Below are 72089 nucleotides of genomic sequence, written 5' to 3' on the forward strand. Positions count from 1 at the left end.
GCTCAGTGTCAGCAATCTGAGCTAGGTAGAATAATGGTCTGACCTTGTACAAGGCAGTTTCCTATATTTATTTATTCAGAGTTTTGAACATATACATGGGAATTGAGAACTGATGTGTTTATGGCTGGGCTGGGCACCAAAACAGACTGAAGAAGAGATGTAGACAAAGGAGTCCAGAGAATTTGCAATAAAGGTTGCCTTTGAGGAGGAGCATGAAGGAGAAGAAATATGTGAGGACTCCAAAGAGAAGGAGAAAAAAAGCAAAAAGAAAGGATGTGATGCGTTAGTGCTGGCGCAAGACATTTTGCTGCATGAAGCAGAGGGCCAAATGTCACTCTTAAAGTCTTGCTGCACCTTTTCCTGCCTTCATCCTTCCCATTCACCCCAATTCTGCCATGAGAAGGGCCTTCCTTACCTTCCTGCACTCTCTCCTGCCTTGCATAGAATTTGTGTAGCTTGCACCTGGGAGCAAAGAGGCTTGAGAGATTCCAAGCATCCTACTTTTATCCAAACAAAACTCTCTGCTTACAAGTGGGAGTAGATTGGCTGTATGTATCCCCTTCTAGGAGGTTTCCCAGAAAAAAATGAGGTCCTCTTGCTGGAACCATCATCCTGCTCTTTCCAGCCTATTAGCTGGGCTCTCCTTCCCCCGGTGTTTTGGAAATCTCCTGCGTTGGGAGCAAAGTGCTTCCCAGTTCTTAAAACTTGCTTGCAGGCTTTTGAAGTGTAATGGAGCCTTTCAAAGCACTTTTGTATATTTTACAAATGGAGCTGTTAGTGTGCATGATCACAATCCTCTAAAGACTATATTGACAACCCAATGATAATTGTTTTTTCTCTTGTCACATGACACTGGCAAACAGATTAAGCATAAATTAAGCAAACAGGCACAATCCAGCACATCTTGTCATGAGCTCTTAAATGCATTGAATGTTTCCTCAAGACTTGGGAGTTGCATTGGTGTCTGCAAATCTTCTGGTTCCAGCACAGGATTACTTACTTCTGGTTCTCTCTCTAGCTCAATATCTGATCCAACGTTAGTCACAGGTAAGCGAAAAGCTCATGTTAGAAATCCTTTGCTTGCAAGAGCAGAAAAAGGAGTAATTACTGTGGCAGAATTAATTTTTAATTTTACTATTATTATTATTAAAATGCACAGCTTCGATCCCTGGGGTTAAAAGGTTCAAAGATAACACAGCTGTGAAAGATTCTGTATGAGGTTTTAGGAACAGAATATAGGAGGAGGTTCTTACCTCCTAAGGGTTGATGTCACAGAAAAGCATTCTTGAGGAAACATTAGCAAATAGCAGGGAAAGAGGAACCAGACAACACTCTGTGATGCAATCAGGAGCACTTTTTTTACTGAGTATTGTCATGTTTCATCTTCATTTTGCTATGTTCTAGCTGGTTAACATGGCCATGGGTACACAAGAAACTCAAAGATATACATGCAAAAGTATTTATTTATTATTTCATAGTATTCATATACAGCTTAATGGTAGAAAATCTCAAAGCAGTTTACAGAAATGTAAGCATCACACACACACACACACACACACACACAGGCATCCTGGAGAGTTTGGAAGATCTCACTCCTTCATTGACTGTTCAAGGTGATGTCCTATAGCAGTAGCATCACTGGAAACTGGAGGAACCTTGTATCCACCTGGTCAGTGTGGGGGCAGGTTTTCCACACCCCAGTTCCCCTAAGAAGAAGTACTGTCCTGTAGGATGGAAACGATAGGAGGGTGGGCTTTTTCTTTATTTTGGATTCTTCACTATACATTGCTCATGATATTTAGTCCGTCAAGTTTCTTCCCTTTGAGCAGTAAGGCAAAATTCATTCCATTCCTCTATGGCTCCTCTGTTCCAACTCAGTTCACATTCTCTGCCCATCTCCTACATGTCCTCTTTCCTTGATGCTCCTGTCTATCCAAAACTCAGTTGCCTGAAGAAATCACTTCTTCCACCACTCACATATTTGGATTCCTACCCCAAGGGGAAATCATGGGATTTCTAGTCCTCCCCACCTGCAGCACAAATGCCTTAACCTTGGTTTTATTGCCTCCCACCCCCCTCCGGCCGCCCTTACTGCTTTGTAAGTTAGTGGCCATTATCTCTTCCCCTCCAAATCTACCAACCTCAACTGACTAAAGAGCTCTTCTCATTCTCTGTTGAGGAGCTCAAAACATGGAACTCCCCACCCATATGTATCTATCCAGGAAGGAGGATTTTGCAAGGTTGCAGAACAGTAGTAGATGGCACAGGAAACTTCTTCATGTTCCAGGGTTTTCATTTTTCAGGGTAAACCCCCCCCCCCCAAAAAAAAAGTGGAATTCAGAAGGCATATGGTGGCTTTGCAGGGCTTGAACTAAATGTCCGTCCGGGTCCCTTCCACCTCTGCAGTTCTGTGATTCTAAGAATCCAAGTCAAAATAATTTTGGCCATACTAGTGGAGTTTGTGCCAAATGCTTTTGGAACCGTCTTCAGTCACAGGAAAAGACTACACCCTTACCTGTATAAGCTCAAGCAATACGTGAATACTGAATACAAATTAAGTAGGCTACAGGAAATGCAACCTGAAGTTATAGACCTCTGCTTAGTAGAATGTAGAATGTCATAGTATAAACTAGATAAAAGTGATGGTCTTTTGGGACCATTAGCACTTCGTTTCAACAGAGGTCTCTGCTTCCTCTGTTGAGCTTTCCTCCTCCTTGAAAACGTTCTGGAGTATGGCTTTCATGCTTTTCTTATGTCTGCCTCTCTTCTGCCTCCCAACCAGGAAATAGATCAAAGGGTTAACACTGCTGTTCAGGCAGGCAAATAAGTAGACATAAATTGAAGAAAAGTCAGAGGCTGATTCAAAAGCATAAGGGCTGATGTAATAGGCATTCAGTGGAAACGAAAAAATGATGAAGAAAAGAAGAGCAAGCAAGATGGCTATAAGAGTTTTACCCCGCCTTCGCTGTTGCGATTTGAAGGAGACCTTGAGGCAGAGAATTAGAGTTGAGATAGTCATGAGCACGAGGCAAAGGATGCCGTTCATAGCATATTGGTAATGTTTCATGTTATAACTGTGCACATTTTCAGTCAGGCGGAGGGCGAAGTTAATTCCACAGAGAAGGCTAGAAAGTACCCATATTATGGAACACAAAGTGGTGGACAAATTTGCTGGCCGGTGGCATCGATGCCAAATTGGGAAGAGGACTGACACACACCTGTCAATGCTGATGGCTGTCAGTAGATATTGACCAGCACTGTACATTACTTGAAAGACATATTGTAGAAAATCAAACAGAGGTCCATAATACCCTCCTGTTGCAAACAAAACCATTTCCATAAAAAAGTTAGCTGTGACTACACCCAAGTCCGCAACAGAGAGGTTCAGGATGTAAATGGTGAAAGAGTTCCTCTTAATGCAGAAGCTAAGCAGCCTGACAACTGTCCCATTCCCTAAAAGCCCCAAAATGCAAATTAAAATTGTGAGTATAGACAAAATATATATTGGGTAACTATCCAAAATCCATTCTGGATAATCATAACTACTATTGTTGGAGAAGGAAGTTGCATTGTCTTCTTCATAATAGTCTTCTTTAGCATTGAAAGGAGACAGGGCCATTGGGCTGAAACTGGCCATTGTACTCAGTTGTTGCTGTTGCGCTTCTTCGTGTGTAGATATGTCTGCTGGGGGTGGAAAGGGTGGAATTAGTCTTTGTTAACGAATAAAGATGAAACTAAAGCTTTTCAGCCTACTCTTCCTTGTCTTTGTGAGTTAATTCTTGAGTTAATTCCTAATATGAAAGTTAATTTTTAAGGTAAAATGGCTCATCTGTTTCATCTCGAGTTCAGGCTACCTCTTCAGTAACAAACCTAATGTCAGGGTGTGGCTGGATGAAGAGGAGTGGTGGGAGCCTCATGCCCTATAGCCCCCCACCCCCAAGGATGCGGAAGATTAGGACATTTTTAATCCAGTTGAAAGCTATACTGCCACATGGCTTCTGAAATGATTTCTCTCCCATCTCTGTCCTGCAGAGCACAAGGGATGGGGTGTTCTTAGTCCACCTGTCAATCACCTGACATCAAACGTCGTTCTCAGGTGCCTCAGAATTTACACAAGGGGTCTTTGCAGGCATGGTTAGTTAAGCCCATTTTGGTCAAGCTCTACCTTTTCTTCCTCACACAAACTAGGACCCTCGTACCTATGGGACCACCTCTCCTGGTATTTCCCACAGAGGACCTTAGGTCTTCAGATAAGGACATCTTGGAGGTCCTGGGCCACAGGGAGGTTAGGCTGGCCTCAACCAGAGATAGGGCTTTTTCAGCCGTGGCCCCGATCTGGTGGAACACTCTGTCACAAGAGACTAGGGCCCTGCAGGAGTTGACATCTTTCCGCAGGGCCTTCAAGACAGCGCTGTACCATCAGGCCTTTGGCCAAGGCACAATCTGACCCCCTCCTTCCTTCTGTAGTCCTCACAGACCTCTAGCCCAATGGTTGCCATTAATTTGATTCTGAATTGATTTTAGAATGTATTTTAATTAATTAGCTGTGATTTTAATTAGCTGTGATTTTATGTAAAATGTGCTTTCCCCCCTGTTGTTAGCCGCACTGAGCCGGGCTTTGGCCAGGGAGGGTGGGGTATAAATAAAATGTTGTTGTTGTTGTTGTATAAATGCAGAAGGTTGACAGGCCATATCTGGCCCATCGGCTGGAGGTTCCCCACCCCTGGCTGATAGAGGTACAAAGATGTTTGGGCCATGCATTGGAGCCATCCCCACTTGCCAATGAACAACGGGGAGCTTGCTCCAAGGCTCCTGGTTTTTCTTTTGCCGTTTCACTGGCCAAATTAGGAACCTGGCTAGGACTAGATTTGTCCATGGGTTTGGAGATTCTCAGTGCTTGATTTAGTACAACATCAGGCTCAGCGCACTCCCTGTCCTACTGGAAAAGGCAAAACAGAAATGGGGAGCACAGAACAAAATGAAAAAAGTGGTGAAACTGGTTTACTGAGATAAGCAAGAAATGGCTAGAAGTATTCATTTTATTGTAAAAAGTGGAAATAAGCAGGCAAGAATTTCTAACTTGAGCTTTTCGCTTACCTGTGACAAACATTGGATCAGATATCATGATGGAGAGAGAAAAAAGCCAGCAGTAGATATTCCTGTGCTGGAATAAACAACCAGAAGATTTGCAGACATCAATACCACTTCCAAGCCTTGAGGAAACATTCAATGCATTTAAAAGCTCATGGCAAGATGTACAGCAATGTGCCCGTTTGCCTTCATTTATACTTCCTTTGAGTAACATGGTAGTTAGGAAGTTTGTGTAATTTATGCAAAATGTAATTTTGGGAAACTCAATAAAAATCATGTTTAAAAAAAGAAATCATAAATAAATAGATAAATTAATACATAAAGTGATGTTGATGGTGTCAGAGTTCTGTTTGCTGAAATTAAAATGGGGATTACACTCTAAAAGTCTCAGTTTTGCAGAAAGAAATTACTGGGGAAAGTTAGTTTGCAATTGGTAGGGAAGGGAGAACCAGCTAATGGCTCTGTGACTTAATCAAGTGAAATTCATTTATTGATTAAAATCATACCATGCTTCTATATTTCCGTGCTCAATCTGGTTAACGGAATCAAAACGGATGTACAAAAAAAGAGTACAAAAATACTGGGAATGTTTCTGTGCCTTTTGGGGTTTTTACCATTGTCATCCTTCTGTAAAGTTTATACCTGTAGTCAACCATGTCCCACTGGTTTTCTGCATCCCAAAAGGCTTCTTTTATGCTCACTATGTGAATGCCATCTGGACATAATGTAGCAAGTAGGTAGGACAGTCACATGTGGTCTTCCGTATCAGTAATAGCCAGAGCACATTACAGACAACTACATGAGATGTAGAAGGAAGATAATAAGAAAGGGTTTAGTTACACAACTTCTAGATTTCAAAAGGAAGTTATAGAAGAAGAAGTGAAGCTTCTAAAGAAAGCATATAGTATTTTGATAGAATGGGAAACAAAAGATGAGGAGGTCAAATCGGTTATGATCAAATGGGCACAGGATATAGGACATAATATACAATTTGAGGACTGGGAAAAATTGTGGAAGGTACACTTGAAATTTACAGATTGTTCTCTCTTGAAAGAAAATTATATAAAAATGATGTATAGATGGTATATTACACCAGTGCAGATCGCAAAAATGTATAAAACAGGGTCAAATATATGTTGGAAATGTAAAGAAAAAGAAAGGACTTTTTATCATATATGGTGGGAATGTAGAGAAATTTTAAAAAATTGGGAGATGATATACAATGAACTGGAAAAAAAAATGTTTAAAACGACATTTGTAAAGAAACCAGAAGCATTTTTGTTAGGGATTGTAGGACAAGACCTGCCAAAAAATATAAAGAATTAATTTATGTATGCTACAACAGCAGCAAGAGTCTTGATAGGACAAGGATGGAAGAATGAGTAAACCCCAGCAAAAGAACAGTGGCAATAAAAATTGATGAGATATGCAGAGTTGGCTAAACTGACATGTAAATTGCAGGACAAGGACAACTGTGGCTTTAAGGAAGAATGGGAGCTTTTTTTACAAATTATTTAAAAAGACAAAAGACTGGACTCCTTGGCAGGTTTTGAATAAACATACACAAATTTATTGGTTGATAACATGTTAGATAGATAATGTAAGGATATGGAAAATTTTATAACATGCAGCGAATAATATGTGCTGAGAAATCAGAGAGAGGAGCTGAGGGAGGACTTTGGTGGGGGAGCGGAGGGAGGGAGGGAAGGGAGGGGGAAAATAATGTATGCAATTATATGGTGTGATAATTTGTTATGCTGAAATTGCTGATAAAAATAATTTTTAAAAAGAAACAAGAAACAAGAGGTACAGCTACAATAGTTGGGCATATGCCGTTGACTGACATCAATCAAGCAAGGTCTCAATTTTCTTTTGATCATAGAATCATAGAATCATAGAGTTGGAAGAGACCACAAGGGCCATCGAGTCCAACCCCCTGCCAAGCAGGAAACACCATCAGAGCACTCCTGACATATGGTTGTCAAGCCTCTGCTTAAAGACCTCCAAAGAAGGAGACTCCACCACACTCCTTGGCAGCAAATTCCACTGTCGTTCCAGTTTGTCAGTGTCCTTCTTGAACTGTGGTGCCCAGAACTGGACACAGTACTCCAGGTGAGGTCTGACCAGAGCAGAATACAGTGGCACTATTACTTCCCTTGATCTAGATGCTATACTCCTATTGATGCAGCCCAGAATTGCATTGGCTTTTTTAGCTGCCGCGTCACACTGTTGGCTCATGTCAACTTTGTGGTCAACCAAGACTCCTAGATCCTTTTCACATGTACTGCTCTCAAGCCAGGTGTCACCCATCTTGTATTTGTGCCTCTCATTATTTTTTTTGCCCAAGTGCAATACTTTACATTTCTCCCTGTTAAAGTTCATCTTGTTTGTTTTGGCCCAGTTCTCTAATCTGTCAAGGTCGTTTTGAAGTGTGATCCTGTCCTCTGGGGTGTTAGCCACCCCTCCCAGTTTGGTGTCATCTGCAAATTTGATCAGGATGCCCTTGAGTCCATCATCCAAGTTGTTGATAAAGATGTTTAATAAGACCGGGCCCAAGACAGAACCCTGCGGCACCCCACTAGTCACTCTTCTCCAGGATGAAGAGGAACCATTTATGAGCAGGGGAAGATCCTTGGAGGAAGGGTTCCTGAGGGACATTAAACTGGATGAACTTATTTAATTGAATATATGACGATGTGTCATAGTAGTCCTCTTCCCATAAAAGACCATGCATATAAGTGCATAGGAGGGGGCAGGATTGTGAAAGCAGATCTTTAGGGTGACTGCACCTTCAGCTGAATTTGTGCATAGAGTCAGGCACATTTATAATTATGCACAGCTAGGCTCTGCCAGGAACTCTGCCATTTGATGTTTCCCTAATGACATGGATGGATATACGTGTAACCCAATACTTTGGATGCTATTTGATGAAGCCATACTCTGAATTCACCCACAGAAATCAAGACACTTGGTTGTGACTTATTAAGTCTGTTGATATTGACTTAGTTAGGAAGTTGGCTTACACCAATTCGGATCATTTGTTGAGCTAGTTTAGTAATACCTACTGAGCTAGGGAAAGCATCCTCAAAAGACTGGTAATAGATCCTCACATTTCAGACAGTGTCATTCCCAGCCCTACTTGACAGAGACTGAATCTGGAATCTTCTGCATGCAAACCACTCAGCCTCAGATTTTGGATACAAAAATCCACACTTCCATTTGAACTGTGATTTCTATGCAAGTATATGAGAGGTGATTCTTTTGTGCCATCGCTTATTCCCATGAAAACCTGCTACAGTGGTACCTCGGGTTAAGTACTTAATTTGTTCCGGAGGTTCATTCTTAACCTGAAACTGTTCTCAACCTGAAGCACCACTTTAGCTAATGGTGCCTCCTGCTGCTGCCACACTACTGGAGCCCGATTTCTGTTCTTATCCTGAAGCAAAGTTCTTAACCTGAAGCACTATTTCTGGGTTAGTGGAGTCTGTAACCTGAACCGTATGTAACCCGAGGAACCACTGTATTTGCTGTTGATTGGGGACAAACATCAGTAGGGTTTTGGAAGGGACATTCAAAGCCTTAGTGTTGGACCTGAAGCTACTATGTCTATCAGGTGCTGAGATCTCCAGAACTCATTCTGTCCTAGTCCTGCTGCCTGGGATCCCTGAAACTCCTGCCACCCTTGCAGATGAAATATGTTCACATACCTGTGAGAATCTGTGGCTTAGATATCATGAGCAGGAGGAATAAGGAGTAAGAGCGTTCTGTGGTGGAGAAAGTAGGCAATCGAAGGATTTGCAGGAATCAATGCAATCCCCAAGTCGCAAGGAAAACTTGTAAGACTGACCCAGCTGACTTCAAGATGTCCTGTAAATTATCCTCTCCTCTTCATCTGCGCTTAATCGGTTTGCCAGCATCTTGTGACAAGAAGAAACTGTTTCTTTACTGATCATCAAGATAGCCATCAGCAAAATTAGGAGGACTTTGTTGCTGCCTTAAGTCTCACTGTTTCAGAAAGTACTCTTGATGAAAGGTGGTCCTGGTCATTGGGAAGCGGAAAGCCGTAACCAACTCTGTGACTTGATCGAGTGATATTCATTTATTGATTAATAGCATAGTATGCTTCTATCTTTCCATGCTCAACTTGGTTAACATAATAATGTATATACCATAAAGTACAAAAACACAGGGAATATTGCAGCCAATGGATACAGTAACATAAGAGCCATGAGAAGTTTCTTCTGGAAAGTGGGGAATTCCTGTAGATTTTCCCCCACTCCCAAATGTTAACTACTCAACTGCTAACTACTCAAAACTCTGCCATTTTTTAAAACCTCCATTTTCCTCATATCAGATTCCCCCAAGGACCTGAAACTGTTCTGAACCTGAAGCACCACTTTAGCTAATGGGGCCTCCTGCTGCCGCCACGCCACCGGAGCACAATTTCGGTTCTCATCCTGAAGCAAAGTTCTTAACCTGAGGTAGTATTTCTGGGTTAGCGGAGTCTGTAACATGAAGCGTATGTAACCCGAGGTACCACTGTACATCATTTTCATTATATTTTATTTGAGCAAACTGTGTGCAGTAAAATTTATTCCATATTTCACAATCTTTCCCAATCTTCTAAAAGTATGTTATACCCAATATCTTTTGCCCAATGTATCATTATAGATTTAGCTTTTTCATCTTTTGTATACCATTCCAAAAGTAACTTATACGTTTTTGACAACATTTTTACCTTATTACTTAATAAATTCAATTCAAACCTAGATCTTATATATTCACATCCATTTTTCTTGTTGTCTTCTTTAAACACTTCATTTATTTGACAATAATGTAGCCAATCATTTCCCAGGTTTTTTTTATTTCCTCATAAGGTTTTAGTTTCCACTGGTTATCCATCTCCATCACCAAATCTCCATAGGTGGGCCACCCCCCCCCCCATATTTAGCTTTTTTATATTTGTTGCCTCTAATGGCACCATGGTGTTTTATGTGGTTCAGAATTATGTGGTTCAGAAAATCTTTATGGATTTTTACCTTCTCATATCATAAATATGCGTGCCACCCAAATCTATTATCAAATCCTTCCAGATCTAATAGAGCTGTATTTTTTAACAATATCCAATCCCTTAACCAACAAAGGCAAGAAGCTTCGTAATACACGTTTAAATCTGGTAGAGAGAAACCTCCTCTCTCTTTGGTATCTGTAATTAATTTAAATTTTATTCTTGGTTTCTATCCTTGCCAGATAAATCTTGTAATTACTTTTTGCCACTCTTTAAAATCATGAACACCATTTATAATCTACTATGTCTTCCAAGAGGGAAATAAATCAAAGGGTTAACACAACAGTTCAGGCACTCACAAAAGTAGTCATAATATAGGCTCTAGGGAGGTGAAAACAAAAATGCTGATGCATAAAGCATTCAAAATGTGTTTAAAGGTTCCCTTCTGCCAGCCGAATATACTTTCCCACCCCAGCCTACATCTTTCCCCAACTGCAAGTTCAGAGCTCCCTGAATACATTAAATGAATGTATGAATACAATGGACCCAGGCTTCCTCCATAATCGTATACTACCTAGATTTATAAAATAATAAGAATAATAAGAAGTTCGTCAAATCCATTCATCTGTTCAAGACTGAGATTCTATGCACACTCTGAAATCAACAGTCAGCACTGAGCACAGGTCAACAATGTTACAGACAGAAAGTTTGTAGTTTGGGAACTAGTTTGTGCCATCAGAATCACAATGATAAAGACTTATTTTGGCAATATTTTTGAGCCATCATAACTGAGTTTCCAAAGAGATCTCCCCTGCCTCTGCAGGGTTTTCATCCTCCTTGAAAACATTCTGGAATGTGGCTTTCATGCTCTGCCTACACCTGCCTCTTTTCTGTCTTCCAACCAGGAAATAAATCAAAGGGTTAATACAGCTATCCAGATAGGCAAGTATGAAGGCATATTCTAAGAAAGAAGGAGGTTCTGAATCAAGAACATAAACAAAGATGAAAATGGTATTGAGTGGAAAAGAAAAAACGATGAAGAAGAAGAGAGCAAGGAGGACTATAATTAGAAGTTTCCCCCTCCTCCTCTGGTGTGATTTAAAGCAAACCCTGATAAAAAGGATCAGAGTGGAGACAGTCATGAGTGGGAGGCAAAGGAAGCCATTCACAATAAGATGAATGCCCAGTATGTTATAAACATTGAAATCAGCCAGAAGGAGAGTGAAGTCAATTGCAGGGAAAATAGAAGAAAGTACCCATATTGAGGCACAAACAGCGGTGGACATATTTGGTGGTCGGTGGCATCGATGCCAAAGTGGGAAAAGGACAGCCACACACCTATCAATGCTGATGGCGGTCAGCAGAAATTGACCTGTGCTGTAGAATAGGAACATGAGAATAAGAAGGTATACTAGAAGGTGTTTGAGGACAGATACTTCAAACAGGGACCATATATACAGACTAAGATTAATTGTGAGTAAACCAAAGTCAGCTATGGAGAGGTGCAGGATATAAGTGGTGAAAGGAGTCCTCTTAATGCAGAAGCCAAGCAGCCAGATGACAGTCCCATTCCACCAAATTCCCAAAATGCTGATTAAAAAGAAAATATATAGATACATATACTGTCTTAATATCAATCCTGAATGATTATCAGTGCACGTAGTGTTAGAGAGAACAGTTGCATTGTCCGTTCTGTAATATTCCTCTCCAGCATTCAAAGGGGACAGTGATGGGAGGCTGTAATTGATCATCGTGCTCAGTCTTTGCTTTTCTACTTTGTCCGGTGTTTTCCTGCTAGAATAAATTTAGAGAATGGTAGAATTAGTCCTTACTAACGGAAATAAGCAAAGACAAAGCTAAAGCTTTAGAGGTTAGTCTTTCATACTTTGTAGCTATTTTGGAGTGGGTGGTTAAGGTGAAATGACTTGCTCTTTAATTGCCAGGTAAAGGGGCCAGTGGGGCTTGCAGCTACCTGAATATATTTGGGGTTTCAGAGCGTCTCTATGATAGGGTTCCCATATTCCCCAAAGTAAAAATGCTTCCCAGGGCAAGGAACATAGCTCTGTGGTGCAACATCTGCCTCCTGTGCAGAAGGGTTCCATTCCTGGCATCAACCATTAGGGCAGACCCTTATCTGAAACCCTTGAGAAGTGTTGTCAGCCAGAGTCATACAACCATAGAATCTTAGAGTTGGAAGGGACCAAAGGATCTTCTAGTCCACCCCCTGCAATGCAACAATGTAAAGCCATACTGGGGAAGTTGGAAAGAGCCAATGTGGCATTGTGATTCCAATTTTGGAGTAAGATCTGGGAGACCAGTGTTCAAATTCCCACACAGACACAAAACTCACTGGATAACCTCAAACCAGAGTTCCTCATCCTGACCTATCTCACAGATTTGTTGTGAGGATAAAAAGAGGAGCAAGACGAACCATGTATACCACCTTGAACGCCTTGGAGGAAAGCTGGGTATAAATAAATAAATGGACTAAATTTTAGGAGGCAGCTTCCTATACTTTTCTGTTCCTAAAACCTCATACAGAATCTTTCACAGCTGTGTTATCTTTTAATCTTTTAACCCCAGCGACTGAAGCTGTGCTTGTCAATCATCATCATCATCAATGCTTAATTCTGCCACACCAATTACTCATCTTTCTGTTCTTGCAAATGAAGAATTTCTAGCGAGCTTTTCGCTTACCTGTGAGTAACGTTGGATCACGTATTGTGATAGTGAGGGAGAGAGAACCAGAATAAGTAATCCTGTGCTGGAAGATTTGCAGACACCAATGCAACTCCCAAGTCTTGAGGAAATGTTCAATGCTCATGACAAGATGTTCTGGAATGTGCCTGTTTGTCTTCATTTATGCTTAATCAGTTTGCCAGTGTCATGTGGCAAGAGAAAAAATGATTATCACTGGGTTGTCAATATAGTCTTTAGGGGATTGCGATCATGCACACTAACAGTTCCATTTGCAAAATATACAAAAGTGCTTTGAAAGGCTCCATTACAATTCAAAAGTTTTAAGCACTGAGAAGCACTTTCCTCCCCATCAAGGAGATTTCCAATACATCCGGGGAAATAGAGCCCAGCTAATTGGAAAGAGCAGGATAATGGTACAGTAGGGATACAGAACCTTTTTCCAGCAAGAGGAACTCATTTTTTTTCTCAGAAACCTCCTAGAAGGGGATACATACAGCCAATCTACTCCAACTTGTAAGCAGAGAGTTCTGTTTGGATAAAAGTAGGGTGCTTGGAATCTCTCAAGCCTCTTTGCTCCCAGATGCAAGCTACACAAATTCTATGCACGGCAGGAGAGAGTGCAGGAAGGTAAGGAAGGCCCTTCTCATGGCAGAATTGTGGTGAATGGGAAGGATGAAGGCAGGAAAAGGTGCAGAAAGACTTTGGGAGTGACATTTGTTCCTCTGCATCAGGCAGGAAAATGTCTTGCACCAGCACTAACACATCACATCCTTTCTTCTTGTTTTTTTCCTCCTTCTCTTTGGTGTCCTCACATTTCTTTTCCTTCATGCTCCTCCTCAAAGCCAACCTTTATGTTGAAGCTTCTGGACTCCTTTGTCTTCATCCCTGACCAGCAGGGATATAGGCAGGAATCATTCCTGTCCCTCACTGGAGCTGCCAGTGAGTTAATCCAGGACTTTCTGCACGCTAAGCGAAATCTCTGCATATGAGCAGGAGCCCTCAAAACACCTGCAAGCATAAAGTGCATATGTCTCTGGAGACTTTAATAAGTGTTTTCTTTTCTTCTGAGTTTTTTTTTCTTTTTCGAAAATGGTGTTTGTGTGTTTGTGTGATAAATTCATTTCCTGAACACACAAGAGATTGCTGAAGTATCTAGGTTGAGAAAATAGAAACCTCCCCATGAATAATTGGAACACCAACTAGTGGATATGAACAGTTTTACAGGATTTGAATTAGCCCTACGCGGCAGAGACTGAGTCTGTAATCTTCTGCATGCAAACCATTCAGCCTCAGATTTTGGATACAAAACTCTATATATAACTCTATAACATTCATTGAACTGCGATTTCTATGTAAGGATATGAGAGGTTATTCTTTTGTTCCATTGCTTTCCCAATGAAAACCTGCAGTTAACTGTTGTTTCGGGCCAAACATCCGCAGGGTCTTTGAAGGGACATTCATCATCCTAGTGTTAGACCTTAAGCTACTAAGGCTATCAGGCACTGAGATCTCCAGAACTCATTCTTTCCTAGGCTGCCACTTGGGATCCGTATGATTATGTTCATGTCAGTGTACAAAATGCTTGCTAATTATCCCACTGAGCAGTGGCTCTCTTGCCACCCTTGCATGTTATGTATGTCCACATACCTGTGAGAATCTGTAGCTCAGATATCATGAGTGGCAGGAAGCAGGAGTAAGAGCGTTCTGTGCTGGGGAAAGTTGGCAATTGAAGGATTTGCAGGAATCAATACAATCCCCAAGTCGCAAGGAAAACTTGTAAGTCTAACCAAGCTGAATTCAAAATGCCCTGTAAATTATCCTCTCCTCCTTCTCTGTGCTTAATCAGTTTGCCAACATCTTTTGTTTTCAATATAATTTTTATTAACAAGTCAATCAAATCAAATCACATCACATTAGTTCCAAATTACACAGCCAAATTTTTAAATTTTTGTTGGGGGTACCCATGCTTCGAGCTCAGAAAGGGAACCAAACATCTCTCTTGCTGTTGCTTTAATGTACACAGTTCTGTCCAAATAATATTCACAGTTCTGTTCAGTCTTCTCTTTGTTATTTTCCCCATCTTCTTGTTGTTGTCATATATTCCTTTCCTTGTGACCTCTGGTAGTCTCCACAAGAGGGTTGAAAACAAACATTGTTATATCCTGTGTGGATTTTGCACTCCTCCAAGAGCCAAATCAAGACAGACAGACGCCATTTCTGCACCTCTGTACAAAACATTCCCAAAGTCTGTCCATTAATCACAGTCCTGCCAGTCTCTCCTCAATCTTCTCAGGGGGCCCTGCCAGGTCAATCTCACAGTCCATTATAATAACAAGCCATGGTCCTCCTCACCCTCGATCATCCTATAGCCAGGCCTGCCGTAACAAGTCTCTTTTTATAACTGCGTCACAAAGACCCAGATATTCCCACAAGTCATGTCTTTGATTAGTAATTTATTTCCACACAGTAATCAGTAATTGCAGCGATTCTTTCTTGGGTGAGTTACGTACTCACATAAAATAAAAAAAGAAAAGTCCCCCCCCCCTTTCAGTCCCATTCCGACATACCGATCCTTTAATATATCTTCTTCTTGATTTATTGTTGAATCCAGCCTGTCGCTCCACTTCACAGAGATCACTTCAATTAGCAGTCATATCTCCCGATCTTCACTAAAAATATGTGCATTTGCTTCTCTCTAATTGTTTATTTTGAGCTCCTACAACCAGGCCGTGAGATCAGAGACAGCGTCATGGAGAGCCGACCCATCCGAGGGCTGTGCGCCTAGGGCCCTCACCCCCTTCTTTCGAATCCGGGGGTGATTTATGGCAACCGCAGGTGAGGCAGTGTTACCCATTCCCTTGGGGTAACAAGGGAGGCTGCATACTCCCATATCAGCCTCTTAATTACCTCGTGTGAGCCGGAGAGATGGTATTGTTGGCCATCTTCCAATGTGCCCTTAGCGGCCCCCCAGTTTGCCAACATCTTGTGACAAGAAGAAACTGTTTCTTTACTGGTGATCAAGATAGCCGTCAGCAAAATTAGGAGGAGGTTGTTGTTGTCTTAAGTCTCACTATTTCAGAAAGTACTCTTGATAAAAGGTGGTTTCCTACTCATTGGGGAGCGGAAAGCAGTTAACAACTCTGTGACTTGATCAAGTGATATTCATTTATTGATTAATAGCATTGTATGCTTCTATCTTTCCATGCTCAAATTGGTTAACAGTGGTACCTCATGTTAATTACTTAACTCATTCCGGAGGTCCGTTCTTAACCTGAAACTCTTCTTAACCTGAAACACAACTTTACCTAATGGGGCCTCCTGCTGCTACCGTGCCGCTTGAGCACAATTTCTGTTCTCATCCTGAAGCAACGTTCTTAACCCGAGGTACTATTTATGGGTTAGTGGAGTCTGTAACCTGAAGCGTCTGTAATCTGAAGTGTGTGTAACCCAAGGTACCACATTAATCTATATACAAAAAGGTACAAAAACACAGGGAATATTGCAGCCAATGGATACAGTAACATAAGACCAATGAGAAGTTTCTCCTGGAAAGTGGTAATTTCCTGTAGATTGTCCCCCACTCCCACATGTCACCCCCTGCTAACTACTCAAAACTCTGCCATTTTTTAAAGCCTCCATTTTCCTCATATCAGATTCCCCCAAGGATGCACCATCCTCAAATATACCATTGCTTGAAGGTATTTAACGCAAACCGCTCCTTTATTTAAAATCGCCATCCCCCCCTCAGTTCCCGCCATCCCTGCTTTACTCAAATGTTCACTATTGTTTTAAGTCACCATTTCCCCCCTGAAAACTGCCTCTTCTTTCATTGGTATCTCTTCTTGTTTCCATCTTTGGGCTAATAAAATTCTTGCTGCAGTTGTTGCATATAAAAACAATGCTTTAACTTGCTTACATATTACTCTAAACAATACCTAATAAGAAGGCTTCTGGGTTGTTATTTTTTATAAATGTATATTTCAACTTTTTTTAAAGTTCATTATATATCATTTCCCAGAAAGCCTTCACCTCCTTACACACCCACCACATATGATAAAAGGTACCATCTTTTTCTTTACATTTCCAACATTGGTCTTTTGTTCTATACATTTTTGCTAGTTTCACTGGCTTTAAATGCCCATCCTTGCTTATAAAACCTAGCCGGGAAGGGCTGGGCGATGGGCTTCACGGCGTGGTGAATGCTTCTGTGAGGGAGCCTTCCCAGACCCACTGAAAGAGGCGGTTATCAAACAGATTCTTAAAAAACCATCTTTAGATGCAGCCAATATGGCCAACTATCACACAGTCTCAAATCTTCCATTCTTGGGCAAGGTGATTGAGCACGTGGTTGCTGAACAACTCCAGGCACGCCTGGAAGTAGTGGACTATTTGGATCCCTTCCAGTTGGGATACATGCCTCATCATGGGACTGAAACTGTCTGAAACTGAACCGGGTTCGCGTCTCATGCTGGGTGACCTTGGGCCAGTCACACTTCTTTGAAGTCTCTCAGCCCCACTCACCTCACAGAGTGTTTGTTGTGGGGGAGGAAGGGAAAGGAGAATGTTAGCTGCTTTGAGACTCCTTAAAGGGAGTGAAAGGCGGGATATCAAATCCAAACTCCTCCTCTTCTTCTTCTTCTTCTTCTTCTTCTTCTTCTTCTTCTTCTCACTGGTCCATGATCTCTGGTGGGCTAGGGACAAAGGTGAGAGCTGCTTCCTAGTTCTGCTGGATCTCTCAGCGGCTTTTGACACCATTGACCATAACATCCTTCTGGACCATCTAGAGGAACTGGGAGCTGGGGGCACTGTTATACAGTGGTTCCACTCCTTCCTCCTGGGCCGTGTTCAGAAAGTGGTGGTGGGGGATGAGTCCTGGGCTCTCACTTGTGGGGTGCCTCAGGGTTCTGTCCTCTCCCCCATGCTTTTCAACATTTACATGCAGCTGCTGAGAGAGATTATCAGGGGGTTTGGGCTGAGTGTTCATCAGTATGTGGATGATACCTAGCTCTACCTCTCTTTCAAATCAGAACCAGTGAAGGCGGTGAAGGTCCTATGTGAGTGTCTGGAGGCAGTTAGAGAATGGATGCCGGCTAACAGACTGAGGTTGAATCCTGACAAGACAGAAGTACTGTTTTGGGGGGACAGGAGGCAGGCAGGTGTGGAGGACTCCCTTGTCCTGAGTGGGATAACTGTGCCCCTGAAGGACCAGGTGAGCAGCCTGGGAGTCATTCTGGACTCACAGCTGTCCATGGAGGCGCAGGTCAATTCTGTGTCCAGGGCAGCAGTTGATCAGCTTGATCTGATATGCAGGTTGAGACTCTACCTGCCATTGGACTGTTTCGCCAGACTGTTTCGCTATGTGGGGCTACCTTTGAAGGTGACATGGAAACTACAACTAATCCAGAATGTGGCTAACAGACTTTTAGAAGACATCTGAAGGCAGCCCTGTTTAAGGAAGCTTTTAATGATTAATAGACTATTGTATTTTAATATTCTGCTGGAAGCTGCACAGAGTGGCTGCAGAAACTCAGCCAGATGGGCAGGGTATAAATAATAAGTTGTTTTTATTATGATTATTATTTTTATTATTTCATTACGTTTTCTTTGAGCAAACTGCACGAATTTATTCCATCTTTCCACAATCTTTCCCAATCTTCTAGCTGTATGTTATGCCCAATATCTTTTGCCCAATGTATCATTACAGATTTAGCTTCTTCATCTTTTGTATGCCATTCCAAAAGTAACTTATACATTTTTGACAACATTTTTACTTTATTACTTAATAAATCCAATTCAAACCTAGATCTTATATATTCACATCCTTTTTTCTTTTTCTTTTTGGTCTTCTTTAAACACTTCATTTATTTGACGATAATGCAGCCGATCATTTACCAAGGTTTTTTATTTCCTCATAAGGTTTTAGGTTCCACTGGTTATCTATCTCCATCACCAAATCTCCATAGGTGGCCCAATTTCTCCCCATATTTAACTTTTTTTAATAGTTGTTGCCTCTAACGGCAACAGCCACCATGGTGTTTTACATTCTATTAAGTCTTATATCTATTCAACACCTCATATATTGATTTTGAATTATGTGGTTCAGAAAACCTTTATGGACTTTTGCCTTCTCATAACAAAAATATGCATGTTACCCAAATCTCTTATCAAATCCTTCCAGATCTAATAGAGCTGTATTTTTTAATAATATCCAGTTCCTTAACCAACAAAGGTAAGAAGCTTCATAATACAATTTCAAATCTGCTAGAGAGAAACCTCCTCTCTCTTTGGTATCTGTAAGTAATTTAAGTTTTTTTCTTAGTTTCTTTCCTTGCCAGATACAGTAAATCTTGGAATTACTTTTTGTCACTCTTTAAAATCACGAACACCATTTATAATCTCCTATGTCTTCCAACAGGGAAATACATCAAAGGGTTAACAAAGCTGTTCAGGCAGGCACAAAAGTAGTCATAATATAGGATCTAGGGAGGTTCTGAACTGAAAACAAAAATGCTGTTGCATAAGGCATTCAAAGTATGTGTAGAGGTTCCATTCTGCCAGCCAAATCTACTTTCCCACCCTAGCCTACATCTTTCCCCAGCAGCTCCAACCTCAAGCTCAGAGCTTCCTGAATACATTAAATGTTCTTCCCATGAATGGATCCAGGCTTCCTCCATAGTTGTATACTATCTAGATTTATAAAATAATAAGAATAATAAGAAATTCATCAAGTCCGTCCATGTGTTCAAGACTGAGATTCTATGCACACTCAGAAATCAATAGTCAGCACTGAGTACAGGTCAACCAGGTTACAGACAGAAAGTTTGTAAATTGGGAACTAGCTTGTGTCATCAGAATCACAATGATAAAGACATATTTTGGCAATATCTTTGAGCCATCATAACTGAATTTCCAAAGAGATCTCCCCTGCCTCTGCAGGGTTTTCATCCTCTTTGAAAACATTCTGGAATGTGGCTTTCATGCTCTGCCTACACCTGCCTCTTTTCTGTCTTCCAACCAGGAAATAAATCAAAGGGTTAACACTGCTGTTCACACAGGCAAGTATGGAGGCATAGTGTAAGAAAGAAGAAGGCACTGAATCAAGAACAAAAAAAGTGATGAAAAGGGCATTGAGTGGAAAAGAACAAACGATGAAGAAGAGGAGAGCCAACAAGATGGCTGCTATAAGTTTACCCTGCCTCCTCTGCTGTGATTTAAAGCAGACTTTGATGAAGAGGAGGAGAGCAGAGATAGTCATGAGTGAAGGACAAAGGAAGCCATTCACAACAAACTGAATGTTAAGGATATCACCAGATTGTAAATTAGCCAGGGAGAGTGTGAGGTGAAGTGCAGGGGAAAGGAAACAAAATACCCATATTAAGGTGCACACAGTGGTGGACATATTTGGTGGTCGGTGGCATCGATGCCAAAGTGGGAAAAGGACAGCCACACATCTGTCAATGCTGATGGCTGTCAGCAGAAATTGACTCGTGCTGTACAAGAATATGAAGATAAGATAAAGAATGTCAAGAAGGTGTTTCTGGACATATACTTCTAACAGGAACAATATAGCCAAAATAAGAGTAACTGTCAGTAAACCAAAGTCAGCCATGGAGAGGTTCAGGATATAAGTGGTGAAAGAAGTCCTCTTAATGCAGAAGCCAAGCAGCCGGATGACAGTCCCATTTCCCCAAAGCCCCAAAATGCTGATTGAAAAGCAAAATAAATAATATATATGATGTCCTAATGTCAATCCTGAATGATTATCAGTGTAGCTTTTGTTAGAGAGAACAGTTCCATTGTCCATTCCGTGATATTCCTCCCCAGCATTCAAAGGGGACAGTGATGGGAGGGTGTAATTGATCATCGTGATCTGTCTTTGCTTTTCTACTTTGTCCAGTGTTTTCCTGCTGGAAGAATTTAGAGAACAGTAGAATTAATCTTTACTAACAGAAATAAGCAAATAAAAAAGCTAAAGCTTTGGAGATTAGTCTTTCATACTTTGTAGCTATTTTGGAGTGGGTGGTTAAGGTGAAATGACTTGCTCTTTAATTGCCAGGTAAAGGGACACGGGTGGTTCTGTGAGTTAAACCACAGAGCCTAGGACTTGCCGATCAGAAGGTCAGCAGTTTGAATCCCCACAATGGGGTGAGCTCCCGTTGCTCGGTCCCTGCTTCTGTCAACCTAGCAGTTCGAAAGCACATCAAAGTGCAAGTAGATAAATAGGTACCACTCCGACGGGAAGGTAAATGGCATTTCTGTGCGCTGCCAGAAGCAGCATAGTCATGCTGGCCACATGACCCAGAAGGTGTACACCGGTTCCCTCAGCCTATAGAGTGAGATGAGCACCGCAACCCCAGAGTCGGTCATGACTGGACCTAATGGTCAGGGATCCCTTTACCTTTTAAAGGGGCCAGTGGGGCTTGCAGCTACCTGAATATATTTGGGGTTTCAGAGCGTCTCTATGATAGGGTTCCCATATTCCCCAAAGTAAAAAATGCTTCCCAGGGCAAGGAACATAGCTCTGTGGTGCAACATCTGCCTCCTGTGCAAAAGGGTTCCATCCCTGGCATCAACCATTAGGGCATACCCTTGTCTGAAACCCTTGAGAAGTGCTGTCAGCCAGAGTCACACAACCATAGAATCTTAGAGCTGGAAGGGACCCAAGGGTTATCTAGTCCAACCCCCTGCAATGCAACAATGTAAAGCAATACTGGGCAAGTTGGAAAGAGCCAATGTGGCATTGTGATTCCAATTTTGGAGTAAGATCTGGGAGACCAGTGTTCAAATTCCCACAGAGACATAAAACTCACTGGATAACTTCAAACCAGAGTTCCTCAGTTTGACCTATCTCACAGGTTTGTTGTGAGGATAAACAGAGGAGCAAGACACACCATGTACACCACCTTGAACTCCTTGGAGTAAAGGTGGGTGTAAATAAATAAATGGACTGAATCTATTTATTAGAAGGCAGCTTCCTATACTTTTCTGTTCCTAAAACCTCATACAGAATCTTTCACAGCTTTGTTATCTTTGAACCTTTTAACCCCAGGGGTTGAAGCTGTGCTTATCAATCATCATCATCATCATCATCATCATCATCGGTGCCTAATTTTGCCACACCAATTACTCCTCTTTCTGCTCTTGCAAGTGAAGAATTTCTAACTTGAGCTTTTCGCTTACCTGTGACTAACGTTGGATCAGATATTGTGATAAAGAGAGAGAGAACCAGAAGTAAATAATCCTGTGCTTGAAGATTTGCAGACACCAATGCAACTCCCAAGTCTTGAGGAAACATTCAATGCATTTAAGAGCTCATGACAAGATGTGCTGCAATCTGCCTGTTTGCCTTCATTTTTGCTTAATCAGTTTGCCAGTGTCATGTGACAAGAGAAAAACAATTATCATTGGGTTGTCAATATAGTCTTTAGAGGATTGTGATCATACGCACTAACAGCTCCATTTTTAAAATATACAAAAGTGCTTTGAAAGGCTCCATTACACTTCAAAAGTCTGCAAGTAAGTTTTAAGCACTGAGAAGCACTTTGCTCCCAACGCAGGAGATTTCCGAAACACTGGGGGAAAGAAAGCCCAGCTAATGGGCTGGAAAGAGCAGGATGATGTTACAGTAGCGATACAGAACATTTTCCCAGCAAGAGGACCTCATTTTTTTATGGGAAACCTCATAGAAGGAAATACATATAGCCAATCTACTCCCACTTGTAAGCAGAGAGTTCTGTTTGGATAAAAGTAGGAAGCTTGGAATCTCTCAAGCCTCTTTCCTCCCAGATGCAAGCTACAAAAATTCTATGCATGGCAGGAGAGAGTGCAGGAACGTAAGGAAGGCCCTTCTCATGGCAGAATTGGGATGAATGGGAAGGATGAAGGCAGGAAAAGGTGCAGCAAGGATTTGTGAGTACATTTGCTCCTCTGCTTCAGTCAGCAAAATGTCTTGCACCAGCACAAACACATCACATCCTTTCTTTTAGTTTTTTCTCCTTCTCTTTGGTGTCCTCACATATTTCTTTTCCTTCATGCTCCTCCTCAAAGGCAACCTTTATGGTTAAGTTTCTGGACTCCTTTGTCTTCATCTCTCCTTCAGTTATAATATAGGATCATTTCCTGAACACACAGGAGATTGCTGAAGTATCTAGGCTGAGAAAAAAGAAACCTGCCCATGACTAATTGGAACAATAACTAGTGGATATGACCATTTTAACAGGATATGAATTAGCCCAACCTGGCAGAGACTGAATCTGGAATCTTCTGCATGCAAACCAATAAGTATCAGATTTTGGATACAAAACTCTATGTATAACTCTCTAACATACCTTGAACTGTGATTTCTATGCAAGGATATGAGAGGTTATTCTTTTGTTCCATTGCTTTTCCCCATGAAAGCCTACTGTTTACTGTTGTTTTGGGCCAAACATCCGAAGGGTATTTGAAGGGACATTCAACATCCTAGTGTTAGACCTTAAGCTGCTAAGGCTATCAGGTACTGAGATCTCCAGAACTCATTCTTTCCTAGCCTGCCACTTGGGATCCCTATAATTATGTTCATGTCAGTGTGCAAAATGCTTGCTAAATATACAAAAAAGTACAAAAACACAGGGAATATTGCAGCCAATGGATACAGTAACATAAGAGCCATGAGAAGTTTCTTCTGGAAAGTGGCGAATTCCTGTAGATATTCCCCCACTCCCACATGTCACCCCCTGCTAACTACTCAATATGTTGATTAAAAGGTAGAATCCCAATGTATATACCAATGGCCACTTGGTTGACTTTAAAAGTGTACTGAACACATCAATGGATGATCAATTTATATTCTGCCTCCTCTGTGTGATGCAGTATGCCTCTGGTGACCAATATGCAATATATACTGTCCTAATGTCAATCCTGAATCGTTATCAGGGTGGCTATTGTTAGAGAGAACAGTTTCATTGAAAGTTCCATAATATTCCTCTCCATCATTCAAAGAGGACAGTGATTGGAGGGTGTAATTGATCATTGTGATCAGTCTTTGCTTTCATACTTCTTCTGGCGTTCTCTGGCTGGAAGAATTTAGAGAAAGGTAGAATTAGTCTTTACTAACAGAAATTAGCAAATACAAAGCTAATACTTTTCAGATTAGTCTTTCATGTTTTGTAGGTATTTTGGAGTGGGTTGTTAAGGGGAAATGACTCTTGCTCTTTAATTGCCAGGTAAAGGGGCCAGTGGGACTTGCAGCTACCTGAATATATGGGGGGTTTCAGATCTTATCTGTGATACGGTTCCCATTTTCCCAAAAGTAAAAATGCAATATTATAACAAATGTAAGAACCTAGGCAGGTATAGGGTGGTATATAAATTTAAATAATTAATGATGCCATATTATTATTTTTCTCACTCCCCTATAATACTAGAACTCAGGGCCAGCCTGTGCATCTAAATGCTGGACAATTCAAGACAGACAAAAGAAAATGCTTCTCTGCACAGCAGATAGATAACGTGTGGAATCCACTCACAAAGTATATACTAATGGGCAGCAACTTGTTTCCTGTAAATTTCTGTGTGAGATGATTATTTTCCATTTGTTTCTTCATCCTTCCTGTTGTAAATCCAACATATACAGCATCTCTGCTTCCACTTCTACTTTTTTGTTCTCTTTCTCCTGTTCTCAAAGTCTGCAATTTTTCCTGCGTCACACACCATCTTTGTGTTGAAAAACAAGCCTTCTTCGGGAGAGACTGGCTTCTCTCCCAGGCTCCCGGCTTGCTTACCGGTGACCTCCCTGGCTGCAACCCTCGCAAGTCCAGGATAGGTCTCGGAGGCTTCGCCCTGCCAGACTTGAAATTGTATTATGAAGCATCTTGCCTCTGTTGGTTGAAGGAATGGATGAAATTAGAAGACACGGACGTGTTAGATCTTGAAGGTTTTGATAATAGATTTGGGTGGCACGCGTATTTGTGGTATGACAAGAGACGAGTACATAAAGGTTTTGAAAATCACATTATAAGAAGGTCCTTGATGGGAGTGTGGGAAAGATATAAAAACTTGTTGGAACAAAAAACTCCATATTGGTTGTCGCCGTTGGAGGCGATAAGTGTGAAGAAAGTCAATATGACAGGGGGTTGGGTGACATATGAGAAGTTAATGTGTAAAAGTGTAGGAAAATGGAAAATGAGACCATTTTAAGAAGTTAAGGACTATGTGAATGATTGGCTGCATTATTTTCAAATTAATGAGATGTTTAGAAAAGATCTAAATCAGAGGGGTTTTGCTGACAAAGAATCAAAATTTCAGACAGAAATATTGAATAATGACTATAAGAATTTAGCAAAAATGTATAAGATATTACTGGAATGGTGTACGAAGGATGAGGAGGTAAAATCAGTTATGATTGACTGGGCCAAAGATATAGGGCATAATATACAAATGGAGGATTGGGAAAGACTTTGGAAAGAAGGTTTAAGATTCACTGCATGCACAGTTATAAAAGAAAATGTTATGAAAATGATGTACCGATGGTATGTAACACCTGTGAAGTTAGCAAAAATGTATAAGATAAGTAACAAATGTTGGAAATGTAAAGAAAAAGAAGGTACCTTTTTTCATATGTGGTGGGAAGGTAAGAAGGTAAAATGCTTTTGGGAAGTGATTTATAATGAATTGAAGAAAATGTTGAAATATACATTTGTTAAGAAACCAGAAGCATTTTTACTAGGCATTACAGGTAATGAGATAAATAAGAAAGAAAAGAAGTTATTTTTATATGCAGTGACAGCAGCAAGAATATTGATGGCCGAGAAATGGAAACAGGAGGAATTACCTACGATAGAAGAATGGAGAACTAAAATGATGGATTATGCAGAACTGGACAGAATGACAGGAAGGATCCAGAATCGATGAGATCAAAGATTTACAGAAGATTGGGAAAAGTTTACCCAATATATGCAAAAACTGAGTGATAATAAAGTTACGTTTGTAAGCTTTAAGGAAGCTCTGTGAGGGGAAAGGGTTAAAAGGGCAGAAATGTGTAAAAAGTATTAATAGGAAGGAATGGCAGACAAATTGAGGCAAGTCAAAAAAGAGAAGTAAGATGTAATTAAGATGTATGGAATGTATAAATTTGTTATTGTATTTGAAAACTAATAAGTATATTATATATATATATGTGTGTGTATATGTGTGTGTATATATATATATATATATGCTTTCGTAGATTTTCACGGGTACAGGAATGCAGGTTTTGGTGTCCTCGGGTGTCTTCCCGTGTAAAAGTTGGGGTGTCTAGGCGACGTTTCGACGAGGTCTCACTCGTCATCTTCAGGCTGGTGCTTTCGGCTTCTTGTTACTGGAACAGAGCAGGATCTCAGTGTTTGAGTTCCTATAAATACTGTTGAGGAGGTGTGGTGTATAGCCTCCAATGTTCTGGGCAGAGAGGAGGTTCCCAGGCTAGTGTGCCTTTTCTTCTTTTGTTCCTTAATTACTTGAGGGATATCTTGAGTGATTTCTTGAGTGATTTCCTGAATCCCACTTAGGTGGGTCATTAGGTGTGGATTAGTTGCTAAAGCCTTCGTGTCTTGAACTCTTGAACTTTGTGAAGAGTTTTTCTGAGAAGATGGCTGTACTGCACTTGGTTGTGCTCTGGCTTGGCTTCGTGTATAGGGGCGAGCTGTGGTTTTGTGGCCTGTGCCAGCCAGATCTGTGTAGGGATTGCAGGGGGGTGCAGCATCCGGAGGTGCCACCCTGGTTTGGCTACTGGATGGTGTCTGTAATTTATCTGTGGAGAGGGTCTGGGTTTGGGTCTGGTGTGGTTGATTGGTGATGGCGTTCTGTGTGCCTCTGGATCTGGTGTCAGATTTTGTGGGGAGGGCTAATTTCCAGATGTCTGGCAAGCGGGATGTGTCGTCACGCTTGTTCATGTTGTGAGGGTGTTTCTCTATCTCGATGGCTTCCATGATTATTCTCTTGTGGTGATGTTCCATGTTAAAGAGCAATTTGGAATCTGCAAAATTAATTTCGTGTCCTGTTTCTTTCATGTGTTGGAAAAGAGAGGAAGTTTTTTCTTCTTTTTTGACGGCATTCTTGTGTTCTGCGATCCGTGCATTTATTCGTCTGTTTGTTTGTCCAATGTACGTGGCTGGGCAGACTTTGCAGGGTATTTCATAGACCCCTTGGTTTTCCAACTGAATTTTATCTTTGGGGTTTCTGAGGATATTGGCTATTTTTTGGTTGGTGCAAAAGGCTGTTTTGATATTGTGTTTATGGAGGATTTTGCTAATTTTATCTGTAGTGCCCTTGATATAAGGAAGGAGGGCTATGCCATTGTTTTCTTCTGTGTCTTGGTTTTTGGGGGGTGTTTCTTTTTGGATTAGCTTCGTAACCCTGTTTTGCTGGTATCCATTGGCAATTAACACATTTGAGAGATTCTGTAACTCAGTTGTCAAGTGGTCTTCGTCAGCCAGGCGTTTGGTTCTGGAGATGAGAGTCTTGGCTACGGAGTTTATTTGTGCAGGGTGGTGGTGTGATTGTGCATGTAAGTAGCGGTTGGTGTGTGTTTTTTTCCGGTAGATAGTGTGTCCTAGGGAGCCATCAGGTTTTTTGTAGATTAGGACGTCAAGGAAGGGAAGTTGGTTGTTGGCTTCTATTTCCATAGTGAATTGTATTTTGGGGTGTAGGCTGTTGAGATGTGTGAGGAAGCTATCCAGTTTTTCCTTCCCGTGTGGCCAAATTACAAAGGTGTCGTCAACATATCTGAGCCAAAGTTTGGGTTTGTGTTCTGACTTGTCTAAAGCATTGGTTTCAAAGTGTTCCATGTACAGGTTAGCGATGACCGGTGAGAGGGGTGATCCCATAGGTGCTCCTTCTATCTGTTTGTATCTTTGTCCATTGTGGATGAAGTACGTGTTGGTTAGGCAGTGGTTGGTCAGGTCCAAGATGTATTCGGGGGGATTGTATTTGTTTTGAATGGCTGTCAAGGCTTCATTAATGGGCACTTGTGTGAAGAGAGATACAACATCGAAGCTCACAAGTAGGTCATTGGGTTGTAGGTTTTGCTTCTTTATTGTTTCTATGAACTGGAAGGAGTTTGGAACGTGTGAAGAGATGGATTCTGCATAGGGCTGAAGTTGCTTGGCGAGAAATTTAGCGAGATTTTGTAGAGGTGAGCCTATGGAGCTGACTATTGGTCTGAGTGGTGTTCCTTCTTTGTGTATCTTGGGGAGGCCGTAGAGTTTGGGGCATCTGGATGATTTTTCTCTGGGGATGATTCTTAGCTGGATTTCTTCACTGATAGGAGAGGCTTTTATTTTGGATTTGGTGGTTTTTTCCAGATAGGTGGTGGGATCTGTTTTTATAGGTTGGTAGGTAGGGTCTTGGAGTAGATTTGATAGTTTTGCTTGGTAGTCCGATGTGTTCATCACAACAGTGGCATTACCTTTGTCTGCTGGGAGAATGATTATGTTGTTGTCTTTCCTCAGGTTGGTGAGTGCTTTCTGTTCTTCTTTGTGTAAATTGCTTCTGGGTGGTTTGCTGGAGCAGAGGATGTTGGTGACTTCAAGTCTGATTTTATTGGCTTCATCTGGATTGATTTTGGTTAGGCTAGCTTCGACTCCGCATATGATGTTTTCCGTGGGGATGCGTCTCGGGGCGACTGCAAAGTTGAAACCTTTGGAGAGTACTTTGGTTTCAGTTGAGGTGAGGATCCTGTCTGATATGTTATGTACTGTTTGTTTCATGGGTTGTTGTGGAGGGTGGCTGGGCTTCTGGCGTTTCTCTAGTTTGTGGAGTTTGTTGGTGTGTGTGTCTGTCTTGTGTGAGGTCTCCGTTTCAGCTCTCCAGACGGCTAGTTGTTTGCATTTGTCCCAGAGTGCAGGGTGGATTTTGTTACAGAGTTTGAGGTGAAGAGTGAGTAGATCTTTGTTGGTTTGGTTTAGTAGGTATCTTTTCTTGTGTAGTTCGTTTCTGATTAGAGATAGTTCAGTTCGTTTCAGGATCCTTTCGGTAGCTGGGGTTTTGGAGTGGAATTTAAGTTGGAAGCATGTGGGAATTAAGTTGTTGTCTCGGCAGTTGCGTAGGAACAAGAGATCACATAAGATGGTGGCTCTTCGGATTTCTAGTTTCTCGTAGGTTCTTGTCAGCTGGAAGGTTGACAACACACCAACCGCTACTTACATGCACAATCACACCACCACCCTGCACAAATAAACTCCGTAGCCAAGACTCTCATCTCCAGAACCAAACGCCTGGCTGACGAAGACCACTTGACAACTGAGTTACAGAATCTCTCAAATGTGTTAATTGCCAATGGATACCAGCAAAACAGGGTTACGAAGCTAATCCAAAAAGAAACACCCCCCAAAAACCAAGACACAGAAGAAAACAATGGCATAGCCCTCCTTCCTTATATCAAGGGCACTACAGATAAAATTAGCAAAATCCTCCATAAACACAATATCAAAACAGCCTTTTGCACCAACCAAAAAATAGCCAATATCCTCAGAAACCCCAAAGATAAAATTCAGTTGGAAAACCAAGGGGTCTATGAAATACCCTGCAAAGTCTGCCCAGCCACGTACATTGGACAAACAAACAGACGAATAAATGCACGGATCGCAGAACACAAGAATGCCGTCAAAAAAGAAGAAAAAACTTCCTCTCTTTTCCAACACATGAAAGAAACAGGACACGAAATTAATTTTGCAGATTCCAAATTGCTCTTTAACATGGAACATCACCACAAGAGAATAATCATGGAAGCCATCGAGATAGAGAAACACCCTCACAACATGAACAAGCGTGACGACACATCCCGCTTGCCAGACATCTGGAAATTAGCCCTCCCCACAAAATCTGACACCAGATCCAGAGGCACACAGAACGCCATCACCAATCAACCACACCAGACCCAAACCCAGACCCTCTCCACAGATAAATTACAGACACCATCCAGTAGCCAAACCAGGGTGGCACCTCCGGATGCTGCACCCCCCTGCAATCCCTACACAGATCTGGCTGGCACAGGCCACAAAACCACAGCTCGCCCCTATACACGAAGCCAAGCCAGAGCACAACCAAGTGCAGTACAGCCATCTTCTCAGAAAAACTCTTCACAAAGTTCAAGAGTTCAAGACACGAAGGCTTTAGCAACTAATCCACACCTAATGACCCACCTAAGTGGGATTCAGGAAATCACTCAAGAAATCACTCAAGATATCCCTCAAGTAATTAAGGAACAAAAGAAGAAAAGGCACACTAGCCTGGGAACCTCCTCTCTGCCCAGAACATTGGAGGCTATACACCACACCTCCTCAACAGTATTTATAGGAACTCAAACACTGAGATCCTGCTCTGTTCCAGTAACAAGAAGCCGAAAGCACCAGCCTGAAGATGACGAGTGAGACCTCGTCGAAACGTCGCCTAGACACCCCAACTTTTACACGGGAAGACACCCGAGGACACCAAAACCTGCATATATATATATATATATACTTATTATATATTATATATCAGCCGCTAATGATCAGGCATCCCTCCAGAGCTGTGGTACATCTTCAAAAGCCATAGCCCTAATTGCGGTTCAGTGGAAGATTGGTGCTTTAAATCGTACCAATATTCTCACACAGTTCTATTTTTATAACAATCCATATATATTATCTTATTCTCATTAATTTTCTTTTGCTTTTTATCAATCCATTAGCACCCAGGGGGAAGTTTTCCAAATAATTAAAGCAGCAAACACCATGTATATAAAGAAAGGGTAAAGCCTCCCCTCCCCCTGCATACTGCACTTCACTATGAAGAAAATCTTCTTTCCAGGTCGAAACGTTGCTGCTCAGTGGCTGATTCATTTATCAGATTATCATGTCCTAATAGTCCAGTACACATCTGTAAATTACATCCAATTTCATTCTAAAAAACAGAAGAACCTCTGCCCATAATGGCTGCATCAGATGGTTACCAATAAGCGAATTGCTTTGCACTCAGTGCCTCCTGTAATCCATGTTGGGATGAGACAATCTGCAAGTGGAGTTCACCCCCTCCCGAACACTGTGGGGGGAGGGCTTGCAATGACAATTACCCTCAAATCGTCCTTGTTTATGATCTGTGATCGATCTCCACTAACATGGGAGCTGCCTTCATTATGGCAGAAAGCACCAGAAGTCTCAGGCTTCATTCATCTGAGACCTCTGGGTATAGGGCAGTCTATAAATTCAATAAATAATAATAATACATACATTCAATAAATAATAATCTGCTGATAAAACAATGGAAATGGGGTTTACCTCTATGCCTCTCCAGAGATATACAATCTGTAGAAATTAACAAATAGATTTCTAATAAGTTAAACTAATTATAATAGAAGCTTTGCCACCCACCCCACCTCACTCATGTTTAGCCCTCCACCGCTTTCCCCCTTTTCTTCACTAATGTTTCAGCAAATGAAATTTGAAAAAAAGAAACATTGCACATACTTTTGTAAACCAAGAAATCTTTAATTAAAATATTTTAAGACTAAAAGGAGGAGGAAGAGGGGAGGGGGAGATACTGAACAAGTACTAAGAAATATAAGAAGCATTTTTTAAAGGGGGGGGGATTAACCAGTCATTTTTTATTAAAGCCTTTGTATTACAAAGCAAAGAAAGAAGCAGGGAAAGGTATATCTGTCGTCTCCACTTTCAGTACATAGTCTTTTTCATGGCTCAATTCTTCTTTGAAGTGATCAGATCCAGGTTTGGACTTGAACGTCTTGCTTCTTTCTCCCATCTTCCTCCTCCTTAAAAAGCCTCTGTAATATGACCTTCAAGCTCTCCCTTGACCGATTGTGTTTCTTTTTTCCAACCAGGAAATATGGATTAATAAAATGCAGGTATATGGGTTTCTTTGAACTTCTGAACAGCCCGAGGACCTTGCCAAAAGTATCAGAATAGCAAGAGGGAAAAAGTGAATCATTCTGATTCTTTTGAAGCATCATATCTGCAGGCTGACCCGGAGTTCTACCTCCTCTCTTCCCTGTTCCTCCTCCTTGAAAACCCTCTGAAATACGACCTTCAAGCTCTCCCTTGATCGACTGTGTTTCTTCCTTCCAACCAGGAAATAAATCAAAGGGTTAACACTGCTGTTTAGGTAGCTGCATAAGAGCCCAATAAATATTTTAGTACTGTTTCCACTTTCAAGGGAAAAATGGATTAATGAAATGCAAGTAAATGGGAAAGCTAAGAAGAGGAAGAAGAGGAGGGCAAGTAGGATGGCTGTTGCAGTTTTCCCCTTCTTTCTCTGTTGTGATCTAAACTTTTATAAACTGTGACTTGCGATCTCGGTCACACGCAGACTGTAGTCCGCTGGCAGCAGGAGTTCAATATGGGTATGTCTTTGAGTTAACATCTTACATCAAAAACCTGACAGTACCTAACTATCGAAGGCTTTTCACCAAAGCCAGACTAAATGTCTTCCCCTCTGCAGTGCTGGATGGTAGGTTGAGAGGAGTTCCCTACCAGGACAGACTTTGCTCGTGTGCTCAAGACATTGATTCCATAAATCATTTTTGTTGCATTGTGCGAAGTATGAGCAGGGCTGAACTGATACTACCCTTGCTGGTGCCTTTCCCGGGAAAATCAGAGGCTCACTATGTCAGGTTCCTACTGAAAGACCGGACAAAAGTTAGAACATTGGCAGTAGCAAAGTTTTTATCGGTGGTTGCAAGAACAAATGAGCCCTATATTCTAAACAAAGTGCTTGATTAACCTGGAGGTTAACCTGTATGAACTCTGTATTGATTTGTAATGTTTTGTTGGGTCTCTGGACCGTAATAAAGATTGCTGTTGTTATAAACAGGACCAGAGTGGAAACGGTCATGAGTGGGAGGCAAAGTATAGCATTCATTAGAAACAGGCAGAAAAGGGGATTCGTTATAAGTAAAAAAATAAAAATAATCATGCTGATTACAGTGAGCAGGAAAGCAATGATCCATATTAAGGCACACACAAGGGTGGAATAGTGTGGTGGTCGGTGGCCTCGATGCCAAAGGGGAAAGACGACAGAAACACACCTGTCCATGCTAATGGCTGTCAACAGATATTGACCAGTGTTGTACATGAACAATAAAGCAAAGGTGCCAAAAGATATTATATTGAAATAATAATCGCTGGCATGTAAGAATGAAAATGACTCCAGAAGATATATAATGGAGAAAGTAAATAAGCATATGAGAGCCCCAAGGTCAGCAGCAGCCAGATGCAGGATGAAGGTGGTGAAATGATTCATCTTCATGCAAAAGCCAAGAAACCAGATGACAGTTCCATTCCCCATAAGTCCAAAAATGCTAACAAATAAAATGGAGACGGAGATAAAAATGTCTTCTATAGGATATGGTGATAATTCATGATCAAAACCATCCTGGGGGGTTAGGAGGTCAGTTCCATTTTCTGCTCCAATATCTTCCCCTGAAGCATCCAAAGCGGACCAGGATCCCAGGCCATCATTGCTCATTTTGCTTAATCTCTTCTTCTGAGCTATTTCTTCTATGGATCTTCCTACCAAGAGAAAATAAACAAATGTGGAGTCAGTTTTGGCTATAAAGCTCAACCATATTAAACTGAGACACTCAAACAATAACAAAAGAGACATGCTGTTTAGTGGGAATTCATGACTGATAAACAAAGAAAGAAACAAAAACTTTAGGAATATTCTTCTTTAGAATGTTTTTCAAAATTTATCAGTTTCAAGAGTTATGGGGGGGGGGGAATGCAGTTTGGCGGTGGGTTATGGATTTTTTTCCCCAATTAAGGAATCTGCAGGCACAGCATCAGTAAGCATATCATTTTAAAACTAAAATCCCCCTCTTCTGCTCTCTGAGTCAAACATAACATCTGAAATTAATGTGTTGTGTGCTATCCACTGAGAGTGGGGCGGTTGGATGGGGTCAATGTTTCAAATCTGGAGTGGAGAAGAGGAACGGGAGAAGGAGTTGAACATCAAGAAAACAAAAGCCATTATCAGTAGTAGTACCCCAGCCACATTGGACAGCTTCCAACATATATAAAAACATAACAAAACATTGCACTGTGTAGGCATGTGTAAGTTTTTATTATTATTAAAATGTGATTTTTAACAAAACCAGATTAAATAAAACTCAAGTCAAATCCACTGTCCTGGTCTCACAGTGGCCAAACAGTTGCTTAAGGGAAGCCTACAAACAGCTTTGGAACACAAAAGTCCTCTCCTCTGCTGTGGTTTTCTGCTGCCCCAAGAGCTCTTTGATCTCCCAACCCCGCTCGGGGCAACTTTGACATTTGTGGGAGACCAATCTGCTTTTTTTTTTTACAAGGGCATGGGGACACTTCTCTCCAATCCCAGATTTGATAACATGACCCCTAACATTCTTCAGATGGAAATAGGGATAGTAGTGTAGTGGTTAAGAGTGGTAGACTCATAATCTGGGTAACCAGGTTCGCGTGCCCGCTCCTCCACATGCAGCTGCTGGGTGACCTTGGGCTAGTCACACTTCTCTGAAGTCTCTCAGCCCCACTCACCTCACAGAGTGTTTGTTGTGGGGGAGGAAGGGAAAGGAGAATGTTAGCCGCTTTGAGACTCCATCGGGTAGTGATAAAGCGGGATATCAAATCCAAACTCTTCTTCTTCTTCTTCTCCACACTGCCCCAAACAGTCTGCCCGCCTCCTCCCCCTCAGCTGTAGGGCGGCTGAGTGGGAGGAGGCAGGTAGACTCCTTGGAAGCCCCACGGAGTGTCCTGCCCCAGTGCCCGGTTGGCTTGTTCTGCCGCTGCATCTATGAGAAGTTGCCTGTTGAGAAAAACTATCTGTATGCCAAAAGGTTACATTTTTAGTTCAGCAGGAAGCAGGGCTGTCACAAGACTGCGTAGATACTCCGTCTCCATTCTCTGTCTCTGTAAGGCAGTTTCGTGCAAAATGCACGTGTGCCAAATGCATGCATGATTCTGCCACTTTGCCATGGCTCACTAGCCACCCTTCCAAATGAAGTATGTTCACATACGTACTGTACCTGTGAGAAGCTGTGGTTCAGATATCATGAGAAGGAGAAAGCAGGAGTCACAGAATTCTGTGCCAGGAAAAGTAGGAAATTGGAGGATTTGCAGGAATTCATTCAATTCCCAAGTTGCAAGGGAAACTTCTAAGTCTGACCAAGCCGATTGCAAAATGTTCTGTAACCTACCCGCTCCCCTTCATCTGTGCTTAGTCAGCTTGCCAACATCTTGTGACCAGAAGAAACTGCATTTACTGGTGAACAAGATAGTCATTAACAAAATTAGAAGCAGGCTGTTGCCCTCTAAGTCTCACTGTTGTAGAAAGTACTCTCGAGAAAAGCTGGTTTGACAGTGTTAGGGATGGGGGAAGAAGCTAACACCTTTGTGACTTGATCGGGAGTAATTCATTTATTGATTAAAACCATACCATGCTTCTATATTTCCATGCTCAATATGGTTAACAAAATTACAGATATACATGACAGTAGAAAAACACATGGAATATTGCAGCCAATTTATATAACGATTAACTATCATAAGGGGCATGAGAAGTTGCTTCCGGAAATTGGTAATTCCCTTTAATTTCCCATCCACTCTGAGGAATTCATGGAAGGTACAACTACATATCAGGTTCTTCTGCTCTTATATTCACTTGCCTGAGTGTAGGTCAAATGCATCTCTTAAGTTTTCACTGCAGAGTAGATGAGTACATGGTTTGCATGCTGTCATTTATTTGTGCTACTGGATGTGTATGGCTATATGTAGAAATTAAACATTATTCTTGCATTCAATTAACTTTTGTTTTCTAGCTCCAGCTTAGAGCAGAACACGAAAAACAGGCAATGACACCACAAAACCTTTGAAGTGTCTGGAAGAGAAGACAGTTTTTCAAACCTGTTTTTGTTGACAACAACCAATAATAATTTTTTCCCATATGTGAACAACAGAATAAACCCAAAAATATACATACAAGATTATTTCATATGTAAGTAGCAACGTAAGAGAAGAAGCTGTAAGGCCTGATGATACGTACACTTGAGAAAAGTTTGTTTCCTAGTCATCAGGAAGCAGGAAGCAGTTAACAACTCTCTGACTTGATTGAGTGATATTCATTTATTGATTAATAGTATAGTATGCTTCTATCTGTCCATTCTCAACCTGGTTAACATAATAATGTATATACAAAAAAGTACAAAAACACAGGGAATATTACAACCAGTGGATAAAGTAACGTAAGAGCCATGAGAAGTTTCTTCTAGAAATTGAGGGTTTCCAGCATATTTTTTCCCACTTCCACACGTCACCCCCTGCTAACTACTCAAAACTCTGCCATTGTTTACAACCTCCGCTTTCCTCATATCAGATTCCCTCAAGGATGCAGTGTCCTCAAATATACCATTGCTTGGAGGGATTTAACTCAAACTGCTGCTGTTGTTTACAATTGCCATTTTTTTCCTCTCATTTTCCCCCAATCCTGCTTTATACAAATGTCTGCTGTTGTTTTAAGTCACCATTTCCCCCTTGAAAACTCGCTCTCTCTCTTTTTTAAAAAAATATTTTTTATTAACAGGCCAATCACATCACATTAATTCCAAATAACAATAATTCCAAACTACACAGCCAAATTTTTAATTTTTTTTGTTGGGGGTACCCATGCTTCAAGCTCCGAAAGGGATCCAATAATCTCTCTTACTGCTGCTTTAATTACACAGTTCTGTCAAAATAATATTCACAGTTCTGTTCAATCTTCTCTTTGTTGTTTTCCTCATCTTCTTGTTGTTATCTCCTTTCTTTGTGATCTCTGATAATCTCCACAAGCGGGTTGAAGACAAACATCGTTATTTCCTGTGTGGATTTTACACTCATCCAAGAGCCATAAAAGTAGACAGACGCCATTTCAACACCTCCATACAAAACATTCCGACAGTCTGTCCTGATCTCCCCAGGCCCACCGCTCCCTCATAAATTTTCTCAGGGGGCCCTGCTAGGCCGAACCCACACTCCAACATAGTAACAGCCATAGTCCTCCTCCCCCTGGATTCCTGCGGGTGGGCCTGCCATGATAAATCTCTTTTTACAGCTGCTTCACAAAAGACTTACTTTCGTTTCCCGATCTCCCATAAGCCATGTCATTACATAGTAATTAATTTCCACACAGTTCTTATTCCTCCTGCTTCTGATCAGTAATTTCAACGATTTTTTTTTTGGGGGGGGGGGATTATTGGGTACTCACATAAGACAAAAAAAGAAACGTTTTTCTCCCTCCCTCCTTTTCAGTCTCGCTCCGACATACCGATCCTTTGATGAATCTTCTTCTTGATTTATTCCTCTTCTTGATTTAATGTTAAGTCCATCCCGTCGCTCCTCTTCCCAGAGATCCCTTTAGTTAGCAGTCCTTACTCCCGATCATCACTTGAAGTATGTGCATTTGCTTCTGTTCTGATTGTTTATTTTGAGCTCCCGCAACTAGCTGCACAGATCAGAGACAGCGTCCAGGAGAGCCGACCCACACGAGGGCTTTTGTGCCTAGTGCCCTCACCCCCTTTCGAATCTGGGGGTGAATTATGGGCACAGCAGGCAAGGCAGCCTTCCCCATTCCCTTGGGGTAATGAGGGAGGCTGCATACTCCCATAACAGCCTCTTAATTACCTCGTGTGAGCCGGAGAGATGTTATTGTCGGACATCTTCTGATGCGCCCCCTAGCGCCCCCCTTGAAAACTGGCTCTCACTGGCATGCAGTGATGGCCACCAACTTGGAAGGCTTTAAAAGAAGAATACACAAATTAACTCCGAATAGGCCTATCAATAGATACAAATCATGGTGGAGGCTGTGCTCTGCTTCCACAGCACAAGGCAATGTGCTTTTGGATACCAGCTGCTGAAAATTGCAGAAGGGGAGAGTGCCTTTGTGATCAGGCCCTGCCTGCACATTTCCATCATGTATCTGGTTCAGCAGTGTGAGAACAGGATGGTGGAATCAATGGGCAATTGGCCAAATTCATCAGGTCCTTCCTATGGTCTTAGATTCACTTCCTTGGGAGTAGGTCCTATTGAATTCTAAAGGACTTACTTCTGAGTAGACATATATAAGATTGCTCTGCATGCATGCCATTTATTTGTGGTGCTGGATGAGTATAGCTATGGGCAGAAATTAAACATTATTCTTTGATTCAGTTAACAGCAGAAACAGACAACTTAGCAACCAAGATTTAACAGTGTTAACAACAACCATAGCATAGATTTTTCCATATTATATGATTCCATCTCTGTTCTTTGTATGCTGCTTTTGAGGCAGCAGTCAATTTGTGTTTTGTCGTATCCGAGATAGTCATTTTCTGACTTGAACATTTCAAAATGTGCCTCCACTGGCGAAAACTGGCTTAGTAGGAGCTAGAAGGCCTAGATGGAACTGAAGTGATAAAGCTCAAAGTGATGACCTTTTAGAGCTTCCATAGCTTGAGTTTCAGTGGCGGTCTTGACTCCGTAGAGTTTCTCTCATTCCAGAAGGCTTCTGGGATATGGCTTTCATATTCTGCCTACACCTGCCTCTCTTCTATCTTCCAACAGGGAAATAAATCAAAGGGTTAACACAACAGTTCAGGCAGTAGTCGTAATATAGGATCTAGGGAGCTTCTGAACTGAAAACAAAAATGCTGTTGCATAAGGCATTCAAAGTGTGTGTAGAGGTTCCCTTCTGCCAGCCAAATCTACTTTCCCACCCCAGCCTACATCTTTCCCCAGCAGCTCCAACCGCAAGCTCAGAGCTCCCTGAATACATTAAATGCTCTTCCCATGAATGGACCAAGGCTTCCTCCATAGTCGTACACTATCTAGATTTTTAAAATAAAAAGATAAGAAGTTCATCAAGTCCATCCATCTGTTCAAGACTGAGATTCTATGCACACTCTGAAATCAACAGTCAGCACTGAGCACAGGTCAACAATGTTACAGACAGAAAGTTTGTAGTTTGGGAACTAGTTTGTGCCATCAGAATCACAATGATAAAGACATATTTTGGCAATATTTTTGAGCCATCATAACTGACTTTCCAAAGAGATCTCCCCTGCCTCTGCAGGGTTTTCATCCTCTTTGAAAACATTCTGGAATGTGGCTTTCATGCTCTGCCTACACCTGCCTCTTTTCTGTCTTCCAACCAGGAAATAAATTAAAGGGTTAACACTGCTGTTCAGAGAGCTGAGTATGAAGGCATATTGTGAGAAAAAAGGAGGTACCGAATGAAGAACAAAAAGAGTGATGAAAACTGCATTGATTGGGAAACATAAAATGATGAAGAGGAAGAGAGCAAGCAGGACCATAATTAGAAGTTTCCCCCTCCTCCTCTGGTGTGATTTAAAGCAGACGCTGACAAAAAGGATCAGAGTGGCGACAGTCATGAGGGGGAGGCAAAGGAAGCCGCTAACAATAAGCTGAATGCCCAGTGTGCTAGAAATATTGAAATCAGACAGAAGGAGAGTGAAGTGAATTGCAGGGGAAATAGAAGAAAGTCCCCATATTGAGGCACAAACAGCGGTGGACATATTTGGTGGTCGGTGGCATCGATGCCAAAGTGGGAAAAGGACAGCCACACACCTATCAATGCTGATAGCTGTCAGCAGAAGTTGACCGTTGGTGTACATAAATTGAAAAATCAAGTAAAACATGTGCTCTTCAAGGTAAGTGAAGTATTTTACCACTATGAAACACATTCTATTAATAAACACAACTGTGAGTAAACCAAAGTCAGCTATGGAGAGGTTCAGGATATAAGTGGTGAAAGGAGTCCTCTTAATGCAGAAACCAAGCAGCCAGATGACAGTCCCATTCCCCAAAAGCCCAAAAATGCAAATTAAAAGGTAGCTGATATTCAATATATACTGTCTTAATATCAATCCTGAATGATTATCAGTGTACGTATTGTTAGAGAGAACAGTTGCATTGTCCATTCCGTAATATTCCTCTCCAGCATTCATTGGGGACAGTGATGGGAGGGTGTAATTGATCATCGTGATCAGTCTTTGCTTTTCTACTTCGTCCACTATTTTCCTGCTGGAAGAATTTAGAGAATGGTAGAATTAGTCTTTATTAATGGAAATAAGCAAAGAGAAAGCTAAAGCTTTGGAGATTAGTCTTTCATACTTTGTAGCTATTTTGGAGTGGGTGGTTAAGGTGAAATGCCTTGCTCTTTAATTGCCAGGTAAAGGGGCCAGTGGAGCTTGCAGCTACCTGAATATATTTGGGGTTTCAGAGAGTCTCTATGATAGGGTTCCCATATTCCCCAAAGTAAAAGTGCTTCCCAGGGCAAGGAACCTAGCTCTGTGGTGCAACATCTGCCTCCTGTGCAGAAGGGTTCCATCCCTGACACCAACAATGAGTGTATATCCTTGTCTGAAACCCGTGAGAAGGGCTGTCAGCCAGAGTCACACAACCATAGAATCTTAGAGTTGGAAGGGACCCAAGCGTTATCTAATCCAACCTCCTGCAATGCAACAATGTAAAGCAATACTGGGCAAATTGAAAAGAGCCCATGTGGCATTGTGATTCCAATTTTGGAGTAAGATCTGGGAGACCAGCCATCAAATTCCCACACAGACACAAAACTCACTGGATAACCTCAAACCAGAGTTCCTCAGCCTGACCTATCTCACAGGTTTGTTGTGAGGATAAAAAGAGGAGCAAGACGAACCATGTATACCACCTTGAACGCCTCGGAGAAAAGGTGGGTATAAATAAATAAATGGACTAAATTTTAGGAGGCAGCTTCCTATACTTTTCTGTTCCTAAAACCTCATACACAATCTTTCACAGCTGTGTTATCTTTGAATCTTTTAACCCCAAGGGTTGAAGCTGTGCTTGTCAATCATCATCATCGATGCTTAATTCTGCCACACCAATTACTCGTCTTTCTGCTCTTGCAAGTGAAAAATTTCTAATGAGCTTTTCTCTTACCTGTGACTAATGTTGGATCAGATATTGTGATAGAGAGAGAGAGAACCAGAAGTAAATAATCCTGTGCTGGAAGATTTGCAGACACCAATGCAACTCCCAAGTCTTGAGGAAATACTCAATGCATTTAAGAGCTCCTGACAAGATGTGCTGCAATCTGCCTGTTTGCCTTCATTTTTGCTTAATCAGTTTGCCAGTGTCATGTGGCAAGAGAAAAAACAATTATCATTGGGTTGACAATATAGTCTTTAGAGGATTGTGATCATACGCACTAACAGCTCCATTTGTAAAATATACAAACGTGCTTTGAAAGGCTCCATTACAATTCAAAAGCCTGCAAGTAAGTTATAAGCACTGAGAAGCACTTTGCTCCCCACGCAGGAGATTTCCAATACAGCCAGGGAAAGAAAGCCCAGCTAATTGGCTGGAAAGAGCAGGATAATGGTACAGTAGGGATACAGAACCTTTTTCCAGCAAGAGGAACTCATTTTTTTTAAAAAAGTAATGTTTATTGCTTTTCCAACAATTACAGAGAAGAAATAAAAAAAAAAGAAAAAAAGAAAAAAAGAAAAAGAAGAGAAAAAAGTACAATACAATACAATACAATACAATACAAAGACAATTTAAAATACATCAAAGACATCCAAGAATGTCAATATTTTATCTTGCATTCACTTATTTTCAAGACCTCTTCACGCCTCCCTTTTTGTATTCCACTTCCATTAATTATTTCAGCAATTCCTTTCCATCTTCCTCTGTTTTCTTTCCTGTAATCATCTTAATACATTCTAACCTTAATTTTCCCTTTAATACTCTATTAATCTATTTACACTTAATTCCTTATAACATTTCTACTAAAGCCATGTTACTTTATTCCAACATTTTTCTAACATTCATAGTTTTACAATATTTCTATAAATAGTATTTAAACTTTTTCCAATCTTCTTCCACCGACTCTTCTCCCTGGTCCCGAATTCTGCCAGTCCTTTCCGCCCATTCCATATAGTCCATCAACCTTCTTCATATTTAAAGAAGAATTTTACTTTGTCCTCTGCTGATCTTATTTTTATTTTCCTTCTTTTAAAACTGAAAGATAGTCCTTGGGGGAATTTCCACCTGAAGATGATTTTATTCCTTCTCAGCAGGGCAACAATATCTCCATAGTTAGGTCGAGGATCCAAAAGATATTTTGAGGCATCTTTAGAGGTTTTAGAGGTTTCCACTGTTGACTGTTGGTTCTTCTGGTAATGCCAACCCAAAATTCTATCTCTCTCTCCTTTAGCATGAAGAGTGATCAAACAGTCTCTTTGAGCCAAGTCCAAGTCCAAAGGTTCAGCAAATTCCTGTATGGGAAAATCTATCAAGCTTTCTCCCTCCAATTCAAGTAGGGCTCCAATCCTCAAATTCATCTGTTTTTCTTTAAGTTCACTCATAGCAAGCGTCATTCTTTGTTCATCAAAATGCCACTGCAGGGCTGGGGCTCTCTTTCTCTCCAATTGTACTACTTTGAATTCATCCGCAACAACTTCCTCCTTGACTTCCTCCGCAGTTTGCCGTGTCAGAGTAGATTCCTGTATCAATTTCTGAATAATTTCTGTATTAGTGTTAACCTTTTGTCCCAGACTGTTTATATTTTCTGTATTTAAGTCAATTTTAATAGTTGTAGCATCAACTTTCACATTTATCACATCTGTTTTTCTGTTTAGCTGTACCAATGAGTCATTTATCTTATTTAATACATCCACTAAGACTTCTTCTGTTGACATTCCTCTTGGTTTTGATTGTACTAATGGAGAGGCAAAAACAAGAACATTTGCCATAACACTTAAAGGATTCAAGGTCAGTCCCAGAGTCTCACAATTTTTTATCTTGCAGCTGGAAATTCCCTTAGCCCAGCTCTTGCAAAACAACCAGTTTCAAAGACTTCCACTAGAGGGAATCATATTCTTTTTGTATTAGTCAATATTGTCTTCTTTTAAACAAAGTTCAAACAATCCAAAGTTAGTTTCAGTTTTCAGTTACTTTTACTCCTTTTTCAGTTACTTTTACTCCTTTTTAAAAGCAGCCAGAAACAGCAGAAACAATGTAGAAACAATATCTCTCTCTTATTTAAGTAACTGTCAAAGAAAGTTCTAAGCACTGTCAATACGCATTCCAAAAGATGTCAGTCCTGCTAGCAGCCCGTTTCCAGGATCGGAGTGGCGGTATTTTAACTCTCCTCACTCTCTCGTGCAGGCATACTCAGTTCACAGCTTCCCCCCCTCTTCTCCTGCCTCCAAGGGGGGGTTAATATTCTTTACCAGTGGAAATTTATTCTTTTTCAAAGGGCTTTCCAAGACTTCAGCTTGCAGCCTCATTGCTTCACTCTATTTACAAACGGGGGAAGCGGACTTCCTGTGTTAGACCTCCCCGTTTCGATGCCAAATTACGTTAAATTTTAGAAATCCAATTTTCCCGATTCAGCTCTACTCACGGGTAATTACTTTGAAGTCAAATTGTCCACAAGAAAAAGTCAGTGCTCTCCGGCAACAGCTGTGCGGCTTCGCTCCGTGGAAGAAGTAGACGATTCGAAGCACCGTGCCACTCACCCCACGTCGCTCTGGATCCCCGAAACCAGGTTTCCCGCGAGTAAGGGAGGCGCAGAAGATGCCCGCCGAATCCCACGATCACAGGCTTCTCCCACCTGTGATTTTTAATGGGTCTCCGCCTTCGCCATGGCGGCCAGACCCAGATTTCCACAAGGCAAATTCCTCCCGATCAGAGGAATTCCGCCATTACCGGAGGCACCAACCCGGAAGTCCCAAGAGGAACTCATTTTTTATGGGAAACCTTGAGAAGGGAATACCTATAGCCAATCTACTGCCACTCTTGATCAGAGAGTCCTCTTTCTATAAAAGTAGGAAGCTTGGAATCTCTCAAGCCTCTTTGTTCCCAGATGCAAGCTACACAAATTCTATGCATGGCAGTAGAGAGTGCAGGAAGGTAAGGAAGGCCCTTCTCATGGCAGAATTGGGGTGAATGGGAAGGATGAAGGCAGGAAGAGGTGCAGCAAGGGTTTGTGAGTACATTTGCTCCTCTGCTTCAGGCAGTAAAATGTCTTGCACCAGCACTAACACATCACATCCTTTCTTCTTGCTTCCCCCCTCCTTTTTGGTGTCCACACATATTTCTTATCCTTCATGCTGCTCCTCAAAGGTAACCTGTTGGTGAAGCTTTTGGACTCCTTTGTCTTCATCTCTCCTTCAGTCTGTGTTGGTATCCAGCCCAACCATACACACATCCATTTTCAAGCCATGCATACGTTCAAAACTCTGAATAAATAAATAAATAAATAAATATAGAAAACTGCCTTGTGCAAGTCAAGACTGCTTTTCTTCCTAGCTCACATTGCTGACACTAACCAGCAGGGATATAGGCAGGAATCATTCCTGTCCTTACCTGGAGCTGCCATTGAGTAAATCCAGGACTTTCTGCACACTAAGTCAAAGCTCTGCAGATAAACAAGAGCCCTCAAAACACCTGCAAGCATAAAGTGCATATGTCTCTGGAGACTTTGATAAGTGTTTTCGTTTCTTCTACTTTTCTTCTTTTTTTGTTATAGGTTCATTTCCTGAACACACAGGAGATTGCAGAAGTATCTAGACTGAGAAAAAAGAAACCTGCCCATGACTAATTGGAACACCAACTAGCGGATATGACCATTTTAACAGGATATGAATTAGCCCTACCCGGCAGAGACTGAATCTGGAATCTTCTGCATGCAAACCACTGAGCCTCAGATTTTTGATACAAAACTCTATATATAACTCATAACATACATTGAACTGTGATTTCTATGCAAGGATATGAGAGGTTATTCTTTTGTTCCATTGCTTTCCCAATGAAAACCTGCTGCTTGCTGTTGTTTTGGGCCAAACATCTGCAGGGTCTTTGAAGGGACATTCATCATCCTAGTGTTAGACCTTAAGCTACTAAGGCTAGCAGGCACTGAGATCTCCAGAACTCATTCTTTCCTAGCCTGCCACTTGGGATCCCTATAATAATGTTCATGTCAGTGTGTAAAATGCTTGCTAATTATCCCACTGAGCAGTGGCTCTCCTGCTACCCTTGCATGTTAAGTATGTCCACATACCTGTGAGAATCTGTGGCTCAGATATCATGAGCGGCAGGAAGCAGGAGTAAGAGCATTCTGTGCTGGGGAAAGTTGGCAATCGAATGATTTGCAGGAATCAATGCAATCCCCAACTTGCAAGGAAAACTTGTAAGTCTGACGAAGCTGAATTCAAAATGTCCTGTAAATTATCCTCTTCTCTTCATCTGCGCTTAATCAGTTTGCCAACATCTTGTGAGAAGAAGAAACTGTTTCTTTACTGGTGATCAAGATAGCCATCAGCAAAATTAGGAGGAGTTTGTTGCTGTCTTAAGTCTCACTGTTTCAGAAAGTACTCTTGATAAAAGGTGGTTTCCTAGTCATCAGGAAGCGGAAAGCAGTTAACAACTCTGTGACTTGATCGAGTGATATTGATTTATTGATTAATAGTATAGTATGCTTCTATCTGTCCATGCTCAACTTGGTTAACATAGTAATGTATATACAAAAAGTACAAAAAACACAGGGAATATTGCAGCCAATGGATACAGTAACATAAGAGCCATGAGACGTTTCTTCTGGAAAGTGGCAAATTCTTGTAGATTTCCCCCCACTCCCACATGTCACCCCCTGCTTTCTACTCAAAACTCTGCCATTTCTTAAAACCTCCACTGTCCTCATATCAGATTCCCCCAAGGATGCATCATCCTCAAATATACCATTGCTTGAAGGTATTTAACGCAAACCGCTCCTTTATTTAAAATTGCCATTCCCTCCCCCCTCAGTTCCCTCCATCCCTGCTTTACTCAAAGGTTCACTGTTGTTTTAAGTCACCATTTCCCCTTTGAAAACTGCCTCTTCTTTCGTAGGTATCACTTCTTGTTTCCATCTTTGGGCTAATAATATTCTTGCTGCAATTGTTGCATTTAAAAACAATGTTTTATCTTGCTTATGTATTTCCCTACCTACAATACCTAATAAGAAGGCTTCTGGTTTTTTTTAAAAAAATAAATAAATGTATATTTCAACATTTTTAAAATTTCATTATACATCATTTCCCAGAAAGCCTTCACCTCCTTACACACCCACCACATATGATAAAAGGTACCATCTTTTTCTTTACTTTTCCAACACTGGTTATTTGTTCTATACATTTTTGCTAGTTTAACTGGCATTAAATACCATCTATACATCATTTTCATTACATTTTCTTTGAGCAAACTGCATGCAGTAAAATTTATTTCATCTTTTCACAATCTTTCCCAATCTTCTAACTGTATGTTATGCCCAATATCTTTGGCCCAATGTATCATTACAGATTTAGCTTCTTCATCTTTCGTATGCCATTCCAAAAGTAACATACATTTTTGACAACATTTTTACTTTATAACTTAATAAATCCAATTCAAACCTAGATCTTATATATTCACATACATTTTTCTTGTGGTCTTCATTAAACACTTCATTTATTTGATGATAATGCAGTCAATCATTTATCAATGTTTTTATATCCTCATAAGATATTAATTTCCACTGGTTATCCATCTCTATCACCAAATCTCCATAGGTGGCCCAATTTCTACCCCATATTTAACGTTTTAATAGTTGTTGCCTCTAACGGCAACAGCCACCAGGGTGTTTTACATTCTATTAAGTCTTATATCTATTCCACACCTCATATATTGATTTCAGAATTATGTGGTTCAGAAAATCTTCATGGACTTTTACCTTTTCATACCATAAATATGCATGCCATGCAAATCTATTATCAAAACCTTCCAGATCTAATAAATCTATATTTTTTAACAATATTCAATCCCTTAAGCAACAAAGGCAAGAAGCTTCATAATACTATTTCAAATCTGGTAGAGAGAAACCTCCTCTCTTTTGGTATCTGTAATTAATTTAAATGTTATTCTTGGTTTCTTTCCTTGCCTGATAAATACTGTAATTATTTTTTGCCACTCTTTAAAATCATGAACACCATTTATAATCTCCTGTGTCTTCCAACAAGGAAATAAATCAAAGGGTTAACAGAGCTGTTCAGGCAGGGACAAAAGTGGTCGTAATATAGGATCTAGGGAGCTTCTGAACTGAAAAAAAAAAATGCTGTTGCATAAGGCATTCAAAGTGTGTGTAAAGGTTCCATTCTGCCAGCCAAATCTACCTTCCCACCTCAGCCTACATCTTTCCCCAGCAGCTCCAACTGCAAGCTAAGCGCTCCCTGAATACATTAAATGCTCTTCTCATGAATGGACCCAGGCTTCCTCCAGAGTTTTATACTATCTAGATTTATAAAATAATAATAAGAAGAAGAAGTTCATCAAGTACATCCATCTGTTCAAGACTGAGATTCTATGCACACTCTGAAATCAACAGTCAGCACTGAGCACAGGTCAACCAGGTTACAGACAGAAAGTTTGTAAACTGGGAACTAGATTGTGCCATCAGAATCACAATGATAAAAACATATTTTGGCAATATTTTTGAGCCATCATAACTGAGTTTCCAAAGAGATCTCCCCTGCCTCTGCAGGGTTTTCATCCTCTTTGAAAACATTCTGGAATATAGCTTTCATGCTCTGCCTACACCTGCCTCTTTTCTGTCTTCCAACCAGGAAATAAATCAAAGGGTTAACACTGCTGTTGAGAGAGCTGAGTATGAAGGCATATCGTGGGTGAAAAGGAGGTACCGAATGAAGAACAAAAAGAGTGATGAAAATGGCATTGAGTGGGAAAGAAAAAATGATGAAGAAGAAGAGAGCAAGCAGGACCATAATTAGAAGTTTCCCCCTCCTCCTCCGGTGTGATTTAAAGCAGACCCTGACAAAAAGGATCAGAGTGGCGACAGTCATGAGTGGGAGGCAAAGGAAGCCATTCACAATAAGCTGAATGCCCAGTGTGCTAGAAATATCGAAATCAGACAGAAGGAGAGTGAAGTGAATTGCAGGGGAAATAGAAGAAAGTCCCCATATTGAGGCACAAACAGCGGTGGACATATTTGGCTGTCGGTGGCATCGATGCCAAAGTGGGAAAAGGACAGCCACACACCTATCAATGCTTATGGCTGTCAGCAGAAATTGACCGTTGGTGTGCATAAATTGAAAAATCACGTAAAACATGTACTTTTCAAGGGAAGTGAAATATTTTACCACTATGAAACACATTCTATTAATAAACACAACTGTGAGTAAACCGAAGTCAGCTATGGAGAGGTTCAGGATATAAGTGGTGAAAGGAGTCCTCTTAATGCAGAAACCAAGCAGCCAGATGACAGTCCCATTCCCCAAAAGCCCAAAAATGCAAATTAAAAGGTAGCTGATATTCAATATATACTGTCTTAATATCAATCCTGAATGATTATCAGTGTACGTATTGTTAGAGAGAACAGTTGCATTGTCCGTTCCGTAATATTCCTCTCCAGCATTCATTGGGGACAGTGATGGGAGGGTGTAATTGATCATCGTGATCAGTCTTTGCTTTTCTACTTCGTCCACTATTTTCCTGCTGGAAGAATTTAGAGAATGGTAGAATTAGTCTTTATTAACGGAAATAAGCAAAGAGAAAGCTAAAGCTTTGGAGATTAGTCTTTCATACTTTGTAGCTATTTTGGAGTGGGTGGTTAAGGTGAAATGCCTTGCTCTTTAATTGCCAGGTAAAGGGGCCAGTGGGGCTTGCAGCTACCTGAATATATTTGGGGTTTCAGAGAGTCTCTATGATAGGGTTCCCATATTCCCCAAAGTAAAAGTGCTTCCCAGGGCAAGGAACCTAGCTCTGTGGTGCAACATCTGCCTCCTGTGCAGAAGGATTCCATCCCTGACACCAACAATGAGTGTATATCCTTGTCTGAAACCCGTGAGAAGGGCTGTCAGCCAGAGTCACACAACCATAGAATCTTAGAGTTGGAAGGGACCCAAGCGTTATCTAATCCAACCTCCTGCAATGCAACAATGTAAAGCAATACTGGGCAAATTGAAAAGAGCCCATGTGGCATTGTGATTCCAATTTTGGAGTAAGATCTGGGAGACCAGCCATCAAATTCCCACACAGACACAAAACTCACTGGATAACCTCAGACCAGAGTTCCTCAGCCTGACCTATCTCACAGGTTTGTTGTGAGGATAAAAAGAGGAGCAAGACGAACCATGTATACCACCTTGAACGCCTCGGAGAAAAGGTGGGTATAAATAAATAAATGGACTAAATTTTAGGAGGCAGCTTCCTATACTTTTCTGTTCCTAAAACCTCATACACAATCTTTCACAGCTGTGTTATCTTTGAATCTTTTAACCCCAGGGGTTGAAGCTGTGCTTCTCAATCATCATCATCATCATCGATGCTTAATTCTGCCACACCAATTACTCGTCTTTCTGCTCTTGCAAGTGAAGAATTTCTAATGAGCTTTTCGCTTACCTGTGACTAATGTTGGATCAGATATTGTGATAGAGAGAGAGAGAACCAGAAGTAAATAATCCTGTGCTGGAAGATTTGCAGACACCAATGCAACTCCCAAGTCTTGAGGAAATATTCAATGCATTTAAGAGCTCATGACAAGATGTGCTGCAATCTGCCTGTTTGCCTTCATTTTTGCTTAATCAGTTTCCCAGTGTCATGTGGCAAGAGAAAAAACAATTATCATTGGGTTGACAATATAGTCTTTAGAGGATTGTGATCATGCACACTAACAGTTCCATTTGTAAAATATACAAACGTGCTTTGAAAGGCTCCATTACAATTCAAAAGCCTCCAAGTAAGTTATAAGCACTGAGAAGCACTTTGCTCCCCACGCAGGAGATTTCCAATACAGCCAGGGAAAGAAAGCCCAGCTAATTGGCTGGAAAGAGCAGGATAATGGTACAGTAGGGATACAGAACCTTTCTCCAGCAAGAGGAACTCATTTTTTTTTAAAGTAATGTTTATTGCTTTTCCAACAATTACAAAGAAGAAATAAAAGAAAAAAGGGAAAAAAAAGAAGAGAAATAAAGAACAATACAATACAATACAATACAATACAAAGACAATTTAAAATACATCAAAGACATCCAATAATTTCAATATTTTATCTTTCATTCACTTATTTTCACGCCTCCCTTTTTCTATTCCACTTCCATTAATTATTTCACCAATTCCTTTCCATCTTCCTCTGTTTTCTATCCTGTAATCATCTTAATACATTCTAACCTTAATTTCCCCTTTAATACTCTATTAATCTATTTACACTTAATTCCTTATAACATTTCTACTAAAGCCATGTTACTTTATTCCAACATTTTTCTAACATTCATAGTTTTACAATATTTCTATAAATAGTCTTTAAACTTTTTCCAATCTTCTTCCACCGACTCTTCTCCCTGGTCCCGGATTCTACCAGTCCTTTCCGCCCATTCCATATAGTCCATCAACCTTCTTCATATTTAAAGAAGAACTTTACATTGTCCTCTGCTGATCTTATTTTTATTTTCCTTCTTTTAAAACTGAAAGATAGTCCTTGGGGGAATTTCCACCTGAAGATGATTTTATTCCTTCTCAGCAGGGCAACAATATCTCCATAGTTAGGCCGAGGATCCAAAAGATATTTCAAGGCATCTTTAGAGGTTTTAGAGGTTTCCACTTTTGACTGTTGTACTTCCAGGTTCTTCTGGTAATGCCAACCCAAAATTCTATCTCTCTCTTCTTTAGCATGAAGAGTGATCAAACAGTCTCTTTGAGCCAAGTCCAAAGGTTCAGCAAATCCCTGTATGGGAAAATCTATCAAGCTTTCCCCCTCCAATTCAAGCAGGGCTCCAATCCTCAAATTCATCTGTTTTTCTTTAAGTTCACTCATAGCAAGCGACATTCTTTGTTCATCAAAATGCCACTGCAGGGCTGGGACTCTCTTTCTCTCCAATTGTACTACTTCGAATTCATCTGCAACAACTTCCTCCTTGACTTCCTCCGCAGTTTGCCGTGTCAGAGTAGATTCCTGTATCAATTTCTGAATAATTTCTGTATTAGTGTTAACCTTTTGTCCCAGACTGTTTATACTTTCTGTATTTAAGACAATTTTAATAGTTGTAGCATCAACTTTCGCATTTATCACATCTGTTTTTCTGTTTAGCTGTACCAATGAGTCATTTATCTTATTTAATACATCCACTAAGACTTCTTCTGTCGACATTCCTCTTGGTTTTGATTGTACTAATGGAGAGGCAAAAACAAGAACATTTGCCATAACACTTAAAGGATTCAAGGTCAGTCCCAGAGTCTCACAATTTTTTATCTTGCTGCAAGCCCAGCTCTTGCAAAACAACCAGTTTCAAAGACTTCCACTAGAGGGAATCATATTCTTTTTGTATTAGTCAATATTGTCTTCTTTTAAACAAAGTTCAAACAATCCAAAGTTAGTTTCAGTTTTCAGTTACTTTTACTCCTTTTTCAGTTACTTTTACTCCTTTTTAAAAGCAGCCAGAAACAGTAGAAACAATGTAGAAACAATATCTCTCTCTTATTTAAGTAACTGTCAAAGAACGTTCTAAGCACTGTCAATACACATTCCAAAAGACATCAGTCCTGCTAGCAGCCCGTTTCCAGGATCGGAGCGATGGTATTTTAACTCTCCTCACTCTCTCCTGCAGACATACTCAGTTCACAGCTTCCCCCCCTCTTCTCCTGCCTCCAAGGGGGATTTAATATTCTTTACCAGTGGAAATTTATTCTTTTTCAAAGGGCTTTCCAAGACTTCAGCTTGCAGCCTCGTTGCTTCAGTCTATTTACAAAAGGGGGAGGCGGACTTCCTGTGTTAGACCTCCCCGTTTCGATGCCAAATTATGTTAAATTTTAGAAATCCAATTTTCCTGATTCAGCTCTACTCACGGATAATTACTTTGAAGTCAAATTGTCCACAAGAAAAAGTCAGTGCTCTCCGGCAACAGCTGTGCAGCTTCGCTCAGTGGAAGAAGCAGACAATTTGAAGCACCGCGCCACTCACCCCACGTCGCTCTGGATCCCCGAAACCAGGTTTCCCCATGAGTAAGGGAGGCGCAAAAGATGCCCACCAAATCCCACGATCACAGGCTTCTCCCGCCTGTGATTTTTAACGGGTCTCCGCCTTCGCCGTGGCGGCCAGACCCAGATTTCCACAAGGCAAATTCCTCCTGATCAGAGGAATTCCGCCATTACCGGAGGCACCACCCCGGAAGTCCCAAGAGGAACTCATTTTTTATGGGAAACCTTGAGAAGGGAATACCTATAGCCAATCTACTCCCACTCTTGATCAGAGAGTCCTCTTTCTATCAAAGTAGGAAGCTTGGAATCTCTAAAGCCTCTTTGTTCCCAGAAGCAAGCTACACAAATTCTATGCAAGGCAGGAGAGAGTGCAGGAAGGTAAGGAAGGCACTTCTCATGGCAGAATTGGGGTGAATGGGAAGGATGAAGGCAGAGGTGCAACAAGGGTTTGTGAGTACATTTGCTCCTCTGCTTCAGGCAGCAAAATGTCTTGCACCAGCACTAACACATCACATCCTTTCTTCTTGCTTTACCCCCCTCTTTGGTGTGTTCACATATTTCTTTTCCTTCATGCTCCTCCTCAAAGGCAATCTTTATGGTGAAGCTTCTGGACTCCTTTGTCTTCATGTCTTCTTCAGTCTGTGTTGGTATCCAGCCCAGCCATGTTGTTGTTGTTGTTGTTGTTGTTTAGTCGTTTAGTCGTGTCTGACTCTTCATGACCCGATGGACCAGAGCACGCAAGCCCAACCATACACACATCAATTCTCAAGCCATGCGTACGTTCAAAACTCTGAATATATAAATATAGAAAACTGCCTTGTACAAGGCAAGACCGTTTTTCTACCTAGCTCACATTGCTGACACTGACCAGCAGGGATATAGGCAGGAATCATTACTGTCCCTACCTGGAGCTGCCACTGAGTGAATCCAGGACTTTCTGCATGCTAAGCCAAAGCTCTGCAGATGAGCAAGAACCCTCAAAAAACCTGCAAGCATAAAGTGCACATGTCTCTTGAGACTTTGATAAGTGTTTTCGTTTCTTCTTCTTTTTGGGGGGAATATATATATATATATATATATATATATATATATATATTAGGTTCATTTCCTGAACACACAGGAGATTGCTCAAGTACCTAGGCCGAGAAAAAAGAAACATGCCCATGACTTATTGGAACACCAATTAGCGGATACGAACATTTTAACAGGATATGAATTAGCCCTACCGAGCAGAGACTGAATCTGGAATCTTTTGCATGCAAACCACTCAGCCTCAGATTTTGGATACAAAACTCTATGTATAACTCTATATCATACACTGAATTGTGATTTCTATGCAAGGATGTGAGAGGTTATTCTTTTGTTCCATTGCTTTGCCAATGAAAACATGCTGTTTACTGTTGATTTGGGCCAAACATCCGAAGGGTCTTTGAAGGGACATTGAACATCCTAGTGTTAGACCTTAAGCTACTAAGGCTATCAGGCACTGAGATCTCCAGAACTCATTCTTTCCTAGCCTGCCACTTGGGATCCCTATAATTATGTTCATGTCAGTGTGCAAAATGCTTGCTAATTATCCCACTGATCAGTGGCTCTCCTGCTACGCTTGCATGTTAAGTATGTCCACATACCTGTGAGAATCTGTGGCTCAGATATGATGAGCGGCAGGAAGCAGGAGTAAGAGTGTTCTGTGCTGGGGAAAGTTGGCAATCGAAGGTGTCAGGGAACTGCCATCAGTGCCGTACGGAGAGAGCAAGCTCCAGAGGGATTCCAGAGAGCGTCCTGGGATTGGGAGAGGCAGCCCATCTTCTGGGGAAGAGAATCAGCGTAGCACCAGTGGAGAAGGGGGGCAGATGGGGGAATCAGCGAGGTGGTCCCATAACTCCTTGCCGGGGACCAGCGGGGAGAGTAAGGGTCCTCCGCTGCCTACGCCCTCCTTGTGCAGAAGGATTCCGTGCAGGGAGAGTAGGAGAAGACTAGGCGTCAAAAAGCTTCTTTGTTGGAAGAAGTTTAAGAAACACCCACTGATGGATTCTGCCAGCGATTGAGACAGCCACGGGTGACTGGCTGTCCGGACAGAAAAGGTTCACTCAGGCAACCTAGCCAGGTATCGGCACCGGCTTACGCACGAGCAACCCCTCGAACTATTACAGAAGGATTTGCAGGAATCAATGCAATCCCCAAGTCGCAAGGAAAACGTTTAGGTCTGACCAAGCTGAATTCAAAATGTCCTGTAAATTATCCTCTTCTCCTTGTCTGTGCTTAATCAGTTTGCCAACACCTTGTGACAAGAAGAAACCGTTTCTTTACTGGCTATCAAGATAACTGTCAGCAAAATTAGGAGGAGGTTGTTGCCGCCTTAAATCTCACTGTTTCAGAAAGTACTCTTGATAAAAGGTGGTTTCCTAGTCATTGGGAAGCGGAAAGCAGTTAACAGCTAAGTGACTTGATAGAGTGATATTCATTTATTGATTAATAGCATAGTATGCTTCTATCTTTCCATGCTCAACTTGGTTAACATAATACAGTGGTACCTTGGGTTAAGTACTTAATTCGTTCCGGAGGTCCGTTCTTAACCTGAAACTGTTCTTAACCTGAAGCACCACTTTCGCTAATGGGGCCTCCTGCTGCTACCGTGCCGCCTGAGCACAATTTCTGTTTTCATCCTGAAGCAACGTTCTTAACCTGAGGTACTATTTCTGGGTTAGTGGAATCTGTAACCTGAAGCATATGTAACCTGAAGCGTATGTAACCCGAGGTACCACTGTAATCTATGTACAAAAAAGTCACCATTTCCCCTTTGAAAACTGCCTCTTCTTTCATAGGTATCACTTCTTGTTTCCATCTTTGGGCTAGTAATATTCCTGCTGCAGTTGTTGCATATAAAAACAATGTTTTATCTTGCTTGTGTATTTCTCTACCTACAATACCAAATAAGAAGGCTTCTGGGTGTGTTTTTAAATAAATGCATATTTCAACATTTTTTAAAGTTCATTATATATCATTTCCCAGAAAGCCTTCGCCTCCTTACACACCCACCACATATGATAAAAGGTACCATCTCTTTCCTTATATTTCCAACATCGGTTATTTGTTCTATACATTTTTGCTAGTTTCACTGGCTTTAAATACCATCTATACATCATTTTCATTACATTTTCTTTGAGCAAACTGCATGCAGTAAAATTTATTCCATCTTTTCACAATCTTTCACAATCTTCTAACTGTATGTTATGCCCAATATCTTTGGCCCAATGTATCATTACAGATTTAGCTTCTTCATCTTTCGTATGCCATTCCAAAAGTAACTTATACATTTTTGACAACATATTTACTTTATTAGTTAATAAATCCAATTCAAACCTAGATCTTATATATTCACTTCTTCTTTTTTGGTCTTCTTTAAACACTCCATTTATTTGACGATAATGCAGCCGATCATTTACCAAGGTTTTTATATCCTCATAAGGTTTTAGTTTCCACTGGTTAGCCATCTCCATCACCAAATCTCCATAGGTGGCCCAATTTCCCCCCCATATTTAACTTTTTTTAATAGTTGTTGCCTCTAACGGCAACAGCCACCATGGTGTTTTACATTCTATTAAGTCTTATATCTATTCCACACCTCATATATTGATTTTAGAATTATGTGGTTCAGAAAACCTTCATGGACTTTTACCTTTTAATACCATAAATATGTGTGCCACCCAAATATATTATCAAATCCTTCCAGAGCTAATAAATCTTTATTTTTTAACAATATCCAATCCCTTAAGCAACAAAGAGCTTCATAATACTAATTCAAATCTGGTAGAGAGAAACCTCCTCTCTTTTTGGTTTCTGTAAGTAATTTAAATTTTATTCTTAGTGTCTTTCCTTGCCAGATAAATACTATAATTACTTTTTGCCACTCTTTAAAATCACGAACACCATTTATAATCTCCTGTGTCTTCCAACAGGGAAATACATGAAAGGGTTAATATAGCTGTTCAGGCAGGGACAAAAGTAGTGGTAATATAGGATATAGGGAGCTTCTGAACTGAAAACAAAAATGCTGTTGCATAAGGCATTCAAAGTGTGTGCAAAAGTTCCATTCTAACAGCCAAATCTACTTTCCCACCCCAGCCTACATCTTTCCCCAGCAGCTCCAACTGCAAGCTCAGAGCTCCCTGAATACATTAATGCTCTTCTCATGAATGGACCCAGGCTTCCTCCATAGTTGTACACTATCTAGATTTATAAAATAATAAGGATAATAAGAAGTTCATCAAGTCCATCCATCTGTTCAAGACTGAGATTCTATGCACACTCAGAAATCAATAGCCAGCACTGAGTACAGGTCAACCAGGTTACAGACAGAAAGTTTGTAAATTGGGAACTAGCTTGTGCCATCAGAATCACAATGATAAAAACATATTTTGGCAATATCTTTGAGCCATCATAACTGAGTTTCCAAAGAGATCTCCCCTGCCTCTGCAGGGTTTTCATCCTCTTTGAAAACATTCTGGAATGTGGCTTTCATGCTCTGCCTACGCCTGCCTCTTTTCTGTCTTCCAACCAGGAAATAAATCAAAGGGTTAACACTGCTGTTCACACAGGCAAGTATGGAGGCATAGTGTAAGAAAGAAGAAGGCACTGAATCAAGAAAGAGAGTGATGGCAAAGACATTGAGTGGAAAAGAGAAAATGATGAAGAAGAAGAGAGAAAGCAGGACCATAATTAGAAGTTTTCCCCTCCTCCTCTGGTGTGATTTAAAGCAGACCCTGACGAAAAGGATCAGAGTGGAGACAGTCATGAGTGGGAGGCAAAGGAAGCCACTCATAATAAGCTGAATGCCCAGTATGTTATAAACATTGAAATCAGCCAGAAGGAGAGTGAAGTTAATTGGAGGGAAAATAGAAGAAAGTCCCCATATTGAGGCACAAACTGCGGTGGACATATTTGGTGGTCGGTGGCATCGATGCCAAAGTGGGAAAAGGACAGCCACACACCTATCAATGCTGATGGCTGTCAGTAGAAATTGACCCGTGGTGTACATAAATAGGGAAATCAAGAAAAGCATCTCATCTACAAGGTAAGTGTATTTTCCCACTATGAAACACATTCTATTAATAAATACAAGTGTGAGTAAACCAAAGTCAGCTGTGGAGAGGTTCAGGATGTAAGTGGTGAAAGAAGTCCTCTTAGTGCAGAAACCAAGCAGCCAGATGACAATCCCATTCCCCAAAAGCCCCAAATTGCAGATTAAAACGTAGCTGATATTCAATATATACTGTCTTAACGTCAATTTTGAATAAATAACAATGTAGCTATTGTTAGAGAGAACAGTTCCATTCTTTGTTCCGTAATATTCATCTCCAGCATTCATTGGGGACAGTGATGCGAAGGTGTAATTGACCATCGTGATCAGTCTTTGCTTTTCTACTTTGTCCGGTGTTTTCCTGCTGGAAGAATTTAGAGAATGGTAGAATTAGTCTTTATTAACGGAAATAAGCAATGAGAAATCTAAAGCTTTGGAGATTAGTCTTTCATACTTCGTAGCTATTTTGGAGTGGGTGGTTAAGGTGAAATGACTTGCTCTTTAATTGCCAGGTAAAGGGGCCAGTGGAGCTTGCAGCTACCTGAATATATTTGGGGTTTCAGAGAGTCTCTGTGATAGTGTTCCCATATTCCCCAAAGTAAAAAATGCTTCCCAGGGCAAGGAACATAGTTCTGTGGTGCAACATCTGCCTCCTATGCAGAAGGGTTCCATCCCTGGCACCAACCATTAGGGCAGACCCTTGTCTGAAACCCTTGAGAAGGGCTGTCAGCCAGAGTCACACAACCATAGAATCTTAGAGTTGGAAGGGACCCAAGGGTTATCTAGTCCAACCCCCTGCAATGCAACAATGTAAAGCAATACTGGGCAAATTGGAAAGAGCCAATGTGGCATTGTGATTCCAATTTTGAAGTAAGATCTGGGAGACCAGCTTTCAAATTCCCACACAGACATAAAACTCACTGGGTAACCTCAAACCAGAGTTCCTCAGCCTGACCTACCTCACAGGTTTGTTGTGAGGATAAAAAGAGGAGCAAGACGAACTATGTACACCACCTTGAACTCCTTGGAGTAAAGGTGGGTGTAAATAAATAAATGGACTGAATATTAGAAGGCAGCTTCCTATACTTTTCTGTTCCTAAAACCACATACAGAATCTTTCACAGCTGCGTTATCTTTTAATCTCTTAACCCCTGGGTTTGAAGCTGTGCATGTTAATAATAATAATAATTTCTTAGTTCTTGCACAGTAATTACTCCTCTTTCTGCTCTTGAAAATGAAGAATTTCTAACTTTTTGCTTACCTGTGACTAACGTTGGATCAGATATTGTGATAGAGAGAGAGAACCAGAAGTATGGTAAATAATCCTGTGCTTGAAAATTTTCAGACACCAATGCAACTCCCAAGTCTAGAGGAAAAATTCAATGCATTTAAGTGCTCATGACAAGATGTGCTGGAATGTGCCTGCTTGCCTTCATTTATGCTTAATCAGTTTGCCAGTGTCATGTGACAAAAGAAAAATGATTATCATTGGGTTGTCAATATAGTCTTTAGGGGATTGTGATCATGCACACTAACAGCCCCATTTGTAAAATATACAAAAGTGCTTTGAAAGGCTCCATTACACTTCTAAAACCTGCAAGTAAGTTTTAAGCACTGGGAAGCACTTTGCTCCCCATGCAGCAGATTTCCAAAACACTGGGGGAAAGAGAGCCCAGCTAATGGTCTGGAAAGAGCAGGATGATGGTAAGGTAGGGATACAGAACATTTTTCCAGCAAGAGGACCTCATTTTTTTCTGGGAAACCTCCTAGAAGGGGATACATACAGCCAATCTACTCCAACTTGTAAGCAGAGAGTTCTGTTTGGATAAAAATAGGAAGCTTGGAATCTCTCAAGCCTCTTTCCTCCCAGATGCAAGCTACAAAAATTCTATGCATGGCAGGAGAGAGTGCAGGAAAGTAAGGAAGGCCCTTCTCATGGCAGAATTGGCGTGAATGGGAAGGATGAAGGCAGGAAGAGGTGCAGCAAGACTTTAAGAGTGACACTTGGTCTTCTGTTTCAGGCAGCAAATTGTCTTGTGCCAGCACTAACGCATCACATCCTTTCTTTTTGCTTTTTTTCTCCTTCTCTTTGGAGTCCTCACATACCGGTATTTCTGTTCCTTCATGCCCCTCTTCGAAGGCGACCTTTATTGCGAAGCTTCTGGACTCCTTTTTCTTCATCTCTCCTTCAGTCTGTGTTGGTATCCAGCCCAACCATACACACATCAATTCTCAAGCCATGCATACATTCAAACCTCTGAATAAATAAATATAGAAAACTGCCTTGTACAAGGCAAGACCATTATTCTACCTAGCTCAGATTGCTGACACTGACCAGCAGGGATACAGGCAGGAATCATTCCTGTCCCTACCTGGAGCTGCCACTGAGTGAATCCAGGACTTTCTGCACGCTAAGCCAAAGCTCTGCAGATGAGCAAGAGCCCTTAAAACACCTGCAAGCATAAATTGCATATGTCTTTGAGACTTGATAAGTGTTTTCTTTTTTTCTTTTCTTTTTTGAATATATATTGTAGTCTGTGCCAGAATGATGAATGGTGGACATACTTGTGGGGGATACATTGCAACTATGAAATTTACATGATTTTGACCAAATTCACTGCAAGATGCACAGCTGATTCCATTGATCTCCACCTCTTCTTAGCTTGCCAGTCTCATACAGGGAGAATAAAATGTTATTTTATCACCTGTCAATATAGTCATTAGTGACCTTAGAAGAGAAGCCTCTTGCCACATGAGGTTTTCTCTCCTAAAAGAGCAGAGTGAGTTTTTTGTATCATGTATCCCTTCATGGATCACTGCATTGTTGTGGCGAAGGGGCTTGAATAACTCAGAGAAGCTATGAACTATGCCGTGCAGGGCCACCCAAGATGGACAGGTCATAGTGGAGAGTTTTGAGCAAACGTGATCCACCTGGAGCAGGAACCAGCAAGCCACTCCAGTATCCGTGCCAAGAAAACTCCATGGACAAAGGCAACAGGCATATAAAAATTATGATGCTGGAAGATGAGCCCCTCAGGTTGGAAGGCGTCCAACATGCTACTGGGGAAGAGCGGAGGACAAGTACAAGTAGATCCAGAGCTGATGAAGCAGCTGGGCCAAAGCCGAAAGGACGCTCAGTTGCGGATATGCATGGAAGCGAAAGGAAAGTCCAATGCTGTAAAGAAAAATATTGCATAGGAACCTGGAATGTAAGTGCCATGAACCAGGGTAAGTTGGATGTGGCGCTGTGGGTAAAAGCCTCAGTGCCTAGGGCTTGCCGATCAAAAGGTCGGCGGTTCGAATCCCCGCTGCAGGGTACGCTCCTGTTGCTCGGTCCCGGCGCCTGCCAACCTAGCAGTTCGAAAGCACCCCCGGGTGCAAGTAGATAAATAGGGACCACTTACCGGCGGGAAGGTAAATGGCGTTTCCGTGTGCTCGCTGGCTCGCCAGATGCAGATTTGTCACGCTGGCCACGTGACCCGGAAGTGTCTCCGGACAGCGCTGGCCCTCGGCCTCTTGAGTGAGATGGGCGCACAACCCTAGAGTCTGTCAAGACTGGCCCGTATGGGCAGGGGTACCTTTTCCTTTTTATGAAGACTTACAACACCTTATAGAAATGACACCAAAGAAGGATGTTCTTCTCATTACAGGGGATTGGAATGCTAAAGTAGAGAGTCAAGAGATAAAAGGAACTGGCAAGTTTGGCCTTGGAGCTCAAAACGAAGCAGGGCAAAGGCTAATAGAGTTCTGCCAAGAGAACAAGCTAGTCACCACAAACACGCTTTTCCAACAATACAAGAGATGACTCTACACATGGACATCACCAGACGGGCAGCATCGAAATCAGATTGATTATATTCTCTGCAGCCAAAGATGGAGAAGCTCTATACAGTCAGCAAAAACAAGAACTGGAGTTGACTGTGGCTCAGATCATCAGCTTCTTATAGCAAAATTCAAGCTTAAACTGAAGAAAGTAGGAAAAACCACTGGACCGGTAAGATACAATCTAAGTCAAATTCCTTATGAATACACAGTGGAAGTGAGGAACAGGTTTAAGGATTTAGATTTGGTGGACAGAGTTCCTGAAGAACTATGGATGGAGGCTCGTAACATTATACAGGAGGCAGCAACTAAAACCATCCCAACAAAAAGGAAATGCAAGAAAGCAAAGTGGCTGTCCAACGAGGCCTTACAAATAGCGGGGGAGAGAAGGCAAGTAAAATGCGAGGGAGATAGTGAAAGATACAGGAAATTAAATGCAGATTTCCAAAAAATAGCAAGGAGAGACAAGAAGGCCTTCTTAAACGAGGAATGCAAAAAAATAGAGGAAAACAATAGAATGGGTAAAACCAGAGATCTGTTCAAGAAAATTGGAGATATGAAACGAACATTCGTACAAAGATAATCATAATAAAAGACAAAAGTGGAAAGGACCTAACAGAAGCAGAAGACATCAAGAAGAGGTGGCAAGAATACACAGAGGAATTATACCAGAAAGATATGGATGGCTCGTATACCCCAGGTAGTGTGGTTGCTGACCTTGAGCCAGACATCCTGGAGAGTGAAGTCAAATGGGCCTTAGAAAGCACTGCTAATAACAAGGCCAGTGGAAGTGATGATATTCCAGCTGAACTATTTAAAATTTTAAACGATGATGCTGTTAAGGTGCTACACTCAATATGCCAGCAAATCTGAAAAACTCAGCAGTGGCCAGAGGATCGGAGAAGATCAGTCTACATCCCAATCCCAAAGAAGGGCAGTGCCAAAGAATGCTCCAACTACCACACAATTACACTCATTTCACACACTAGCAAGGTTATGCTTAAAATTCTACAAGGAAGGCTTAAGCAGTATGTGGACCGAGAACTCCCAGAGGTGCAAGCTGGATTTCGAAGGGGCAGAGGAACCAGAGACCAAATTGCAAACATGCGTTGGATTATGGAGAAAGCTAGAGAGTTCCAGAAAGACACCTACTTCTGTTTCATTGACTACGCAAAAGCCTTTGACTGTGTCGACCACAGCAAAATATGGCAAGTTCTTAAAGAAATGGGAGTGACTGATCACCTCACCTGTCTCCTGAGAAATCTCTATGTGGGACAAGAAGCTACAGTTAGAACTGGATATGGAACAAATGATTGGTTCAAAATTGGGAAAGGAGTAGGGCAAGGCTGTATATTGTCTCCCTGCTTATTTAACTTATATGCAGAATTCATCATGCCAAAGGCTGGGCTGGATGAATCCCAAGCCGGAATTAAGATTGCTGGAAGAAATATCAACAACCTCAGATATGCAAATGACACAACCTTGATGGCAGAAAGTGAGGAGAAATTAAAGAACCTTTTATTGAGGGTGAAAGAGGAGAGTGCAAAACATGGTCTGAAGCTCAACATCAAAAAAACGAAGATCATGGCCACTGGTCCCATCACCTTCTGGCAAATACAAGGGGAAGAAATGGAGGCAGTGAGAGATTTTACTTTCTTGGGCTCCGTGATCAATGCAGATGGTGACAGCAGTCACGAAATTAAAAGGCACCTGCTCCTTGGGAGGAAGGCGATGGCAAACCTAGACAACATCTTAAAAAGTAGAGACATCACCTTGCCAACAAAGGTCTGTGGAGTTAAAGCTATAGTTTTCCCAGTAGTGCTGTATGGAAGTGAGAGCTTGACCATAAAGGAGGCTGATCGCCGAAGAATTGATACTTTTGAATTATGGTGCTGGAGGAGACTTTTGAGAGTGCCATGGACTGCAAGAAGATCAAACGCATCCATTCTTAAGGAAATTAGCCCTGAGTGCTCACTGGAAGGACAGATCGTGAAGCTGAGGCTCCAATACTTTGGCCACCTCATGAGAAGAGAAGACTCCCTGGAAAAGACCCTGATGTTGGGAAAGATCGAGGGCACAAGGAGAAGGGGACGACAGACGATGAGATGGTTGGACAGTGTTCTCGAAGCTACAAACATGAGTCTGACCAAACCGCGGGAGGCAGTGGAAGACAGGAGTGTCTGGCATGCTCTGGTCCACGAAGGGGTCACGAAGAGTCGGACACGACTTACCGACTAAACAACAACAACATTTGCCCTGGCTGGTGCATTACGTGACCCACACCAAAATGGCTGTGAGCTCCGGGGGAAGCAGCCTTACCTAGGCTTTCCCCTCCCCTCTTTGTCCAGTATTTTGCTGCAATCTATGGGCCACAGTGCCAGCAGGCAAAGATGCCCCATGCTTATCGGGCATGGAATGGGGCTTATCAGATCCTGTTCTGCCATTAGCACAGCAGATAACAAGCCCACTACTGTAAAGGCCAGTTACAGGAAATGAGAGTCATCATATGGAAAATAAACCTTATTCTGAAATTGGTGAGCTGGTCTTAGACACTTGCCCTGTACATTTTGAGCTATGATGATGTGCTATGGCTGTCAGCATAGCCCTTGAGCCAGTGCCACTAACTGGACTCATACACCTCAGCCCCGACTGGGCTAGACGAGCTGGGTAGCACTTCCAGAGACCACCTTCTGCACAGGAACAGGTCAAAGTGCTGCAGTGAAAGTCTGCATGGTTTTCCTCTTCAGAAACTGGCTTGCATTGAAGCTGTATGTTGACCAGGGTATAGTCCTTTCTGTAGTACTTTGTTTGGTAACTTGGAGTTTGGATTACTGTAATGAAGTCTATGTGGAGCTGCCCTTGGCATGGGCTGTAAATGTCAGCTGGTACTGAACGCAGTAACCTGACTGCTGATGGGAACAAATGGGGACTCCTTCCTTGCTAAGTAAGTCTTGGGTATGTGAACCCAACAGGCACATCTGGTTCCCAGAGTCCACCATTCACCAAGGTGACCCAAGAGTGCCCTTAAACCTAATAATGCCTCAGGGTGCCTGCCAAGATCCATTCCTGTAGATGAGACCAATTCATGTCTTCTCCAAAAAAAAGGTTTTGTAGCAAATTCACCCCAGCTATATATCTTTTTGTCCTTTTTTGGAAGAATTTTTATTTAGGATTTACAAAGCTTTATATCATATATATCACCCCCCCAAAAAGTAAAACATTGATATGAAAACAATAAGAACATAGAGAAAAAGAGAGAAAAGGAAAAGCAGGAAATATAGAACAAGAGAGAGAGAGAGAGAGAGAAAGAAATAAAGGAGAAACAGTCATATTTCTGATCACACCTTCTATAATCTGCATCTTCAGGAAAAACACTTAGAGCAAGAGGGAAGCTTGTAGTTACCTCAGATATGGACAGGCAAGACACACAGCCAAAATCTGGGAAACTTGAACCCAAAACTTGCGGTTCTTTTCCTCAGTTTATATTCTCTTAGGATTATAGATAACCACACAATCATGCACACAAAGCATATAACAAAAAGTCTGCTTTTATTACTTCGATTTTCCACAAAATTTACAGTATATACTACATGATTGTAAGAAAAAACCCTCAAAGCAGTTTACAAAAAGAATAAAGCAATAAAATTCACACACAAAACAATTTGATATGTCTATGATGCAGTAACAGAATCATAGATTTGTATAATTGGGCGGGATCTTGAGGATCATCTAATCGAACCACCTGGTATGCAGGAATCTCGGCTAAATAATCCCTGGCAGATGGCCATCCAACCTCTATTTAAAAACCTCTAAGGAAGGAGAGCTCCACTGTTGAACAGCTCTTACCATCAGAAAGTTATTCCTGATGTTTAGCTGGAATCTCATTTCCTGTAATTTGAATCCATTGGTTCGGTTCCTACCTCCAGAGCAGGAGAAAACAAGCTTTGCTCCATTTCCCATGTGACAGCACTTGAGATATTTGAAGAAGGATATGCTATCTCCTCTCAGTATCCTATGCCCCAGGCTAAACATGCCCAACTCCCTCAACCATTCCTCATAAGGCTTGGTTTCCAGACCCTTGATCATCTTGTTTGCCCTCCTCTGCACACGTTCCAGCTTGTCAGCATCCTTCTTAAATGGTGGTGCCTAGAGCTGGACACAGTATTTGAAGTCTGTTGGAGTGGCATCATCCTTTTCCTGAGGAAATAAGGTATTCTCTCTGTATCTTCTTGGATTGGAAGAAATGTTTCATAACTTTACGAGATTTTTACTTGTATTGCCTTAAACTATGAAAGACTTGATCCACTCGGTGCACTCCATGTGATTTGAACTACAATGTCCACCACAGCTGATGGAGGGAACCAAGTGTGACAAAGCTGAACTATATAAACTCAAAGCCGGGAGCTTATTTAGCCTATTAAATTTTGACTGGGGAATTCCGGTTCCTCTCTGCTTTCTTCCTCCTCCTTTAAGATATTCTCAAGGATACTTTTAATTAACTCCCGCAAACGACGGCCCTTCTGTCTTCCTACCAGGAAATAAATCACTGGGTTAACAGTACTGTTAAGAGAGGAACATATGAATGCATATTCTAGGACGTAGGGATTTTTATAATGCAGGGCCCAGTACTGAACAGCATCCATTGGGAAAGCAAGGAGGAGGAAAAGCAGGAGAGTAATCAAGATGGCTGTTAAAAGCTTCCTCTGCTTACACTGTTGTGGTCTGAAGTAGACCTTCCAGGACAGGGTTGCGGTGGAGAAGGACATTAACAGGGGGCAGAGCAGGGCATTGACAAGAAACTGGTAGGAGCTTAGATTACTATATTTCCCAGTTAGCATGAGTGTGATGTGAATTCCAGAAGGTAGGAAGGCAAGGATCCATATTGCGGCACACATGATGATGGACAGGTGCTTGTGCTTATGGAAGCGATACCAAATGGGGAAAAAGACACACACGGACCTGTCAATGCTGATGACCGTCAGTAGAAACTGGCTAGCACTGTATGTGAATAGGAAGCCAGTGTAAAACAATGACCTTAGAAGCTCAAAATGCAAGTAATGTGACTTACATACAATCCAATTCAAATCAATAGCAACTACAGCAGTGAGTACGCCAAAGTCAGCAATGGCGAGGTTCAGGATGTAGGTGCTGAAGTGATTCCTCTTGATGCGGAATGCCAGGAGCCAGATGACTGTCCCATTTCCCACAAATCCGAAAAGGCAGATAAGCAAAGTGAAGGTGATCATGAAAAACATTTCTAAAGAACTAGCGGCATAACTGGCCCTTGGATCACGGTTGTTATTCGTTGGGATACTTTGTGTTCCATTGTGTTCATTTCCAGCATCCAGCTGAGACAGAACTGACTGGCAGAAATTTACCATCCTGGTCAGTTTCTGCTTTTCTGATGTAGAGAGACTTGCTAGGAGAAAAGAAACATAATTTCAAAAGTATTGAAATATTTATTCTAGTATTTGCGGTGCTCATTTCCTGCATGAAGAATTCTTCCATTACCTATTAACGGTCAGGAATCCCTTTACCTTTACCTTTACACATGTCAATAATCTTGTCTCTAAAACAGTCAACCTCTGCCATAAATTATTTGCAGAGGTCAACAAATCTTTTGGACATAATCACAGCATTGCTGATATACCAGTTCTTAGATATTAATGCAGAAAGCTACTACAGTGGTACCTCGGGTTAAGTACTTAATTCATTCCAGAGGTCCGTTCTTAACCTGTTCTTAACCTAAAGCACCACTTTAGCTAATGGGGCCTCCTGCTGCCGCTGCGCCGCTAGAGCACGATTTCTGTTCTTATCCTGAAGCAAAGTTCTTAACCCGAGGTACTATTTCTGGGTTAGCAGAGTCTGTAACCTGAAGCGTCTGTAACCTGAAGCATCTGTAACCCGAGGTACCACTGTATTAGATATTTGGAGGAAACTGCTTTGAGGCCAAGCTGAGAAACAAATCCAGTTTTGCCATGCTTCTTATGAAACAACAATAGTGTGAAACATGGCATTGCCTGAACAATTTAATTTTGTAAGAAACTGAGATTTTATTTTAGGGGGGAATCTACCAACTTCTTTGCCTTTATTGTTGCCAGAAAAGATGAATTACAGTTTAAAATTATAAAAGATAAAATTTCAGAAAATATGCAAACAGAAGGTCTGGACAGAGGCTCATCGCACCCAGAATCTTGTTATCAAAGTAGTCAGATAAGTACCTATGGAAGCCTTCAAGCAGAATCCAACTGCAATAGCTCTCTCCTCATATGAGATTTCTAGCAACTGGTATTCAGAGACATACTGCCTGCAACAATGAAGGGTGAAACACAGCCAGCGTGACTAGAAGCTTTTGAGGCAACCATTACAGAGTCATTAGCATTCATCTCTGTGTTGGGAGCCCAGAAAATTTCTCCAGCAGGTTTTCATACCTGTGAGTAGGCACTGATCAGCAGTCTTCAGATGCGGTGTGGGAAAAGCAGCAATGCTGTTGTATCTTGAATGGGAGTGCTGTGGGGAGTCCTGAAGAGAAAATGCAGCAACCATCAAAGGAATATGAGGTGATTTCCACCAAATTCATTGCAAGATGCACCATAGATTCTGCTTGCTTGCCAGCCTGGCTTTTTCAGCCTCATAGAAGGGAACTAATGTGTCGCTTTATTGCAGATCAAGATAGCAATCAGTGATTTTAGGGGGAGGAACCTCTTGACATATAAGTCTTTCTGTCCTAAAAAGGTCTGGTCCTTTCATTAGGCAGAGCGAGGTTGCCAGTTCAGGAAGCAAGTCCCCCCCCCCCCATTTTCGTTCATCGAGTTCATGTGCTATCTTTTCATTATCAGTGTGCACACCCATGATTACGCACGTAAACTGTAGGAAACAAGAGTGTCATCATTTGCCAGCACACCCTTAAAGAACCAGGAAACCATAACTGGTGTAAAACAATAAATTTATTCAAATATAATGTGATGGAGGGTCTGCAAAGCAACAAATAAATATAATTATCCAAATCAAAATATAAGCCAGGCAACGATGTTTCCTAAAGCAGGAGCCATCAGCTTGCTCCTCAATTCCTAGACACATGTTCAGGTGCCAGCTGTGACCCAACAGCAAAGGATGGGAAGGGATACTGTGAAAACTGTGTGGATGTGATTCATGACCACAGACTTTTTGGGGCAGTTGCACAGCTTCATTACCAACCTGGGAACATTCTGCTGAAATTCTGGAAAAAATTATGCCACGACACAAATGTTCCAGCTTATGTTTTTGTCCCACTTTTTTCAGCTCTAGCCCCTCCTTGTAGCAAGGATACGGTAGCACTAGGGAAGCATCACAGAACAAAGTAAAGTAGAATAAACCCATCAATTATTTATTTAGATCTTTTGCAATCTGCCCAACACTCAGAGCTCTCAGGGTGACTGGGTGGGAACATATGCATATTGGAACAAAGTAGTGCACTAAAAGAGAATATTACACAGTCAATATAAGTCACCATAAAAATCACAGAACACTATTTACTGTGGGGGTGGGCTTGGAGGAGAGGGAAAGGTGGCAATGCATCAAAGGGATGTACCAGGTTGTAAAGGTGGTGTCACCCCTTCGCATGGCACAGTCAGCTTGATATTTACAGTCTTTATTACATATGTACAAGAAACAGCTACAGTTCAGGATTGTGCGTCTGAACCTGTTGAGTCAGATTAGGGGAGTGGCTTTCTTCGATTCCCAGGCAAATAAAGTAGGTGGGGGAATCGTGTGAGACATGTTTGACCCTTATGTTTTATTTCCCTCCTTGTCTGTGCTGATTTGAAAGCCCCCTCCCTTCCAGAGTCTGAGCTCCCTTCCCAGGCCTCTGGGCGGTGGAAGGGCTCTGCAACATCCCTGAGCCCTTCCTCCTCACGGCTAATCTCCACCCTCTCTTCCACTTCCTCTGTCTCTGGCCGGTTGAAAGGCTCCACAGCATCCCCGACCCCCTGCTCTGCCTCTTCTGTCACTTCCTCCATCAAATTCTCCCTGACACAGGTGTCCAGGCAGGTGTGTGTGTGTGTGTGTACACACAAGGTGTGACTGAACAATTCGGTGAATGGTCACAGAAATCAGACAGGGAGAAATATTTGAACATACAATTGGCATTGGAAACCCATGGAATGGTTACAATTGTGTACCGAGATGAAGCTGTAACTCGAAATACAGTGTATGAGTGGTTTTACGCATTTCCATGAAGAGGGGAAAACCATCAAAGATGACCCTAGGTCTGGTAGACTGTCGACAAGCAGAACAATGGCAAATGTCGGCAGAGTTCATGAGTTATTGATGCAGGATCGGCATTTGTCCATCTGAATGGTGGTGGAAGAATTGTATATTCTGTGTGAAATTGTTACTGAGGTTACTGAGTTATCCCACCCTCCATATTCTCCTGATCTGGCCCCAGATTTATTTTTCCAAAACTGAAGTCTGCACTGAAAGGGCACAGATTTTCACATGTCCCAGTCGCTGTGACAAGGGAACTGAAAGCAGTAAAAAAGAGGACTTCTCCAGAAGTTTCTGACAGTTCTACAAACGTTGTCAATGGTGCCTTGTATCAGAGGGGTCTACTTTGAAGGCCTGTAAGGTATGTATGTTTGAATATTTCTCGCTGTCTGATTTCTGTGACCATTCACTGAGTGCGCGCATGCACACACACACACATTTCAGCAAGGCATTTGACAAGGTGCTCCATGATATTCTTGTAAAGAAGCTGGTAAAATGCGGTCTTGACTATGCTACCACTCAGTGGATTTGTAACTGGCTGACTGACCGGACCCAAAGGGTGCTCATCAATGGTTCCTCTTCATCCTGGAGAAGAGTGACTAGTGGGGTGCCACAGGGTTCTGTCTTGGGCCCGGTCTTATTCAACATCTTTATCAACGACTTGGATGATGGACTCAAGGGCATCCTGATCAAATTTGCAGATGACACCAAACTGGGAGGGGTGGCTAACACCCCAGAAGACAGGATCACACTTCAAAATGACCTTGACAGATTAGAGAACTGGGCCAAAACAAACAAGATGAATTTTAACAGGGAGAAATGTAAAGTATTGCACTTGGGCAAAAAAAATGAGAGGCACAAATACAAGATGGGTGACACCTGGCTTGAGAGCAGTACATGTGAAAAGGATCTAGGAGTCTTGGTTGACCACAAACTTAACATGAGCCAACAGTGTGACGCGGCAGCTAAAAAAGCCAATGCAATTCTGGGCTGCATCAATAGGAGTATAGCATCTAGATCAAGGGAAGTTATAGTGCCACTGTATTCTGCTCTGGTCAGACCTCACCTGGAGTACTGTGTCCAGTTCTGGGCACCACAGTTCAAGAAGGACACTGACAAACTAGAACGTGTCCAGAGGAGGGCAACCAAAATGGTCAAAGGCCTGGAAACAATGCCTTATGAGGATCGGCTAAGGGAGCTGGGCATGTTTAGCCTGGAGAAGAGGAGGTTAAGGGGTGATATGATAGCCATGTTCAAATATATAAAGGGATGTCACATAGAGGAGGGAGAAAGGTTGTTTTCTGCTGCTCCAGAGAAGCGGACACGGAGCAATGGATACAAACTACAAGAAAGAAGATTCCACCTAAACATTAGGAAGAACTTCCTGACAGTAAGAGCTGTTCGACAGTGGAATTTGCTGCCAAGGAGTGTGGTGGAGTCTCCTTCTTTGGAGGTCTTTAAGCAGAGGCTTGACAACCATATGTCAGGAGTGCTCTGATGGTGTTTCCTGCTTGGCAGGGGGTTGGACTCGATGACCCTTGTGGTCTCTTCCAACTCTATGATTCTATGATTCTACACACACACACACAACTTTCCATAATCCACGTCCTCACCTCAAACACTCAATGCAAGGAGCAGCTTGTAGCTACCTCCAATATAGAAAAACAGACCAAGCAAAAGTCTGTGGAACATGCACACAAACATTATGGTTCTTTCCTGAATTCCATGCAAAGCATCAGTTTATATGCTGTTAGCATCACATATAACTCCACAAGTGTGCATGCCCACACAGCATATAATATGAAAGGTGCTCATGGCCAGCCATACTTCCAGTTTGAGCCCATACCAGTATGAGCCCCTAGGGTATATTTTCGATGTTGCAAGAAAGGAACGAACACCTACAGTGAGGTAACTCTTCAGTGAGGTAAGTTCAGAGTCTGTTGCATAAGAACCATCACTCTTCAAAAGCAAGCAGTATCTTATTAGATATGAATAAATGTTTGGTAACTTTAAATAATCTGTACATGCATTATTTTTAAAAGAAAACAACAACTAGGAAAGTCTTCTGCCACTTAGACCACAACTTCCATAACACCAGATAGAGGGCACAGACTGGGGAAAGGCTCAACTATACAGTAATAACAAAAGGAGAGAGCTTAACCTTCTATGAAGGCTTCAATATTTATTTTTTCTGGGGAACTCCTATTCCCCTTTGCTGTCTCCCTCCTCCTTTAAAACATTCTCAAGTATACTCTTAATTCTCTCCCGGGAATGATGACTCTTCTTCCTTCCTACCAGGAAATAAATCGCAGGATTAATGGTGCTGTTAAGAGAGGCACATATGAACGCATATTCTAGGAGGTAGGGATCTTTATGAAACAGAGCCAGGTACTGAACAGCATCCATTGGGATAGCAAGGAAGAGAAAGAAGAGGAGTGTAAGCAAAATGGCCATTATAAGCTTCCCCCGCTTACACTCATGCGGTTTTAAGTAGATCTTCATGGACAGGGTTACGGTGGAGAGGGACATTAACAGGGTGCAAAGCAGGGCAATGACAAGAAACTGGTAGGAGCTTAGATTACAATATTTCCCGGTTAGCCAGAGCGTGATGTGAATTCCAGAAGTCACAAAGGCAAGGATCCATATTGCGGCACACATGATGATGGACAGGTGCTTGTGCTTATGGAAGCGATACCAAATGGGGAAAAAGATACACACAAACCTGTCAATGCTGATAACCGTCAGGAGAAGCTGGCTAGCACTGTATGTGAATAGGAAGCCAGTGTAAAACAATGACCTTAGAAGCTCAAAATGCAAGTAATGTGACTTACATACAATCCAATTCAAATCAATAGCAACTATAGCAGTGAGTACGCCAAAGTCAGCAATGGCGAGGTTCAGGACGTAGGTGGTGAAGTGATTCCTCTTGATGCGGAATGCCAGGAGCCAGATGACTGTCCCATTTCCCACAAATCCAAAAAGGCAGAGAAGCAAAGTGAAGGTGATCATGAAAAACATTGCTAAAGAACTAGCGGCACAACTGGCCCTTGGATCACAGCTGTTATTTGTTGAGGACTCCGTGATACTTTGCGTTCCATTGTGTTCTTTTCCAGCATCCATCTGCGACAAAACTGACTGGCAG

The 72089-nt window shown here is 41.6% G+C and overlaps 4 protein-coding genes across 5 annotated transcripts; all 4 read right to left on the reverse strand.

Moving 5' to 3' along the window:
* Positions 1–2388: 2388 nt before the first annotated feature.
* Positions 2389–8926, reverse strand: LOC310682176 (mas-related G-protein coupled receptor member H-like). The gene is made up of 2 exons (XM_083450659.1): positions 8799–8926; positions 2389–3684 (listed from the first exon to the last, which is right to left on the reverse strand). Exons 1-2 carry the CDS (start codon positions 8824–8826, stop codon positions 2660–2662), a joined length of 1053 nt encoding a protein of 350 aa, XP_083306785.1. The 5' UTR covers positions 8827–8926; the 3' UTR covers positions 2389–2659.
* A 1955-nt stretch (positions 8927–10881) lies between these two features.
* Positions 10882–21897, reverse strand: LOC310682195 (mas-related G-protein coupled receptor member H-like; the record flags this gene model as incomplete). Of its 2 annotated transcripts, none has more annotated exons than XM_083450694.1 (2): positions 21836–21881; positions 10882–11893 (listed from the first exon to the last, which is right to left on the reverse strand). In XM_083450694.1, the coding sequence occupies exon 2, from the start codon at positions 11848–11850 to the stop codon at positions 10882–10884; it is 969 nt and encodes a 322-aa protein (XP_083306820.1). In that variant the 5' UTR covers positions 11851–11893; positions 21836–21881. The 2 variants fall into 2 exon arrangements, with proteins under 2 accessions (XP_083306820.1, XP_083306821.1); XM_083450695.1 differs by lacking the exon at positions 10882–11893 and adding an exon at positions 19695–20706 and having other exon boundaries at positions 21836–21897.
* On the reverse strand, positions 21867–45171 carry LOC310682038 (uncharacterized protein; the record flags this gene model as incomplete). The annotated part of the gene is made up of 4 exons (XM_083450284.1): positions 44861–45171; positions 32540–33315; positions 31784–31865; positions 21867–22081 (listed from the first exon to the last, which is right to left on the reverse strand). The coding sequence occupies exons 1-4, from the start codon at positions 44886–44888 to the stop codon at positions 21867–21869; spliced, it is 1101 nt and encodes a 366-aa protein (XP_083306410.1). The 5' UTR covers positions 44889–45171.
* Positions 45172–47312: 2141 nt separating this feature from the next.
* Positions 47313–48404, reverse strand: LOC310681084 (mas-related G-protein coupled receptor member H-like; the record flags this gene model as incomplete). Its single annotated transcript, XM_083448472.1, has 1 exon — positions 47313–48404. Exon 1 carries the CDS (start codon positions 48279–48281, stop codon positions 47313–47315), a length of 969 nt encoding a protein of 322 aa, XP_083304598.1. The 5' UTR covers positions 48282–48404.
* Between the last annotated feature and the right edge of the window lie 23685 nt (positions 48405–72089).

This window comes from Podarcis tiliguerta (genome assembly GCF_965153285.1).
Source record: "Podarcis tiliguerta genome assembly, chromosome: 7".
Lineage (NCBI taxonomy): Eukaryota > Metazoa > Chordata > Lepidosauria > Squamata > Lacertidae > Podarcis > Podarcis tiliguerta.

What these genes read in the sequence shown, in the direction of transcription:
- LOC310682176 (XM_083450659.1), bottom strand. Translation starts at nt 8,826, where the DNA reads ATGATATCTAAGCCACAGATTCTCACAG. An exon ending in TAAGCCACAGATTCTCACAG is followed by an intron (nt 3,685 to 8,798) that starts GTATGTGAACAT and finishes TTCCACCCCCAG; the next exon opens with CAGACATATCTACACACGAA.